Below are 62,892 nucleotides of genomic sequence, written 5' to 3' on the forward strand. Positions count from 1 at the left end.
CCATGCAGCAGAAGGAAAGGATGATTTTACAGGAAACCTAGATGAATAACACTAATGCTAACAATGTTCCTACCAAGAGTAAGAGCACGTGCCATTTATTTATTGAGCTGTTATTATGCACCAGGCACTTTGCATATATTATCTCACTTAACTCTTGTCACCACTAGGAACCATAAAACCGATTGTGTTATTTAACATCAACAACATAGGGCTGAGGAACACTGTTCTCTAAAAATCCATGTACCATGAGAAATTTTACTATGTGAAATCTTTTCCAGGAGCATGGAATGTCCCATTCTTGCCTGAAGGTTCTGAGCTATGCAGGTCACTATAACACATAGCAACTGTGATTTCCAACCTAGGTACAGAGCTTGGGATAAAGGGTTTGGGGATGCAACATTCCACATGTAGCTTCATTTTGTAGTAAGGAAGCCAGGTCCTGTGTTCACTTCCTAGCCCTGGTGGTAGTCAAAGTTTCTAATATGACCTAAAACAATGTTGCTAAGGGGTGGTGGCCAAGGCCACACAACCCCTGTTCCTTTTGAATCATTATTACTTTCTTACCAATGACACCCTTGTTCCTCCACTGAAGGAAGCTTTCTAAAAAAATAGAAAAAGAAGAAAAGCTAATTCAAAGACTCTTTTCTGGGCAGAGACATTTTAAAAGGCAATAATAAAAATGTTTAAATCTCTGCTGTCCAGTATGGTAGCCTCAAGCTCCATGCAGCTGTTGAACCCTTGAATAAACACAACACTGTACATCAACTATACTCCAATAAAAATTAATTAAGAAAAGATGTGCTGAAGTGTGGACTACACACCAGATTGCCAAGACTTAATATGGCAAAAATTTTAAATATCACTTTAATAATTTTTATATTAATTGCATATTGAAATGATAATATTTTGAAGATATTGAGTTAAATGAAATATATTTTTAAAATTAATTTCACCTGTTTCATTTTACCTTTTAAAAAATGTGACCACTGGAAAATTTAAAATAATATGTGTGGTTTGCTTTTGTGGCTTTCACTATATTTCTATTGAACAGTGTTGGTTTAGATAATCATTGTCATACTGGAGGCAAAAAAGAAGAGAAAAGAAGAGAGGAAGGGAAGGGAAAAGGGAGGAGGGGGTGGGGGAGAGGGAGAGGGAGAAAGGAAGGGAGAAGGAGGGGGAGGGGAGAAGGATTATCAGAAACCTCCTAGGACTGTAAAAGTCTGTAAGCTCCTCCTAAGACCATGGTAGGGTGGTGAGGTTCCAGAAAATGTACTACAGCCTGTTAATGTCTATCAGAAAATTGCTCAAGTGTTTTATCAAGAATGCAAAATTCTTCTGAGAAAGAATAGCTATTTATACCAGACCAGAGAGTTCCATTCCTGCTTAGATTTGGGACAGTTTCTTCCTCAACCCCCAGAGAATATGATTCCATGGGTCTAAGGAGGGCCCAGAAATTGCATTGTTAAGCAGACCCACCAATGGGGTGACTGGTGTTTCTCTGAGTTTGAGAGCTGTTGACTTAGAAGGTGGTTGTATAGACTTGGTGACCCCACTGGAAGGGCTAAAGGTGCCACGAGAGGGCCCTGAAATGGGCCTTTGAGAAAAGCCCTGTGCTTCGTAGAGTGTCACCTGAAGGGAAATGGGAGAGAGGCTTCAGGGTGAGGCCAGGTCTCAGTCTCTCTGGGGGTGGGGTAAGTCCCAACACTCACCCTTTTAAATCTAGCCCCCTGTGCTCATGGGTTGAGTTCGGTGGCGCAGGCCCGTGCTCTTCCGATCTTACTGTTCATCTAGCCTTTAAACAAACTTTGCAAAGCTATGTACTTTTCCCCACATTTTTTTTTTTTCTTTTTTTGCGGTACGCGGCACTCTCCCTGCTGTGGCCTCTCCCGTTGCGGAGCACAGGCTCCGGACGCGCAGGCTCAGCGGCCATGGCCCACGGGCCCAGCTGCTCCACGGCATGTGGGATCTTCCCGGACCGGGGCATGAACCCGTGTCCCCTGCATCAGCAGGCGGACTCTCAACCACTGCGCCACCAGGGAAGCCCTTCCCCACATTTTTAAGTAGACATCTAAAATCTTTCATCATCTAGTTAAATAGTTTCAAAGGATGTAATTTCAGGTGTAATTTCAGTATTGACATTTCACAAAGAAACCATTAGATCACTTTTTAATAAATCCATTGGGAGCTGCATATCATTGCAGTTTGATACCCATCATGGTCCATTTTAATACACAGGAACCAGCTCTTCTAATGAGACAAAAATTTATATCATTCCTTCTCTTCTTGAGCTCACCTCCATTCCACTGCCCCCATAGAATTTTACCCCAATGTAATGTGTTTTTATATCTGAAAGTATTTTTAAGCACCGCTTCATATTTCTATGCATCAAAATTAAGTGTATAAATAGAAATTAAAAAAATTTAATTACCTGTGATCAAAACAACATAAAATATTACAAACATATTACAAGTTTTGATAGTTATTCCATTTCAAAAGTAATTTTACTGGAAATACATCTCTTAATGGGGTGGATAGGGCTATTTTTTCCATATAACCTTGGATGAATAATATTAATTGCAAGAAAGAGACATCTATACATTTAAGTGCTGAAGAACATTCTCTATACAGACAAGTCGATGGGAATGGGTGGAGTTTTGTTGCCGTAATCCCACTCAGTTTGTGAAATTCCTTCTGAGTCATACATAAAAAACCTTTTTATGAATGATCAAAAATGATGCTTAATGAGGTGTTAGCTGGCAACCTGGTTATGTCCCCCTCCAATTATTCTGAAAGCAAAGGATTGGAAACCATTTGACTCACGAGGGATTTGTAATCCTGTTATTAGACACATCGTTTTTTCGATACCTACCCAATAGTATTTCTAATGATCCCTTTGTTTGATGCCTCGGAGGTGCTCCTCTCTCACTGGACAAAAGAAAGTTAACCTCCCACTCATCCGGAATCTTTGTCTAGTGGGAAAGGGGCTGGTGGAAAGGAGATGCCTGAAACAACGGGAAAGTTCACAATCAGATCAACCTGGGAAAGAGTTCACATCAAATTGGAGGATTGTCACAGACTTTATGTTTGGGTCCCCCAAAATTCATATGTTGCGATCCTAACCCTCAAAGAGGTGGTATTTGGAGGTGGGGCTTTGGGGAGATAATTAGGTAACGGGATCAGTAACATTGTAAAGGAGACCCCAGTGAGCTTCCTCATGCCTTCATCCACGTGAAGACACAGTGGGAAGACGGCCGTCTACGAACCAGGATGTGGGCCCCCATCAGACACCTAATCTGCTGGCACCTTGATCTTGGACTTCCCAGCCTCCAGAACTGTGAAAAATAAATATTTGTTGGTTACAAGCCACTCAGACTAGAGTACTCTGTTATAGCAGCCCACACTGACTATGACAAGGATCTTGAATGGCAGGTGGACCTCTTAAAATGGAATTTAGTGCCCAGATATCCCTTGGGAAGTCTCAGTGTGTCCCCCAGGGGTTCACATAGCCCAGGCATTCACACACAGCCAAGTTAGGTGCAATAGCTGCTGCAGCTGAGAACTCAACCTAAACATAACCTCGACTCACCGGCAAGGAGGTGGCAGCTGCTCCCTGGTATGTTTTGTGGCCCATCACACCCAGAGCTGCCTTTCAGTTCAGCTGGTTTCCCCTCCATGGGAAAATGGCTTCTTAGCCTCATCCTCTCCTTTATGTGTCATATTCCTTCCTTAAACTTCTCTGGGTAAGTCCTTAAATTTTTCTTCAGCACATATCCAATATTTATTGCTTTGTCATGGTAGCAAAAGTTTGAGACCTCTGAGATAAACAGCTTGAGTTAAAATATTTACTTGTTGGGCTTCCCTGGTGGCGCAGTGGTTGAGAATCCGCCTGCCGATGCAGGGGACACGGGTTTGTGCCCCGGTCCGGGAAGATCCCACATGCCGGGGAGCGGCTGGGCCCGTGAGCCATGGCCGCTGAGCCTGCGCGTCCGGAGCCTGTGCTCCGCAACCGGAGAGGCCACAACAGCGAGAGGCCCGCGTACCACACACACACAAAAAATTTACTTGTTGTGCAACCTTTGGAAGTTACTTTCAATAAGCCTCATTCTTCTCTTACGAAAACTTGTTTTGTTTTGAGGTTTAAGTGATTTAACGTACACGAGGTTCTGAGCACAAAAGGCTTTGAGACTCAGAAGAGAAACCACTGAGCAGGTCTCAGGCTCTGTTGTTCCACCACGTTAACTCTGCTCCTCCCTGGCCCCGTTTTCCTGGGGAAGGTTGGGTCAGAGAGGCAGAGAGGCAGTGTGTTGAGTTAGGGCTCTGGGAAGTCAGTGTCAGAGCCTCAGAAAGGAAGGGGGCATCCACAGTGTCTGAGACCCTCAGCCTGAACTCAGTTTCACCTTCATCCTCTGCTTGCAGAGGCACATCGCTGCACTCTATCCACCCCTCTAATCCATAATGAAGGTGACCTTGGCCGTAGAAAGAGTTTAGACCGACTTGGGTTTGAATCTCTGGCTGTCACTAATAGTTATTGAACTTGGGAAATAGACCTCTTGGGACATAGCTCCTCTCCCATAAAACAGGCTCAGCAATACGCATCTCAGGGTTAACGTGAAGGTCAAAGGAGATAAGTCAATGAAAACCCTGGCACAGTGCTGGGCACATAGTAGGCCCCCAATTATTCCTGAATGCTACCAGGTACAGTAGGTAATTATTACGGTATCTTCCTAGTTAGACATAGTGAGGAAAGCAGGCATGACTCAGGCAGACAAGGTGGTGTCACACACCCTCACCCGAGCAGAGCCTGGTGTAGGAAGACAGATAAGCCACTTTGGCTTGCTCTGGTGGAAGGGTGGTGGGTGGTTGTGAGTTAGATCCAGGGCACACTGGGCCATTTTGAAGTTGAGCTGCTTGTTTGTTCAGCATCGGAGGTGTCAGCCTGGTTTACAGCACCCCTCTTAAACTTCATCCTCATCTATGATGTGGGCTCTCTGATGGCCATGCTTGTACCATGGGACATCATTTCCTCTGATTGGACCGGGATACACATCTCGCCCAAACTGGGCTAATCAGATTTTCCTCTCCAGGGAACTTGGAATTGGGACAAAGAGCTTCCACTCTCATGCTGGGATCTGCTTGTGGATGGAGGAGATGTGAAACCTGGGTGATATGATGTGGCCATCTTCTGCCATGTGCATTGAGAGATAGGGAAAGCCAGGCTGCAGGGAGAGAGGAACTGAAGTAAAAACAAAACCAGAAAACAGACAGGACAAAAGAGACTATATTCCTGAGTTCCTGACAGTTCCCACTTCCGGTTTCCAGACTACTTCTCTGACCTGGGCACATTCTTGCCCTCGGATTTCATGAGACACTTTCTGAGTCCTCAGTGATGAACCTATCTTTTGCTGCTTGCGCTGGATAATGTTGCATGTTAAGCTATTTCATGCTCAAGTTACAGAAGTCAACTTGAGCTAGCTGAAACAAAAAGAGGAAATTAGTGCAAGGTGCTGGGATATCTCATGAAATTCAGGAGGTTTCAATCAGGTTCAGAAGGTACCAGCATCAGGGCAGCCCTGGGCATGTCAGCCACAGACTGGGAAGCCGACTTCTTTCCGGCACGCTGCCATTAAGATGCCTCAGTGTGGGCTGTTTCAGCTCAAAACTCCAAATTCCAGGGGTGGAGAGAACCTCATTGATCTGTGATGTGCATGTTAGGGATGCCTGTGGAGTAGCTCCAGGCAGCAGCAATATAACTGCTGAGAGAATTTACTATGAGGACAGGATGTGCTGCTCCCCAAGAACAAGGAGTGGGCACTGACCAGCCAGTGCAAGTGACATCCTGTGAAAGCTGGTTCCTACAATTTACGGCTCATGGGGAATCGTTCTTCTCACTGAGTGGGCTGCGAAGGTTTATAAAACAGTGTCTCTGACATCAAAGAATTTGTAAGCTGCCCACAAATAATAATACTCCAAGGCAGCCTGTGATAGCTGCTAGAGATGTACAAAGATGAAGTGCTACAGGAGTTTCGAGACAGGCGAGATGCCTTTGAGCTGTGGGGACTACAGCCCAGACTCCAGGCCATGTCAAGGTTGGCAAATGACTTACTGAATGAAACACTAAAAATACACTTAATGTGCCTTATGGTAACAGCCAGGAACATGTATTTACAAATAAATGTTAAATGCAATAAAACAAGAATGTGTTTTTGATGGACTAATCCAGAGTATGTGAGCCAGGTTGACATATGCAAATGTATAAGGTGAAAAGTAGACACACACCAGCTGGGCCAGGGTCTTGTCTGAATTTGAAGGCAAATTAGTCCTATCCCTATACTTTTGGCCCCAGCCCAGATTGTAAGTTTCTAGTCCGCTAGTCTCCCCAAACCCTCGTCCCCATAGTGTTCATGCTTGGGATCTTATAGGCTGATGGCCTTTTCTCCACTGGCCACTGGAAAGCTCCTTCCAAGACAAACACATTCTTGATCTGCTCACGAAATACTCCCTCCATGTCTTTGCCTCAACAAAAACCTGAGTGATTTTTTAAATTTTCCTAGTCATATATATGGGGATTCCTTTCAACTTGATCTTAGAAACTGCTCTGATCCATATCTGTCTCCCATGCTTCAGACCTATGGGTCCTGCTGCCTGATGGAATCTCCTCCCTGGACGTTGCAACTCAACTAACGTGAGTGCGCGTGCGGGCATTACCCCTTCTTCCTGTATCTTCTACAGCACCCACTCTACAGCCTGGAAGTGAAATTTGATTCTTATCGCCCTTACTCTCCATGGCAAATCAATCACCAAGTTGTTATAATTTGCCTCCTCAATATCACTCCCATTTGTCCCCTTCCTTTACCAGTGCCCCATCAATCCCATGATTGACTGAATGCACAGCTCTTGGTTTTGCCTCACCATCTGTGTTATCTGCTGCTATGTGACCAGCTACCCCCAAACTTAATAGTTGGAAACCACAAATATATATTATCTCCCATAGTTTCTGAGGATTAGGAATCTGGGAGAGGCTTAGCTGAGTGGTTCTGAGGGTCATTTCTGAGGCTGCAGTCAAGCTGTCAGCTAGGGCTGCAGTCATCTCAAGGCTGTCGGGCTGGAGGAGCTGCTTCCAGGCTCACTTACGTGGCTATTGGCTGGGGGCTTCAGTCAGACTCTCCATAGGTTGCCTGAGGGTCACAATGTGGCAGCTGCCTTCCCCACAAGGGTGTGTGTGTGTGTGTGTGTGTGTGTGTGTGTGTGTGAGAGAGAGAGAGAGAGAGAGAGAGAGAGAGGGAGGGAGGGAGGAGTTCTAGATGGAAGCCATAGTCTTTTTAAAAACATAATTAAGTTTTTATTTCTTTTTTTTTAATTGAAGTATAGTTGATTTACAATATTGTATTAGTTTCAGGTATACAGCAAAGTGATTCAGTAATGTATATATTTTTTCAGATTATTTTCTGTTACGTATAGTTTATTACAAGATATTGAATATTGTTCCCTGTGTTATACAGTAAATCCTTGGGGTGTTTTTAATTTCTAATTAATGATTTTTTCTTTCTTTTTTTTTCCAGCTTTTTGAGGTATAGTTGACATATAGCACCGAATAAGTTTAAGGTGTGCAGCATAATGATTTGACTTACATACATCATGAAATGATTATCATAGTAAGTTTAGTGAATATCCACCATCTCATATAGATACAAAATTAAAGAAATCTATAAAAAGCCATAGTCTTTATTTATTTATTTATTTTAAAGCCATCGTCTTTTAAAACTGAATTTCCAACATTTTCACTTCTGCTATATTCTATTGGTCACATACACCAAACCTGATACATGTGGGAGGCTATGTGTGGATACCAAGATGTGAGGATCCTTGGGGGTTATCTTGGGAGTTGGCTACCACAACATCCTTTTACCCTTTTTGTTGGGTAAAACAATCTCTTGCTTTTCCTTGGGGGAACCACCCCTCCCCCACTGGTAAGCTCTAGTTTGAGTGGAGCTGCCCCACCACCATTTCTGGTGAGGGTCCCCATTTGCAGTATGGATCCTGCTTAGCTAAAGTCCATATCAGCATATTTTGCTATGGATTGAATGTTTGTATCCCTCTAAGATTCATATGTTGAAACTCTATCCTCCAACGTGATGGTATTTGGAAGTGAAGACTTGGAGTTGTAATTAGGGTTAGATTAGGTCATGAGGGTGGGGCCCTCATGATGGGATTAGTGTCCTAATAAAAACAAGAGGAGACACAGGGTCTCTCTTTCTCTGTGCTCACACCAAGGAAGGCCCTATGAGGACATAGCAGGAAGAGGGCTCTCACTGAGAACCTGACCATGCTGGCACCCTGTTCTTTGACTTCCAGCCTCCAGAACTGTGAGAAATGAATATTTGTTGTTTAAGCCACCCAATCTGTGGTCTTCTCTTATAGCAGCCTGAACAGACTAAGACCCAGTCACTCTGGCCTTAGTGATAGGGTCAGGGATGAGCAGATGACCCAACTGAAAGGCAGTGAGACATTAGGAAATGTTTGCTAGAGCTTCTGGGAGGATCTGAGTTGCTTCACTGGGAGATCCTGGAAAAGATGCTCTCTCTTCCTCTGACTTTGGAGGTGTGAGGTTGTGAGGCTAGGGCTGCTGGCATCTTGCTAACACAAAACAAACCTGCCTGGGAATGAAATTCATATTCAGAGGAAGTCGAGCAAAGAGACGGATGCCAGAGCTCTGCTTGAGCTCTGGATAAAACCAAGCCTACAGCTGGGCCTATCTGTAAATTGCTCCGTTATACTCGCCAATAAATAAACTCATTTTTTTAGGTGGTTGTACCAGGGATTCCGTTCCTTGTCATATAAAAAGTCTTGATTTTGGCAACTGTCCCCCTTCCAGCCCTCCCCCTCTAAAACATAAATCTAATCATATTTTCTTCTTGCATAAAAACTTGCAACACCTACTCAGTGTCCTCTGGATAAAGTCCCAGCTCATTAATGATGAGATGAGATCCACCACTATCCTCTCTGTCTCCACCTCCAGCCCCTTTCCTTGCTTCCATTTTATACAATACTCAACTATTTATACCATGTGCCCTGCTGTTCTGAACAGGGTCTGGGAGCACATGAGCCTTAATCAGGATTTAGGGTGGTGGAAACCATCAGAGAAGATTAGAGTCAGCCTCATCAAGATCACCTGGAGGCCCCAAACCTCAACCCAGAAGCTGCACTAGTTCGTATGTGCTAATGCTGGAGGTGCTGGGCCTTTCCTGGTCACTGGCTTTCCACCAGGATCCAAGTTTCTGCTGCTCTGGTTCCTAATAATATCTCACTGTGGATGCAACAAGATCTCCACAGAGATCAACAGGATGGACTAATTGCTTCACCAGCAGGATATCTGACCCCAATTCTCCTTAGGCCAAGGCCATTTGAATTAATACTCAATATCCAAGCTCTTAAATCAGAAGACTGCTTATTTGAGATACAGTGATCAGGAAGAAGCTTCCCATTCCCTTCCACAACCCTTTATCTGAGAGTAAGCCATTTCTTCCGGACTAAACTTGGCCCACTTCTGGGCACTCTGATTTATCAAACAGATAAATGTCAGGTATTCTTCACCAGATTGGTCCTGTGTGCCTTGACTCTAATTATTGTACCAGGGAAGGAATCATTGCCAGGACTGGGGCTGATCGGGGGAGGGGGTCTCTTTCTGGAGGTATGTGTGAGACAGGCTGGGCCCTGGGACCTGGGACCTGGGACACTTGGCTGCAGTCCTTGCACCTGGACAGACGTCTCCTCAAGCAACAAAATACAGAGAAACTATAAGGGACTAAAAAGAACTGTATGCATGGGCAGCTGGGGCAAGTTACGGACAACAAGATACAAAAAGACCAAAAAGCCCAACTGCCACTTCTGAAGAGCCAGGAGCAAAAGCAGGGTACTGCGCATGCCCCCTGCACACAGCACCACCAGAGGGGTGGGCAGACCACCTAAGCCACGCCTCTGGCCCAACCCCTGGACCCGCCCCTACCCTCACCCCGTATAAGGAACCAGCTCGCCCCCCCATCAGGGAACGAGTGAGCAAGGGAAACTTTTACTTGTTCTCACTCCCTCCTGCTGCAGCTGGGGCCCCAATAAAGCCTTGACTGAATTGCTTATCTGGCCTCATATCAATTTCTATTGATTAAGGAGACCAAGAACCTTGGTTGGTAACATGTGTACACCACAATGGCTCTGTTAGGAATCGGTATATGGAGAATTGGTATTCTGAGGCTTCCTTTTTCTTCTTCTTCTACTTCTTTTCTTTTTCTGAGGGATTAAACAACAAATATTTATTTTTTTCACAGTTCTAGAGGCTGGTGCCAGCGTGGTCAGGTTCTGGTGAGAGCACTCCTCCTGGCTTGCTAATGGGGATTTCTTGCTGTGTCCTCACATGGTGGAGAGAGAGCTCTGGTGTCCATTCCTCTCTTATAAATGTACCAGGCCTATTGGATCACAGCTCTGCCCTTATGATGAGGCTTCCCTCTGGATATCAGAGATGGAAAGAGCCTGGTAGTTGGTCAGTCCCCAGTTGCTGACAGCTTGTGGGGTGGAGTAGATGTACAGGACAACCAGCACTGAGGGGTACCTCTGAATGGTTTCGCTTTGGAATGTTTGTCTTTTATATTTACCTGCAAAGGATTTGAGGTCATGAAAAAGAAACTTCCGTGTACTTTAAGTCCCAGTCTTGTTGGTTCCCTTTGTTATAGCAGTTTAACCTCCCCTGTGATTTTTGTCCCTTCTGACTCGAGAGATAGGGCTGCCTGGATCACTCATTAGAGTGGAAATGTGTGGAGTGTGCCAGGCACGGGATCAAATACTTTACATGCATTATCTCACCTAATTCTCATGATAACCCTATGAATTAGCTATGATTATTGACCTATTTCTCACATGCGGAAACTGAGGCTGAGAAAGGTCCAGCACCATACTGAAAGTCATGGATTCTCTCCTTCACAAATATGATTGGAGTGCCTGTGATATGCCAGGCCCTATTTTAGTCTCTGGAGCTTCCCATACTAAGTGTTGAGCCTGAAATTCCAACACACGTCTTATTCCAGCTCTGCACGTTTAGCTGATGGGCTCAGCTACTTCCCCTGTGGATGTCACCTGTAACGCAGCCTAGATGCTTCGGTTCTTGCTAGTAAGGGTTGATGCTGAATTCTTTTACACCTTCTAGCCCGCATCTTTGTAACACAGAGACAAAAACATAGCTAAAGTTACTTGCCCATGATGCAAAATTTGCTCTCCTGACTTAAAAAATGCTATAAGGTTTTGACTTCCCCTTTGAGTAAGTCATTTAACTTTGGAAAGAAAATCCTTTAGATCCACAGAGTTAGAAAAGGCACACGGGGTTGAATCAAGGTCCCACCATTTCCAGCTGTGTGACTTTGTGCTTTGGTTTTAACATATTAAAAAAAGAAAAGAGGATATGAACTGACATTGGAGAGTTGTATAAAGGTTGGATTGGCTAATAAATCCATAGCCCCAAGCACTATGCCTGGCATACAGTAAGGGAAAGATGGGTGGCAGCTTTCATTAAGGAGGATGAAGATTGTAAAGAGGCCACTGGATTCTGCAATTAGGTCAAGGTGAACGTTGAGGGCAGTTCAGTGGAGAGGCAGGGTGGAGGTCCAGCTGTAGGTAAATGAGAGCTCGAGAGAGTGGCACCTCGAGGTGTAAAAACTACCTGCTCTGTAGCTAAATGTGTTGGCTTAGGAAAGGTGAGATGGGGCAGCTTTGACAAGTGACATAGGTGGGGTTTTTTTTTTTTAAGTTTTAAAGAGGGAAACTAAGAAGGTTTGACAATTAAAGATTAAAGAGATAGTGGAGAGGTCGGGACTTAAGATTGAAAAAAAATAATTGATGGAGCAAGGTCTGGAATCTGGTGCATAAAGGACCAAAGTTTGAAATTTAGCTCCTTCTTTCTTTGAGACAGAGAAGGGGAAGATGGGTGAAGATATATGTAATTTGAAGATAGAGGGGAGAGAGAGGCTGTCTCTACTTTCCAGGTGAAGCAGGAAGTATTGTGGTAGTTAGCCTCTGAGATGACCCCCAACCATCCCCCGTCCTGGTCCTCACAGCCTGTATACTTCTCTTCCGCATTGTACCAAGTTTGGCTGTGTGACCAATAGCATATGGCAGAAGCTATGTGTTATAGGTTGAATTGTGTGCCCCCCCCCCAAAGGTATGTTAAAGTTCTAACCCCCAGTACCTCAGATGTGACTTTATCAGGAAGTAGGTCTTTACAAAGGTCATTAAGTTAAAATGAAGACATTAGGGTGGGCCCTAATCCAATGTGATCGGTGTCCTTATAAAAAGGGGAAATTTGGGGAATTCCCTGGCAGTCCAGTGATTGGAACTCCGAATTTCCTGCAGGGGACAGGGGTTCGATCCCTGGTAGGGGGAAACTAAGATCCCACATGCTGTACGGCACGGCCAAAACAAACAAACATACAAAAAACAATAAGAACAAAAAAAGGCAGAAATTTGGACACAAATTCAAAGAAAGACAGACAGGTCCAGAAGGTAGATGGTGTGAAGACACACAGGAAAAGATGGCCATGTGGCTGAAGTGATGCATCTCCAAGCCAGGAACACCAAGAATTGCTGGTAAACACCAGAAACTGGGAAGTAGCAAGGAAGGATCCTCCTCTAGAGCCGTCAGAGGGAGCATGGCCTTGCCGACGCCTTGATGTAGGACTTCCAGCCTCCAGAACAGTGACACAATACGTTTCTATTGTTTTAACCCACCCAGGTTTTGGTACGTTGTTATGGCACCTAGCAAACTAAAACACTATGGTATATCATTTCTAAGATCAGGTTATGAAAAGATTGTCGTTTCCATCTTGGATGTACTCTCTCTTTCTCAGGTCATTCCTTCTTAAGATAGCTAGCTGCAGGTTGTGAGGACATTCAGGCAGCTTATGGACAGGCCCACATGGAGAAGAACTGAGGTTTCCAGCCAACAGCCAGCAAGGAACTGAGGTCCATCCATAGTCAGGCAAGTGAGCTTGGAAGGAGATCCCTCTAGTTCAGGTAAGACTGCAGCCCCAATCAACATCAACAGCTTACTGTGGGTTCATTTGAGACTCTAAGCCAGAGCCACACAGTCAAACCAGCCCTGAATTCCTGACTCACAATGACTGTGAGATAGTAAATATTCGCTGTCTTAAGCTGCTAAATTTGGGGTAGTTTGCTACACAATAGTAGATACCCCTGCTAACAACGAAGGAAAAATGGTCACTTGAGAAAAGGAGAGAAAACATGGGATGGCTGCTGAGATAACAGAAAAGGCAGGAGTAAACCAAAAAATGCGGGTCTGGTTAGTGGTTGCAGCTATAGTTGGAAACCACCCGATTAAGGTGCCAGTTAAATACTCAGATTCCTAAGCCTCCGATTCCTGAATCAGGCTCTCTGGGAAAATGGCACGGGGAATCTGCATTTGAAATACAGCAGTGCCTAAATGATTCTTTTCAAGAACCACTGAGTTAGAGGATAATTGAGAGTAGAGGTAAAAGTGGGACAGAAACAGCAACTAAAGCTAGAATTTATATTGGGTGTTAATTCATAGCACACACCGATATCGAATAACCACACTGCTATGGACCTATAAAGAATTTCTAATTTTTGTCAATAAATTCTGAATTAGTGGGAATTACTATCTCTGCCTTAAAAAATATTCTCAGGAGGTTTTCAAAAATTCTTTTTTAATTTTTATTTTTTTGGCTGTGCTGGGTCTTCGTTGCTGTCCGTGGGCTTTCTCTAGTTGCAGTGAGCAGGGGCTACTCTTCGTTGCGGTGCACAGGCTTCTCATTGCAGTGGCTTCTCTTGCTGTGGAGCACGGGCTCTAGGCGCGAGGGCTTCAGCACTTGCAGCACCCGGGCTCAGTAGTTGCAGCACGCAGGCCCTAGAGTGCGTGGGCTTCAGTAGTTGTGGCGTGTGGGCTTAGTTCCTCAGCAGCATGTGGGATCTTCCGGGACCAGGGATCGAACCCACGTCCCCTGAATTGGCAGTCGGATTCTTAACCACCGCGCCACCAGGGAAGTCCTTCTCAGGAGCTCTTATGCTAACCTTTGCTCTCTAAAGATACTGCCCTATTTCTCCTTCAGTTCAATCCCTATGCAGAGATACTCTGCCTATTCTAATTTCTACCTCACTCTAAACTTCTCTGGCCTTGGTGGTGAGAACTCTGCAAATTCAGAAGTGTTTCCTGTTTCTGGGATTTCTGGGGCCACCCTACTGCACAGAAAGGTATCCCATGAAGGTCATGCTGCAGCTTTTGTGATCAGGGCTGTGGCAGGAAAATCTGTAAGTGGGATGTTCTGGGCAGAACAGAGCATTAGATTCTCTAAGCCCCAGTTTCCTCCTTTAAACAATGTTATAACACCTACATGGAAGGGCTGGCCTGAGGATTGACTGAGATAATGGGAGTAATGTCCTTATCACCATGCCTGGAACATAATAGTGGCTCAGGAAATGGCAGCTGTCAATATTAAAGGGGATGGTAAGGAGAATATGCTTAGGTGCCCTGAATTTAATCTTGGTGTTAAAATGGTTTGTGTCCCAGTCAGGGCTCCAGCCACAACCTGAGTGACATATGAGTATTTGGAGCAGGGAAGATGGTTTTTATAGAGAACAAAAAAGTGAGTTCCTGAACCTAGGTCAGTATTAGAGAATACTCCTGGCTGAGTATTAGAGTCACCTGCAGTCCTTACTAACAAACTGGGACTCCTCCCCAGGCCAATTAAAGCAGAATTTTCTGCCAGGAGGACTCAGGCAGCAGAAAGCTTCAAACACGTCCCAGGTGATTTTAATATAGAGCGGGTGCTAAGAAAGACTCATCTAGGGACTCAAATTAAAGTAATGGGTTCACAGGTATTTTAATTACTGTGCACTATATTAAACAACAACAACCAAAGCAGGATGTAGCAATAGAAAGAAGTCAGATGAGTATGTATGGGTGAATGTGAGTCAAAAATCGAACATTTGAAAAAACCATAAATTTCCAAAAGAAATTATCTAAGGATACTTATTCTTTAAAAAAAATTGTTAGTATTATTATCTAGAAGCAAGGAAGTCAACACTTTTAGTGTTGGGAGTTTTGGATAGGAATTTTTAAGCCTCTGGTGATATTTAGGACATTTTCGGAAAAACAGAATTGTTGGTCAGAATGAATATTTTTCCTTAGGCATATAGTTGTGTCACATATTAAGTGGAAAACAGATAAAAATTTGAATATACACTTTTGATCATAAATATATTAAAGAAACATGGGAAAATACCCATGATTAAGTTTTATGAATAAAACCCCTCATGATACCATTTCTATGTATGAGGATGATTCATATTTTGAAAATACAGTTGTGCTTATAGAAAAACACTAAAGGGAAATTATAAAAAAACCTAAATAGTTATCCCTTAGGGTTGGAAATAAGAATGACCTTTTAAATTCTCGTATCTATATTTTAAAAAATGATGAGGTATTACTTTTGAATTGGGAAAAAAATTAAACAGTCAGAAAAAAAATCACACACACTCGAAAGAAATACAGCAAAATATAAGCAGAGGTTGATTTGATGAGATGAGATTGTGAGCATTTCCTTCTTTCGATTATTCTTCCTGTTGAACATTTTTGTGACAATGAGTATCTATTTTTTTTATAATTGGAACAAAAGAAACTCTATTGAAAAATAAAGATCAAATCCTGTCTCCTTGTTTATGAGTTTACTTTCTGACAAAGGGAGTTGGGGGAAGCATTCACAGAGCTGTTTGAAGTTTAGGAATCACTTAGCTCAGGGGTATGCAAACGTTTTCCGAAAAGGGCCAGGTAGTAATTATTCTAGGTTTTTTGGTCTATATGGTCTCTGTCGAAAGTATTCAGCCCTGCTTTTGTGGCAGGACAACAGATATAGACACTAAGCAAATGAACAGGAGTGGCTGTGTTCCAAAAACACTTTATTGATGGAGACTGACCTTTGAATTTTATATAATTTTCATGTGTCATGAAATATTCTTCTTCTTTGGATTCCCCGCCCCCCATTATTAAAAATGTAAAATCATCCTCAGGCCATACAAAAACAGTTGAGAGGCTGGATTAGGCCCAAAGGCCATACTTTGCTGACTCCTGAGTTAGATAAAAATCAGGGATGTGATGAAGGAAACTTCCCACAGTTACGCTGAAAGTCTCCCAAAGAGATGGCTTTGATAAACTCTGTTTATTTTAATCTGTAATTTCTTTGCATCTTTTTTCCTTTACTAAAGATTTGCTACTCACTTGGATGTCTTAGGAAAAAGATGCCAAGTCATTTTGTTGAAACATTAATATAGGAACAGGAACACTTGAAAGAAATGCTAATGCAAACCCAGGTCTACAAATCTGTCTTTTCTGTGCTAGGCATTCCTGGAGACAAAAACATGAATAACACATATCTTTATTATAAGTCAGTGATGAAGGAATTATAGGAGTGTACACAGAATATCGTAGGATCACATAGAAGGGAGAGTAATTCTGCTCATGGAAGATGACCTTGTGTTTATTGGAGAAGTTGGTAAGAAAATCTGGTAGGGGGACAGGCAGTTTTCACTGAAAAAACGAACACTGCAGAAGACAAGTTGTTTAAAATACAGTAGATTAAGTCACTAGGAACTACTAATGAACAATTTGTGGAAGTCACAAACTTTTTAACAGTAAATAAATCAAGAGACTTTATTAAAAAATTAATCCTGAAGAAAATCACAACACCTCGGGCTGAAAGCAGCTACTTTTTTTTTGGTGTACAGCACCATCGTTCTTCTTTTTCACCGCAGAAAATATTTTCCAGATTACTTTCTCTTATTGCAGCGAAACTAATGTTTAGTGAGTGAAATCACAAGATGTTGCTTCCATATTCAACACAGAATGTAGAAAATAATTGGGAGGCTGATTTTCTTTTAATTATGCAGAAAGCAAACAAATGCAATTAAATAAGTACAGGTTTGGAACAATTTGTGCATGATAAAATGCCTATGTTTATCAGGCTAGCAGCTAAAATTAAGTGTTTTAATTTAACAAATACATATTTTCTTTTAAATCCATCCTTAATTGGCCACACCATAACTAACTTCACAATTTTGCTCTGTACTCGCAGAGGCGCTTTTTAAAAATAAACATATAGGGCTTCCCTGGTGGCGCAGTGGTTGAAAGCCCACCTGCCGATGCAGGGGACACGGGTTCGTGCCCCGGTCTGGGAAGATCCCACATGCCGCGGAGAGCTAGGCCCGTGAGCCATGGCCGCTGAGCCTGTGCGTCCGGAGCCTGTGCTCTGCAACGGGAGAGCCCACAACAGTGAGAGGCCCGCATACCGCAAAAAAAAAATAATAATAATAATAAAATAAAATAAACATACAAACGTATGAATGGATGAGTTCATGCCATACAAACTATCCAAGTTCTAATCCAGAGTTCCCAAGGGCCCTGGAGGTCAGAGTAAGGGCTGGTAGCTCTGCTCTTTCTTGAACTACTTTATTTCTGTGTAACTCTAGTTGCAAGCAGCAACCCTAGATTCTGGGCATCTCTCAAAAATGGGGTTAAATTAAAGAAAAGTAACTTTTTCACCATCATTCTCTTTATTGCCTAAGTTTCTAAGCCTGCCAAACTTACTGGGAAAATGCAAAGTTAAGAATGTGAAGGGCTACCGTTTCACACTTACTCTGAAAACACACTTTCTGTTTCTGAAGAATGGTAGACTTTTATGTGTTACATTACAGAAACCGGAACAGGAGTTAACCAAATACCGTTTGGATTTAAAAGTAGCTTGAAACACCTTCTTAGCCAGCACAGTCCTAGTGTGTGGAAAAGCAGAGGTCTGCATTCTGGCCTCAATTTCAGATGGCCTTCTAGCCACAGTCCCAATTTCAGTATTTCATGACCCCCAAACCTTCCATTTAAACAATACTGCAGCTCCTTAGACTTCTTACTATAACTAACCCGTAAGTCCGTGATATGGTTAAAATATTCACTTGAGCATCAGGGAGCGCCCTCCAAAGTGCAACCGTAAATTGCAAGCAGCAAGGGGTCAGAGATGGCCAGATATTTTTGCAAAGCCTGAGTTTCTTTCACCCAGTATGCTTCAGGGTATTAAAAAAAAACTTAAGATAAAGAAGAGGTGTGGGGACTTCCCCGGTGGTCTGTCCAGTGGTTAAGAATCAGGGTTTCCACTGCAGGGGGCACAGGTCTGATCCCTGGTCGGGGAACTAAGATCCTGCATGCCGCAGCACGGCGAAAACAAACAAACAAACAAACAAAAGGTGTCATTTGCCTTAGGGTATTTTTATGGGGGAGATAATTATGAACTGAACTTCACGGCCTAATAGGAACCAGCCAGTTTTCCAGCGGGGCCCCTCCGGCGCCGAGAACCTGACGGCCACGCCCATGCCAGGTCCCTCCCCTCGGCCCCGCCCACCTCGTGGGCGGGTTACTTAGGCCGTCACCATAACAAGGTCCGGCCCCCCGACACCTCTGTCCCCGACCAATGGGGCGGTGCCAGGGGCGGTCCCGGAAGTGACGCAAGGACGCGCCCTCCATTTTGTAGGACGCCAGAACAGCTAAGTGCGTCAGTTGTGGAGAGACGTAGACGAGTTGAGTCCTGGTCTGCGGGGAGGCTGCCGGCTCCGTTGCAGACTACGGACCTCTCTGGGTCTCAGCTGCCAAAGATCCTGTCCGGTAGGTGAGTGGCTCACTTTGAGGGAAAGGCTTCTCGGATCGAGGCTTCTTCATGGCCGCTCAGATCGCGAGTGGTCAGGGCTGCTCTCTGTGCGGAGGACGGCGTCCAATGAGCGCAGTTTATTCGAGGTGGGCGCTGGGGCACGTCTCCCTTTGGGTATTGTTTGAGGGGACCTGACGGGGGAAGGGCGGTCCTGGTCACGGTCGTTTTTACAGCGGGGTCGTGTGCCCCTCCCTGCCTCCTTCACTCTCCGAACCCGGAGAGTAGTGGGCCGAGACCTTTGCTCGGGGTGTGGTCGGGGCTGTCCCAGGGCGGGTACAGTGACCCGGAGCGGTGGGGTCGGGCGGGGGGGAGGGGACAGGGAGTTTGGCACGGGCGGCTGTCCCCACCGCCGGCTCCGAGGCCGCCATTTTGTGACTGCTCCGCGGCCGCCCGCCGCCGTCTGCGCAGGCGAGGCGGTGGCGTCGCGAGATTCCGGCTTCCACCCGCTGTGACTCTCCTGGGAGGCGGCGACGCGCGCGCAGCCCGTCGCCATTGGGCTGGCCTTGCGGAGGGGGGGTCGGCTCCGCCCGCACTTCTCGGCCTTTCCTGACTGCGGCAGACGGGAGGGGGCCAGAAGAGCCGGGGAGAGAGTGCGGCTGCGCAGTTCCAGAGGCGGCAGTGGGCGTTGCGGTTGCTGCGGTCTGGGCCCAGGGAAGGATCGTGTTGGGAGCCGAGTTTTAATTTTGTCTGCAAGGGACCTGGCCTAGTTAAGAGGCACTCTTGGCAGTCTTGTTTATAACATCACCGGGTAAACATTTTATTTTATGCCGTTTATGTTTTTGATCCCTTGACCAGACATTCTTCTGACATTTCACCGGTGTTATCTCAATTGAATTATTTCCTGACAGGAAGTACTAGCGGGACATGAGTGGCTGTCGCGTATTCATCGGGAGGCTAAATCCAGCGGCCCGGGAGAAAGACGTGGAAAGATTCTTCAAGGGGTATGGACGAATACGAGATATTGATTTGAAAAGAGGCTTTGGTTTTGTGGTGAGTATTTAGAACTGGTGATTTATCTGTTGTTAAGTGCGTAAAGATTGTGGTAAGCAGTGCTTTTGATTTTATTGAGTCCAGGTAGAGTATCTTTAGGAAATGCCTTGCATCATTGAGGCAGTGAATTTTCTTAAGGGATAAAAGAGCCTCACTACTGGCTGAGAGAAGTCACTGCTGGTCGCTTTTTGATGTGGCTGAGCTATATGCTGTTGTCATTAAGATACTCTTCCTAGGCTTTCACAGGTATTTACTGGTTTCAGTGGGTTGTAGAATACACTTTTAAAGGTGTATGAAGCATTCGGGTTTTTTCATGTTTGTATTTTAGGAATTTGAGGATCCCAGGGATGCAGATGATGCCGTATATGAACTTGATGGAAAAGAACTCTGCAGTGAAAGGTGAGGATCTTGTTTTTAGTTTTATCACTAGTTATCACTGCAGAAATAGAGCAGACTAGGTCAGCTGGGTGTTTATTTCTAAATAGTTTCTGACATAGCTTAAGTGGATAATGAAGATGTTTCCTCCCTTTCTGTAGGGTTACAATTGAACATGCTAGGGCTCGATCTCGAGGCGGAAGAGGTAGAGGACGCTACTCAGACCGTTTTAGTAGTCGCAGACCTCGAAATGATAGACGGTATGTGATGGATGGTGGATGGCTGCTTTGAACAAGCGTTACTGCAGGAGGAGTCTTTAATGTTTAAAAACCATTAGCAATAAGCGATTTTGCTGTTTGTGTATAATCAGTTCTGTTACGTCCACTGATCCTGCGTGTGTCATAAAATAATGCAGAAACTGTTGGCGGAAGTCATTTGAATGACTTGTCATATCTGATTGCTTGAACTTGCCCACAACTGAACACAATAAGTGCACGTTGCTTCATTTCTTCCATTGTGAGCGCTCATTTTCTTCCTCAGAAATGCTCCACCTGTAAGAACAGAAAATCGGCTTATAGTTGAGAATTTATCTTCAAGAGTCAGCTGGCAGGTTTGTTGAAATACAGTTTTGAGATATTGTAATGTGGCTTTTTAAATACTAGTGGGTAGCTAATGTTTTTATTAATGTTTTATTAAAAGTAATTTTAATTTTAAATTAATGGACTTAATCGTAATTTTAAAATTTTAATTAAATGTAATTGGGGGATATTTCAAATTTTAATATTAGTGATCAAATGTAAATGTTTTGAGGATATATTTTCTTGTTTTTTAAAATCAATTTTAACCAAATATTAAACCCTTTATTTGCCAGCCTATCTGTGTCGTTGGCCTTATGACGAGGAGTGCCTGTGGGTTATCCTAATCGTTGTCTTGGTCACTCTTGGTTGGGCCTGGTTGACTTTGCCAGTCAGCTCCTACAGTGATCAATTGGCCACCTCTAGATCTGTGTTTGCCGGTCTAGACGTAATCGGTGCACTTCCTTGAAGTGCCAGGTTGCAGCGATCCCAGAGCGTTGATAACGTGATCTGATCCCTAAGTTGAGAGCTGTCTTCCTGTAACGCTTCCGAATAAGAGGTCCTGGTCGAAAAGAGTTGAAAGATACGAAATTAGGTGGTCGTTGGAATCCTGATCGCAGTAAAGTGGTCCTTGGTAACTACACAAGAGTAGAACATGTCTGCATCCGCCAGTAGTCTGCTAATAGGGAGGGCTGTGCGATTAAAGGCTTCCATCGATTGGGTAGTATCCTTCAAGTGGGTGGCGAAGAGCCAGTCGGGCATATGTCATGAAGGTTTCTCCGACCGATTAATGGTTTGCTGCTTGACTAGCCTAGGGAAATAATAATAAAGGTAAAGTAAACTTTTTTAATGACATATGGGGCACAAGATAACTGGTGTCTTGTAAATGTTTTGTTTTTAAATATAAAATTTCTACTTTAGTCTTTACTTTAAAAATATGTATTGTTTCTTTTTGTTTTGTTTTTGTTTTGTTTTGTTTTTTTCCTTTTGTATTGAGCTCAGTATAGACTAATACTACTTTAATGTTAAAATCTGAATTTCCTGGCATTTTGCTTAAAAGCAATATGCTATTTGCTTATTTCGTGCCCTGACATATATTATTTTTAAATTCTGATAGAATACAAGTGTGGTAAATACCATGTTTGTACTTTATCTAACATCTTCTCTTTCAGTAGTCTTGTTTTTATACAATGTGGTTGTTTGTGTGTCATGTTTCCTTTTCTCTGCTTAACACAATCGTCTTGTGTTAAGGATCTCAAAGATTTCATGAGACAAGCTGGGGAAGTAACCTTTGCGGATGCACATCGACCTAAATTAAATGAAGGGTGAGTATGTACTGGAGTATGAGCCTTTTAAAATATTCTGAAAGTTTTACTCTTGAATGTTTGAGCTCTCAAAATTTGGGCATGCTGGAATGTAGCAGTTCTCAGTCAGGGTTGAGTTTGCTCCTCAGGGTGCATGTGGCAGTTCTGGAGACCTTTTGGTTGTCATGATTGAGGGTGCTGCTGGCATCTTGTGAGAAGAGGTCTGGGATGTTAGTAATCATCCTGTAACGCACAGGAAAGCTGCTCACCCCCAAAGAATCATCTAGCTTAAAATGTCAACGGTTTGGAGGTTGCAAAGTCTTGCTCTCGTGCTGTTTTATCCCTAAAGAGATGACTCAATATAGCGATAGCAAAATGAACATTAAAAAGGTACTTAAACTAGACTGATAACATAGTTTGTGAGACTACAAGAAGTATATAACTTTACAAATGGCATTTTTTTCTTTGTAGGGTAGTTGAGTTTGCCTCTTATGGTGACTTAAAGAATGCTATTGAAAAACTTTCTGGAAAAGAAATAAATGGGAGAAAAATCAAATTAATCGAAGGCAGCAAAAGGCACAGGTATCTCTTTAAATTGTTTTTTAATATAAATTTATTTATTTTATTTTGGCTGTGTTGGGTCTTCGTTGCAGCGCTTGGGCTTTCATAGTTGCGGCGAGCAGGGGCTACTTTTCATTGCGGTGCGCGGGCCTCGCGTTGCGGTGGCTTCTCTTATTGCGGTGCACGGGCTCTAGGTGCTTGGGCGTCAGTAGTTGCAGCACCTGGGCTCACTAGTTGTGGCTCGCGGGCCCTGGAGTGCAGGCTCAGTAGTTGTGGCACACGGGCTTAGTTGCTCCGCGGCGTGTGGGTTCTTCCTGGACCAGGGATCAAACCCGTTTCCCCTGCATTGACAGGAGGATTCTTAATCACTGTGCCACGAGGGGCGTCCTGTTAAATTTTTAGGTCAGAGTTTTATTTAATGGATTGTAGGGCCTGCTACTTAGTGTTTTTTGTTTTCTGTTTTCTTTCTTTCCTAGTAGGTCGCGAAGCAGGTCTCGTTCCCGGACCAGGAGTTCCTCCAGGTCCCGTAGCCGATCTCGTTCCCGGAGTCGCAAGTCTTACAGCCGGTCCAGGAGCCGGAGCCGGAGCCGGAGCAAGTCCCGTTCTGTTAGTAGGTCTCCTGTGCCTGAGAAGAGCCAGAAACGTGGTTCTTCAAGTAGATCTAAGTCTCCAGCATCTGTGGATCGCCAGAGGTCCAGGTCCAGGTCCCGGTCCCGGTCAAGGTCCAGATCAGTTGACAGTGGCAATTAAACTGTAAATAACTTGCCCTGGGGGCCTTTTTTTAAAAAAAAAAAATTCCCAAACCATACTTGCTAAAAATTCTGGTAAGTATGTGCTTTTCTGTGGGGGTGGGATTTGGAGGGGGGTTGGGTTGGGTTGGGTTGGGCTGGGTATCTTTGTAGATGTGGACCACCAGGGGTTGTTGAAAACTAATTGTATTAAATGTTTTTGATAAGCCTTCTGCTCACATTTTTGTGAATGTCTGAAGTATATAGTTTGTGTATATTGACAGAGCTCTTTTATAACTAAAGCAAATTAATTTTTTTGTACTAGAAAAAATTTGAACGTTTTAGTTCCTGGTTATTCAAATATGTTAATACAGAATTAGTTTAATGCCTCACTTAAACTAATTAATAGCTTTGGACACTTAAAAGAGCTCTAAATTTGCTTGTACGTAAAGGCTTAATTTGAGTTTTCCTTGTTAGGGTCAAGGGTGTCCGTCCCCCCACCCTTTAACAGCTGCCTGGCAAAGACGTTAAAGCAGCTGTTTGTTATTGATAATAAAAGATTATAAAACTGCTTTTGTCTGTTTGTTTGAAGGAAGTATGGCTACATCCTCCTCCTTCCCCATGCACATTTGACACATTTAAAATCCCTGGTAGAGAAGGCTGTAGTAGTGAGGTATGGTGAGCCTTTTTTTGTTTTTTTTTAAATTAGTACTGTTGACATTTCTTCGCTAGTCAGAAGATGGGCAAAGAAGTGTGAACTGTTCAAAACAGTGATAACCAACAGTTGTTACGACGGTTTCCCTTGTGTGTGATCCTCCTGTTCTTTAACCACCCAATTTTATTTGGTGTCACGTTATTTAGGCCTTCCATAGCCAAGAGAAGGACAATTTGGGAAGGAAGATTGTAAAATTTAATGTTTCATGCCTAACTTAAAGGTTGTAGTATAATTTTGATGGTCGGAGATCATCACATAAAACTTTTAAAATCACTGCACATGAATGCTTTAAGGGGCTTTCACATGATTTTTCTTGTCCTGAGACATGGATGTAACAGTCTGTAGGGAAAACAGTTGGGTAGTGAAAACTGCCTAAGGTTCTACATCCATCTCTGTTAAGTGTTAGAGCCCTATACCTATAGGAAATTAGTTTTATTGTTTCTTCTAGGAATTTCATAGACTCATTTGAGTGCTAGTCTAGATAAATACTTGTAAGCATAACAGTGAATAACAGTAGCCACTATTAAGTCCCTTGTCTGTATAGTCACTGAATCCTTAATTATTTTATGTAGTATATATATAATTCCTGGTATTAGAACCCAGGAAGTCTAGTTCCAGAACCCCCAAACCACTCCACACTCATCTGACCTAACCTTTCAGGGATTTTGAGGAATGCAGAATTAGAAACCCTGGGAAGATTGGGCTTCCCCAAAGGCGGGGATTGGGTAGTGGGAATCTCCATATGTGGAGGCTAGGGTTAAAAGTTCTTGGCATGAAAGCTGCCCCGTGTTCAAGACTGCAGGACTCAGGCCATACAATTGTGAAGCTGATGTTTTTAACGCAAACTCTTCTGGGGAGAGTTTGTGTGGTATACTTGTTTATTCACTTAGATGTGGGGTACTCTGCTTACTAAATGGGAACCTAGGTTTTTTTTCTTTACAGTGTGTCTGAAATGGAAAGGCACAATTATTTTCCCCCTTGGGCTTTTAGATATGGTAGCTCAGGGTGACATGGTGTAGTTCGACGTTTTACCAGTGACTTTTCACCTCTCTGTCATTAAATAGGTAACATCAGTGGCTTACCACTTTAATAAATAAGATAAAGCCCTTTCTTTGAACAAATGGCAGAGATGACTAAGTTATTTTGAACTGATAAGTTGGCCTGAATTCCCAGATACAGGACATGAGAAGTAATGAGTGTGGGTATATAATCCTAAGCAAAGTTTTAGGACCAGGTTTTGCAGGGCGTAATGTAACTCGTTTTGTGTTGGGCTGTGCTGCGTGGAGTGTGGAATCTTAGTTCCTGGATCAGGGATCGAACCCGTGCCCCCTCCTTGTAGCTCGTTTTTTATATACAGTTGGCCCTTGAACAGCACAGGTTTGATCTTCATGGGTCCACTTATATATAGACTTTTTTCAACAAATACGAGTTGCTGTGTTACATGATCCATGTTTGGTTAAATCAGTTGACGTGGAATCTTAGATACAGAGGGCTGACTAAAGTATACTCGAATTTTCAGCAACATGGAGGTTGGCTGTTCAGGGGTCAACTTAGTCCTCTAAGGAAAGTTTGAGTGTAATATATCTCAAGTTCCAGCCATTCCTTCCTCAAAAAGCTGAACTTAACATTTGTTTTGCCTCACCCAGTCTACTAGTAGATGATGTCAGCTAGATATGAGAGAAAACAGTTTGAACAGATACGTAAATGTGGGTAAAATATGTAAGGCTGATAAGTGGTAGATCTTCTCACAATTTTTTTTTAAAACAAATTTGCATTTTTAAGACGTTAGTGACCCAAATTATTGGTGTTCTGGTGCTGGGAGTACTGGTAGTTCTGGACATTTGCCAGACCTAAAATTTACTTGTCTTGGTTTCAATCGAACCTAATCACATTAAGTGGTATGAAAATTACAAGAAACTCTAGGCATGGTCAGCTGTTTGCAAGTGTTCTTATTAGTTTGTTAATCTTTCACCTTTTTTTTTCCCTAGATTTATTTTATTTATTTATTTATGGCTGTATTGGGTCTTCGTTGCTGTGTGCGGGCTTTCTTTAGTTGCGGCGAGCAGGGGCTACTCTTCATTGCGGTGCACATGCTTCTCATTGCGGTGGCTTCTCGTTGCAGAGCATGGGCTCTAGGCACACGGGCTTCGGCAGTTGTGGCTTGTGGGCTGTAGAGCGCAGGCTCAGTAGTTGTGGCGCACGGGTTTAGTTGCTCCACGGCTTGTCGGTCTTCCTGGACCAGGGCTTGAACCCGTGTACCCTGCATTGGCAGGTGGATTCTTAACCACTGCACCACCAGGGAAGCCCTTTCACCTGTTTTTTTGTGCCTATGAGCCAGATGGAAAATGTCTGAATTTCATTGGGGAAAATTTGAAACTTAAGGATTTTAGTTACTTTACTTTGACTTAGCAACCGCTAATTTCGGCAATAGCGTACAGTACTCTGAATTTGGAGGGAGCATAATGTGAAAACTACTGATACCTAATGAAGGGATGGGACAGATGATTAGTGAAACTATTCTGTTGGTATTTGTACTTTTTTGGCTTTTCTTTTTTAAAGTTTTCCTTCTCTTCTGGAATTGTGTTCTTCAAAACGTTCTTTCATTTGATTATAGCTGAGGTTTGGAGTTTGTCTTATCCAAGTGTTTTTGCGTTTTATTATGTCTGCTTTTGCGTACTTCGTGTCATGTTCTCAGGAGCTTTAATTCCAGTGATGTCAAAAGGGAAGGAATGGGATCTGAATATTTAAGGTTAGAAAGGACTTCTGAAGTCTGTTAATCCTACAGTACTCTGAGCTTGTATTTCCCTTTTGGGTCACAAAACTTGGAACAGAATTTGGGTATTTGATTTTAGGGTAAGAACCCATTTATTGACTAGTTCAGAAATTGCTTTTTTATGCCTATCAGGCACTGTTTTAGAGATGCAAGGGCAAAAGGCAGTTTTGGTTCCTGCCTTTGTAGGGCTGTCATTGAATAAGTCTTTTATTTTTTAAACAAGTATCAAGTTGTAAGCTGGGAATAGGTGAGGCTTTTTGGGGTAGACTCCCACTTTGTCCTCCACGCAAGGCTTGATGATTCTGATAGTTTATGGTGGAAATGCTAGAGAAAGAGACCCCACTGGTGGTGGTTCATCTTTCTGCTCTCTGTATAGTTTGCCACGTTGGCTTTCTGAATTGCCTTCTGACCAGAATCCAGGTCACTGGGGAAGGCTAGGCTGTGCAAGGGGGGCACGCCTCCCCTCTGTGGGTGCCATTTCCCAGAGCTGTTGGAATGGTTTCTTCAGTTGTGTCAGCTTTGTGGATCATTTTTGTTTTATCTGTAAAGTTGAAGAGGGTCATAGGTTAGGAAGAACAAAAGAATAGTTAAAAAACTTGTTCTATCTGGGAGATAAAAGAATACCAACTTACTCCTAGGGTGTCCTGTGTTTTTGTTTTTTCCCCCATCTCTTTACCACCTCTTCTCCCGTGACAAACTGAGGAAAGATTTGCTTTCCCCTCAACATCCCTGATGGTAATACTAGTAACAAAAGGTCTAATAAAGAGCACTGACTCTTCATCACTCCATCTCTGACTTCTTAGTATACACAGTACAGATGGGGAGTTGAGTTTATGTACGCAAAGGTTGACTATTGCCTTCTGGGAGCCAGTGGGGGCAGGGAGGAAAATGCATTAAGTGGGAAGTCTACCAAGGGGTATTTCCATACCCCTATCATTGTGGTGTTGGGTCTACCCCTTTTTCTGCCTGCATGGCGGTGGCGAGGAGCTATGATTATGGTCCCCCTTTCCTGTTCTCCTATCTCTCTAGAAGGGTACAAGGGTCAAAAGCACAGAAACTTGTGACAGATTCTTTAACTTGAGCGTTGCTGCTTGGGCCCAGACAGTACAAGAGCTCCAAAGAGGTGAGTTATTTGCACTTAGTTTTGCCACAGGGGTCTTGCTAGGTGCATTGGTTTTGAGAGCCATAGACTCAGAATATGGCCTCTTGAGCACATTTCAGGCCTTTCTGGGACTAAAACTGCAAATCTGGGAATCTGCTGCTTTTGTTAAAGAAGGTGGAGTGTTCAATGGGTAACAAATATCTTGAGTTGCTCTCAAGAGAAGTATCAGATTAGATTCTTTTCCATAACTCCACTGTAGTATTGAACCAAAGCTTAGTAAAAATGGTTCTGAAGTATGGTTACTTATTTATTGGTTTCTTTTTGGCTACTTGATAACCAATACTACATCTTTTAAGTTAATTGTAAGTCTTCATTTGCTACTATAAGATGATAAATTCTACCAGGGTAAGTTGTATCTTTCTCATAAGGTGTAAATCAGTCTCCAGGGTGTAGAGGTCTCGAAGGCATCCTCAAGTTTGTGGGAAATGAGTCAGTTGAAGGATTTGAGTGGTTGAGATGAATATACTAATGTTTAGAGTTATAAAATACTGAAATATGTTACCAACTGAGATTTGAGTTTTCTGATTTGAAAAAAAAAACGGGGGGGTTTAAAGCCCACTAAGGGACTCGGTGGGCTTTAAATTATATTAAATCTAGACTTTTGATAGTTGTTATTAATTTAATAAGCTTATACCTAAGTTTTGTTTACTGTGTAGCCAGAGTTGGAATCCTCACTTTTCGATTCTGGATTATTGGGCCGCATTGCTTTCATGTTTTCTCATATAGGAGTGCCAGTGGTGCTGGGGCTCTGACCTGGCTCCATGGCTTGAGAACCTACTCTTAACATGGAAACTTAGTGACTTCTTGTGAATAGGACTTTTCACGCAACATCTCACAACTATGTAATGTCCAAGACAGTTCTGTCCTATTTCTATACCCTGAGTCCTACATGGTCTCCTGAGTCCTGCATGGTCTCCCCAGTTAAAGTAGCCAAAATTGCCTCTGTTCTATGAGGCAAACTCCACATCTGATTCTCCCAGCAAAAATGAAGTGCCGTTATTATAGTTAGTCATGGCTCTTTGAAATCCCTTCCTGCTTATTGGTGCTGCCTGGTTCCTAATGACTTTATGGGTTACAGCCCTATCCAAAAGGTCCTTGCTAGAGATGGTTGCTGGCAGAATCATGTCCAAAATGGGAGCAGAGCTCAAAGGGGAACAATTCAGTACTTACGCTTGGAAGGCTTGATTTTCTCATAGCACCGAAAGATGGCAATGAGGAGAAGCCCTTCTCCAAGCTGGAAAATCATATAGAGGAGAGGAAAGAAGAAAAGTGGTCCAGTGACTTCAGGGGGGAAGGTCACGTTGAGGATGGTGGAGCAGAGTTGAATATTTTGGCATCCAGTCTCCATGCTGACAGTGCGTCTGCACCTGTGTAGGTTAAAAAAACAACCCCATATGCCCTCAGAGAAGGCACGTGAGGGTGCAACTTCACTTGCTCATCTCCTTTCTCCCAAATACTCTAAGAGAAACTGACAGTCCAACACAGATGAAAATGAGCCACGTGTGGAGTGCACGGTTTTGAGAAAAGTCAAGTTGGCCCATCTCTTAAATCACCAATCCAGCCTTGTGGGAGATGGTGACTGTTAGGTTCCTGTTGGGGAGTTTTTATGAGGGAATTTTTGAGTAGCTTGGAAATCTACAATTTGTCACTTGCGGGATTATCAAAGTGAATTTTGGAGAAATGTCTGGCTGGAGGGATAAAAGGAAGATGGGAGCCAGAATCATTCATTGGCAGATGTTGGGCTTACATATAGGACAGTTAGAATTTAAATGTAAAGTAGAAGATTGTCTAAATGGGAACCTTGCCCTGTGGTCCAGTTTCTGGCTTGGACATCTTTAACTCCAAAACACAATGATTAAATAAAAGCTTGGTTCCATTATCTGTCTTTGGAACACATCATCGGTTTTGCTTTCCATTTTATGGATTAAAGAATGGAATGTTTGTTAACATTTAATACAACATTTTATTCACTGAAGTGCAATTAGTATATTAAAATAGTTCTTTGCTAAAAAAAATCGCCAGCGCTGTCTCAGCACATTTACTATGAAGGAGACTACTGTGGGCACTTGATGCTGTGGCCATTTATCATGACCTGTATCATTCTGTCTTCGTGAAAATTCATGAGTGGTCATTGGCAGCCTTTTGACTGCTATATCACCATGTGTTGCATCCTACAGTAATTTGTTCTTTATTAAATTAGCCTGGTTTTTGAAATGGATAATTATTTTAAAATTGTATTTTAAAAACAGCTCTTCGGGACGTTGTGGTACGAGGCTGGAGTGCAACTGTTTAGACCCCTGCGTAAACATCTGTCTGCCATGTGGCTGAAAATAGGGAATCTTGAAATGGGGTACCACTCTGTATAGACAGGGTGCCTGATGTGTCCACACCCGGCGCTCAAGCTGACTGTTCCCCTAAAGTAGCAGGTGTGTTTGTGAATTGGATTAGGCTCTAGCAGAGGTCCGCAACTACTTCAGCTCTGAGTGGCACTTAGTAGAGTTGCCACCCAAGGTGTTGTGTCAAGACTAAAACCTAGACAGGGAGGAGAAGTGGGAAAGGGATTGTCAGCGCTTGTCATGACATGGAGCTACTCCACTGCCATTTTCCACCAGGGAGTTGGGCGGGAGGTGGAATCTAGGCTCTGGAGGGAGCACTTTGCCATGAACTGCTGCCCTTTGGATGATTCGATGCCTTTGGTCTTTGTGTTTTGTTTCTGGATCTGTGTTATTCATTCAGTACCTTCCCTCCCCAGTATTTCTCAGTCCAGAGTTCATTGTTCAGTTGAGACATTTGAATATATTGCTTGAAAAATGCCTTCCCGAGATCATGGATCTTACCTTTTTCTGAGAGACAAGAATGAGCATGAGACCCGTGGGACAGTGGGACCTAAATACCTACCGTCCGTTGAGGCGGAACAGAGCAGAGAGAACGTAGCCTAGCAGGAAGCCGATGAAAGGCATCAGGGAGGAGGTGGCCAGCAAGTGTGGTGTCATGACAAACAAAATGCTCTTGCCCACGTTGAGGACAGAGAGCACTACGACAGCCACACTGCACAAAAGCAGGAGGATCATCCCTCCCTGTGAATAAGGACAAGGAGGAAATGCAATTAGAAGGATACTGGGCATGTGGAAGAGCAGAGAGGGCTGGGGAAACACTGGTGGGTATTGGAGGTGGAAAACACTTTAATAAATGTATTCGAAGTGGGAGGGAATGTGAAAGACCTTTATCTTTCATCCTTTTGGATTTCTCATCCATAGCTAGGAAGCTTCCTGGAGGTCATAGATCTGATTAACACGTTAGGAAGACTGAGCCAAGCACAGCTTCTGATCGAGATCTCTGGATGGCAGGTTTTCAGCGAAGTGCTATGGCTCTGAAGGATGAGACTATTCAGTCCTCTGGCAAAGTGAATATTGTAAATGAAAGTTCTCTTTCAAAGTCTCTGAAGCCCGTCCACATATCCCTACAATACTGCCATTGCTGTGGTCATTTTGGAGCTCAGTAGAAGTTATTCTTAGAACCTGTCATACTGGTCTTGAATACCTCCATTATGGGTAGGGACTTCATCCATCCATTTTACGATGAATTTAACTTCTGGAAATTGCCAAAGTCATTTGAACCAAAGATGGTTAAAGCAGGTAATGAAGTAAGGTAATGTGGTTTTAGATCCTAAATGATGTATAACTGTAAAGGGATGAGCCTACTTTCTTGAGTGACCTGCAGATTGGATGATAAGGAAGTTCCCAAAAGGAGTTTCAAAATGGCTCAGGCAATAATGGCATCATTAGAAGCAGTTCGGGTCCCTGTTGGTGGGAATGTGAATTGATACAGCTGCTGTGGAGAACGGTATGGAGGTTCCTTAAAAAATGAAAAATAGAACTACCATACAACCCAGCAATCTCACTACTGGGCATATACCCTGAGAAAACCATAACTCAAAAGGACACATGTACCCCAATGTTCATTGCAGCACTATTTACAATAGCCAGGACATGGAAACAACCTAAATGTCCAACGACAGATGAATGGATAAAGAACATGCGGCACATATATACAATGGAATATTACTCAGCCATAAAAAGGAGCGAAATTGGGTCATCTGTAGCGACGTAGATGGACCTAGAGTCTGTCATACAGAGTAAAGTAAGCCGGAAAGAGGAAAATACCGTATAGTAACGCACATATGTGGAATCTAGAAAAATGGTACAGATGAACCTATTTGCAGGGCAGGAATAGAGACGTAGACTAGAGAACGGACATGTGGACTTGGGGGGAAGGGGAGGGTGGGACGAATTGGGAGATTACGATTGACATATATACACTACCATGCGTAAGATAGCTAGCTAGCAGGAACATGCTATAAAGCACAGGAAGCTCAGCTCGGTGCTCTGTGATGACCTAGATGGGTGGGATGGCAGGGGTGGGAGGGAGGTCCAAGAGGGAGGGCATATAGGTATACATATAGCTGATTCACTTCGTCGTACAGCAGAAACTAACACAACATTGCAAAGCAATTATACTCCAATTTAAAAAAAAAAAAGTGCAGGTCCACCCTGCTTCAGGTAAGTGCTGTGAAAGCAACCGTCATCAGGAACAATGGTATGTTTTTATATGTTATAAAATACATTATTTTATAGTTAACATCTTACCATTTAAAATTTTCAATAGGCAGATTTATGAAATTAGAATGTTAAGATTTTTCAGCATGTAACAAGGATGCAAGCTTTCAAAGTGTGCTTACCTGTCTGTGCATTTTAGAGGATGACACACTAAACTGATGAAATATACACATACACCTAAGCCTCTGTCCCTCTCATCTTCTGAGTAAAAGGATATATAGCAAACTTTTCTTGAACTTACCGTGTTGTTTTGTAATGGTTATATGTTTTGGTTCCGTTTCCAGCTCATTCGCACATGTGGGGTTTTATATTTCCTACTACCATTTTTTAAAATTGTGGTAAAATACATATAACACAAAAGTTGCCATTTTAACCATTTTTGAGTGTATAATTCAGTGGCATTAATTACATTACAGTGTTGTCCTAGCGACATTTTAACATTTATTTATATTGCTCTAATTTCAGCTGTACAGTTCTGCATTTCTGTGTTTTTAAGCCATGTTGCAACTGATAATGATCATATGAAACATCACCTGTACTGATGGTGGTCCTGTCCCAGGAAAGGAAGGAATCTCACCAGTAACAACATGCTTCAGGTTTTATTGAAAGACTGATGAACTGCTTGGTTTGCCCTTGCATTTTGAGTTAATTTCTGCCTTTTGGGTTTGTCGTCTACCTAATGTCCAGTTTTTGCCCCTATCAAAAGAGTGTAATGGATAACATAGGGTGTACTGGGCTACAGGGATTGTGAATGAATCCAGAAGCCCTCTTTCTCTGTGTGAGTATCACTCTCATCCCCTCACTTTCGTTCTCCCAGTCTTGGGGCCTGTGGAGTGGTGAGCACAGACAATGGTGTGACCCAGGTGTGAAAGCCATCCTCAAGACGTGTAAACTGGTGAGTCATGCAACCTCTCTTGAGTGAGGTTGACAGCACAGGACCTGGCATATTAGAACCACTGACTAAATTGTAGCTATTACTACTCAGGGAAAAGAGAGGAATTTGACATCCCAAAGTTTTTTGTCACTCTCAGTCCTGCTATTTGTGGCGATCTCATGTCCATGACCTGTTGAGAAAAGAGGCCATAGGTGGGTGCTTCTTCATAGGTCACCATGTTTTCTACCACCTGCACTGTCCTGTCATCACTGATTGAAGCTGTGATGAGTGTCCATTCATGGGTAGCCGACTCAGCTTGCCAGTGATCTAGGAGATAACCTGGCCCAACTCTTCTTGCATCGGTGACCTAGGCAGGTTGAAGAATGACCTAACTAGTGAGATCCTTCCTCTTGTTTAGGGAGTTTGAAGAGTTACAGAGAGGGAAGCAAGAGCAGAGGCAAGTGTTAAAATTTTGACACAAAGGCCTGGGAGCAGCAGAAGCCACGAGTTGGCAGAAGCTGTGAGATTTAGGAGAGTCAGGTCAGTTCATCCGTAGCAGCAGGTATGGGAAAAGCATAGGTAGAGTGGTTGAGTCAGTGTCAGGGCGGGATCCTTATTGAAGAGTGATGGTTGGCTTACGGTAAGAGTGGCTCTTAGACCATATGTCATGCTCAGGTTCACCAACTTTCTAACCATGTAGGCTTGAATAAACCCTTGCATGGGTAAGTTAAAGTATTACTTGAATTGCCTTTCCAAATGGGGCATCCCTGAAATTGTATTATTATTGTGTCTAAGTGTTTAAGTGTGACCTCCTTCTAGGGAATGCAATTGGTTGAGCAGAGTTTGAGCAGATAACCCTAACCTTCTGCCAGAGCCAGTTACCAGAAGTTGGATAATTTTGATTTGAAGGTCTCTAGGAGTGTTAGGTGTGCAAAGAGGCCGGGACAATTGTTTGCTCATTTTCCAGCTTGTAACTCACTACATTATGAAACGGGGAGATTAAGGATGAGCACAGTCCTCAAAGAAATGTAACACGAGGAAACTTCAGCGTTTGCATCTTGACCACTTGTTTTTCTCTGCATCCTCACAGGAGTGATTCCTGTTTGGGAGTAATCGATAAACGGAGCTGTTGCCCTTCTGCTTGTCTAACCTTGGAGGTTTGGCCAGCAGCAAAGTGTCCCAAGATACACCTGCATTTTATGTGATTCTTTGTTACTGGCCTCTTTCCAGCGCAAGTATATCTCAGCCCTTTGAATGTTCTCCGGGGTCTTTTTTTTTTTTTTTTTTTTTTTTTTGCGGTACGCAGGCCTCTCACCGCTGTGGCCTCTCCTGTTGCGGAGCACAGGCTCCGGACGCGCAGGCTCAGCGGCCATGGCTCATGGGCCCAGCCGCTCCGCGGCATGTGGGATCCTCCCGGACCGGGGTACGAACCCGTGTCCCCTGCATCGGCAGGCGGACTCTCAAGCACTGCGCCACCAGGGAAGCCCCTCTGGGGTCATTTTGACTCCATTTTTTGCTGTGGAATTGAGTCATGGATGTGTAACACAAGAGGAACAGGAGTAGAATGAGAATAAGGCAGGAGACTGAACTTCGTCTTGAAGGGCTTTCTCACTTTAAGATTGAGATTCTTTTTGCATCCTCAGAAGAACACTTTTTTTAATTGAAGTGTAGTTGATTTACAATGTTGTGTTAATTTCTGCCATACAGCAAAGTGACTCGGTTATACATGTATATATTTCATATTCTTTTCCATTATGGTATATCACGGGATATTGAATATAGTTCCCTGTGCTATACAGTAGGACCTTGTTGTCCATCCATTCTATATATAATAGCTTGCATCTGCTAACCCCTAACTTCCACTCCATCCCTTCCCTACCCCCTGCCCCCAGCAACCACAAGTCTTTTCTTTACATCTGTGAGTCTGTTTCATAGATAAGTTCATTTATGTCATATTTTAGATATCACATATAAGTGATATCATATGGTATTTGTCTTTCTCTTTCTGACTTACTTCAGTAGGATAATCTCTAGGTCCATCCATGTTGTGCAGATGTCATTTCATTCTTTTTTTATGGCTGAGGAGTATTCCATCGTATATATGTACCACATATTTGTATTTGTCTTTCTCAGAAGAACACTTTATTCTGAGGTAAGGAGACATGTTCTTATATCAGTTGCACTTGGGGTTCTAGTCTTTGGTTTCACCTATAAAGTAGAGGGGGGCAGAGCTGCTTTAAGTGATATCAGGAGTAACTTCACATTTTTATGTTCTGTGATTTTTTTTTCTTTATTCCTGTATCCCACAAACTATCTTGAGTAAGTGAAATGATAGACACATGTTTCTGGTTTTTTGTTTGTTTTTTTTGGCTAATGTGTGGGAGAGACAGGACTTGCCCTTTCTTCCTTTGTTTATTCTCAGGTATTAGCTGTGCGTGTTGAGAATTCAGTGTTGAGGCACAGCCTTAGGATGTTGCTTCTTGCAGGTGGGTGGGGAATAAGAATGGAGTGGGTATTTATAATACAGTATGATACATGTTGTTGCAGTGGTGTTGCGTGATACGGGAGCAAGTAGGACAAGCATCCTGCCCAGGCTTGTGGGTTAAGGAAAACTTCCTAGAGGAGGTGCTAATTGTGTTGAGACTTGAAGGGTGAGTAGGAGTGAGTCCAGTGGGGCATGTGCAGAGAAGAGAGCTGACACTAGAGAGGTTGGCTGAGACCAAATCAAGAAAGGGCTGAGGGGCCACATGACTCCTGGGGGAGTTTAAAGAACCAGTGAAGGCCTTTAAGCAGTGGAGTGACGTGATAGTTTCTTTCCAGACTCAGGTTAAAACTGGGTCAGGGAGCCAGGTTAGAAGGCTGAGTTGTCTAGTGAGAGAGGAGAGTGCCTGAATGAAGACAGTAGACACAGGGATGGAGAGACATGGGTTCAAGCAAAAGAAGGCAGAATTGACGATCCCTGATTCGTGTGAGTGGGGAGGGAGAGGATGTGGAGAATGACTGTCTGGTTTCCGGCTCAGGCAGTGGGGCACGTTGAATGCCATTCATTGAGATGATCACACAGTGGGAGGAGGGGAAGAGCAGGCTTAAGGAGGTGGTTTAAATTTAAGACATACTGAATTTTAAATGCTTGAGGCATATTCAGGTAGAAAGATTCGGCAGTTAATAAATGGATTCAGGAGTCAGGAGAGAGCTGAGAGCTGTTCTGACAGTCATCAGCTTGTAGATGGCTGTTGAGATGGACCAGATCTCGTGGTGGGGAGGTCCTGGGCTTAGGGAAGAAAAGCAAGAAAAGCAGAAAGCTTGGGCTGAATGCAGAGAAGTAACTTTTACCAGAGGAACTCACAAGGGAGTCTGAAAAGCAGTGCCAAAGACGTGGTAGGAAAGCAGGTGCCCTGCCACTGAAGCTGAGGAAGATTTTTGAGAAGGAGGCAGTGGTCAGCCATACCAACAGCTGCTAAAAGAAGAGTTGAGACATGTCCATTGGATTTGGTGAAGAAAGTGGAGCAGGCGGTCATCAAGATGCTGAGTGAATCGGAGGCCAAGGAGTAGAGACTGTTGAGGCCTGGCCACTGGAGAACTGTCCTGCGGGCCAGTGTGGTGAGAGTGGAAGGTGGGTGGGGACAACGGGTGACTCCCAGGAGCACGGCTCGGAAGGGGAGGAAAGAGAGGTGTTGGCTGGAGCGGGAAGTAGAGTCCCGTGACTCTACTTAGTTAAAAAAAAAAAAAAAAAAAAAAAGGAGAGATGTGAACCAGTATCAACGTTGGCTGTGAAGAACTAATAAGGAGACGTTCTAGAAATGAGACCGAGGGGGAGGAGGCTATGGGGGTAGAGGACATGATCAATAAAAGGACATTTCTGAGGAGTAAGGAGAGAACGGAAGATGCCATCCAGAGCAGAGTGGGGTGATGAGCCATTTGGCAGGAGGAGGAATGACTTCACATCTTCAACAGGTGGGGAGGGGGACTGTGGCCATGGTATTAGGACTACACCGGGACAAGGGCAAAAACTACCCTTGACAATGGTAGTGTGAAAATCAAAAGACCCTGGAAACCTGACCAAACCTCTTTGTTCCAGGCCCGAAGCTGCTGGAAGCCTTGGGCCTCCAAGTAGTATGCCCTGTAGCCCGGCCCAAAGGCATAGATCCAGGGGTGGGGACCACAGCAGGCCTTCAGGAGGCGAGTTTTTCCTGAGGACAGGGATGGAGCCTGGGATCCTGGGCTGAGCAGGGAGCCAGAGGAGAGACTGATGGGAACTGAGCTCCAAGGTCACAAGAGTTGGTAGAGGAACCACTCACTCTACAAGTCTGATTTTTCCAAAGGCAGGGCAGTGGCGTGATGCCCTCACAGCACACTCCTACACCTGCTGGGGCCATCTCACTCCACTTTTCTCCTATCCCACTCCTAAAGTGATACAAGTGTGCCTACCACCTCTCCCCCTGGCCTCCTCCCCTCTGGCTTCTCATCCAGTCAGCCATGTTTGCCCATGGTCTCCCTTGGAACTCCTCTATTCAGGCATCTCCCTAGGCTTACCCAAATCCAACCCTTTCTTCATGGTCTGGCTGAAACCGTGCCCCCTCCTTCCATCCTCTAGGGAAGCCTTTCTTGACCACCTGGCCCTCACTAACCTCACCTCCTTACATTCTGCCAATACCTGATTGTACATTGTGTTGATCTTGTTTCTCATCTATTATTGACTTTCTGCAAACAAACTTCGAGGACAGTGGCTCCTCAGAGAGTGTAGCATAAAACTTAGCAGCTACTAGGTACATGATAAAAGTTTAATTTTATTATTAAAATAATGATTATACCTTATAGTTGTGTGTGGTGTTTTACTGTTTTTCTCCTAACTTCAAAAATATTCTCATGTATATTACAATCCCATGAAGTAGGTTGTACCAATAGCAGCAGACTTCTTTTGTTTTTTTTAAACAAGGAAGGAAACTGACACAGAAAAAGCCCAAATGACTTGCCTCAAGCCATTCACTGCGATGATGGTGGTGTTCTCGCTCCCTGCCCAGGCCCCCAGGTTCTTACCTTGGTGACATAACGTACGTATTGTGGCCGTTTGGATTTGAGGATGATGCCTATGGTGCAAGGAATGAGAATCAGGATCAGTGATATCATGATGTTGCCATAGGGCACCTTGTCCTTCAGGGTCCCATCATAGATGCCCCTGGAGTAAATGTACAGGAGGAGGGGCATCATGCCCAGGGCAAAGAAGGTAGAGCAGGTGGTCATCACGATGCTGGGTGGGAGACATAGGAAGAGTGCAGAGAGAGAGAGAGCCCGTTAATACAGGCACAACCTCATTTTAATTGCGTTTTGCAGCTGTGTTTTTTTTTTTTTTTTTACACCAAGTAAGGGTTTGTGGCAACCCTGCATCAAGCAAGTCTATCGGTGCTATTTTTCCAACAGCATTTGCTCACTTCATGTCTCTGTCACATTTTAGTAAGTCTCGCAATATTTCAAACTTTTTCGTTATATTATGGTGATTTTTGATGTTACTATTGTAATTGTTTTGGGGCACTGCGAATCACGCCCATGTAGGACGGTAAACTTAAAGGATATAAATGTTGTATGTGTTCTGACTGCTCCACCAACTGGCTGTTCCCCCTTCTCTCTCTCTCCTGGGGCCTCCCTATTCCCTGAGACACAACAACATTGAAATTAGACCAGTTACTAACCCTACAATGGTCTCTAAGTGTTCAAGTGAAAGGGAGAGTCACATGTCTCTCATGTTTTTAAATCAAAAGCTAGAAATGATTACACTTGGTGAGGAAGGCCTGTGGAAAGCCCAGATAGACTGAAAGCTAGGCCTCTTTCCCCAAACATTTAGCCAAGTTGTAAATGCACAGGAAAAGTTCTTGAAGGAAATTAAAAGTGCTACCCCAGTGAACACTCGAATGATAAGAAAGCAAAAAAGCCTTAGTGCTGGTATGGAGAAAGTTTGAGTGGTCTGGAGAGAAGATCAAACCAGCCACAACATACACTTAAGCCAAACACTAATCCAGAGCAAGGCTCGAACTCTCTTCAATTCTAGGAAGGCTGAGAGAGGTGAGGAACCTGCAGAATAAAAGTTTGAAGCTAGCAGAGGTTGGTTCATGAGGTTTAAGGAAAGACATCATCTCCACAACATGAAAGTGCAAGGTGAAGCAGCAAGTGCTGATGTAGAAGCTGCAAGTTATCCAGAAGATCTAGGTAAGATCATCAATGAAGGGGGCTCCACTAAACAACAGATTTTCAGTGTAGATGAGACAGTGTTCTACTGGAAGAAGATGCCATCTAGGACTTTCATAGCAAGAGAGGAGAAGTCAATGCCTGGCTTCAAAGCTTCAAAGGACAGGCTGATTGTCTTGTTAGGGGCTAATGCAACTGGTGACTTTAAGTTGAAGCCAGTGCTTATTCCAAAAATCCTAGAGCCCTTAAGAATTATGCTAAATCTACTCTGTGCTCTATAAATGGAGCAACAAATCCTGGATGACAGCACATCGTTTACAACTTGGTTTACTGAATACTTCAAGTTCACTGTTGAGACCTACCACTCAGAAAAAAGATTCCTTTCAAAATGTTACTGCTTATTGACAATGCACCTGGTCACTCAAGATGTACAAAGAGATTCATGTTGTTTCATGCCTGCTAATACAAAATCCATTCTGCAGCCCATGGATCAAGGAGTAATTTTGGCCTTCAAGTCTTTCCATTTAAGAAATACATTTTGTAAGGCTATAGCTGCCATAGATAGTGATTCCTCTGATGGATCTGTGCAAAGTTTGTTGAAAACCTTCTGGAAAGGATTCACTATTCTAGATGCCATTAAGAACATTTGTGATTCATGGAAAGAGGTCAGAATATCAACATTAACAGGAGTTTAAAAGAAGTTGATTTCAATTCTCAGGGATGACTTTGAGCAGTTCAGTGGAGGAAGTAACTGCAGATGTGGCGAAAATAGCGAGAGAGCTAGAAGTGGCGCTTGAAGATGGGACTGAATTGCTGCCATCTCCTGATAAAACTTGAATGGATGAGGAGTGCTTCTTACGGATGAGCAAAGAAAGTGGTTTCTTGAGAAGGAATCTACTCCTGGTGAAGATGCCGTGAAGATTGTGGAAATGACAAAAAAGCATTTAGAATATTACATAAACTTAGTTGATAAAGTGGTGGCAGGGTTTGAAAGAATTGACTTCAATTTTGAAAGAAGTCCTATTCTGGGTAAAATGCTATCAAATGGCAAAATCATTCATGAAAGGAAGGTTCAGTCTTGTTGTCTTATTTTCAGAAATGGCCACGGCCACCCCAGCCTTCAGCATCCACGACCCTGATCAGTCAGCAGCCATCAGCATGGAGGCAAAACCCTCTACCAGCAAAAACTACAACTTGCTGAAGGCTCAGATGACGGTTAGCATCTTCTAGCAATAAAGTATTTTTAAATTAAGGTATGTAAGTTTTTTTAGACACACTGCTATTGCACACTCAGTAGACCACAATATAGTTTAAACATAACTTTTATATGCCCTGGGAAACCAAAAAATCCATGTGACTCACTTTATTGTGATATTCTGCTTTATTGCAGTGGTCTGGAATTGAACCTGCAGTATCTCCAAGGTATGCCTGTACAGACTACTTTGTGGAGTGCCTGCTTTGTGCCAGGCATTGTGCTAAGAACCTTACATACATTGCTTTATTTCCTTTTCCCAGTAGCTTAGGAGGTAAGCATACTATCTCCTTTTTGCTAATGAGGAAGCTGGGGACTTGAAGAGTTGTGGCTTGCCCAGAATCACACAGATAGGATGGCTGAGGCAGGATTTGAACCCAGGTCTGTCCAACTGCTTCAGTCCCTGTGTGCTTCACTGTGGAAGGAGCCATTCTGATCTCCTCTGTAGTAGAACTCTTTTTGCTCTCTATACTTGACATAGCACAGCCCATTTTGAAGAAAGCTGTGTGAGCCCATCACTCTGGCTATAGCCCATTGGAACGTAGAATAACACCTGACCTACTAAGTTGCTAAGTGCCTGCCTTAGAGCCTAGGGGATGGCTGGACATAGTGATTCTGTCTAACTAAGATAACAAGGATTAAGTACATCAAGAGCACTTTCTCACTTGGGGAGTTTGAATGTGTGCACAGTGATGGAGCACTTGGTTTTGGAGAGGCATGGGAGGCATGTTCAGGCAAAACCCAAAAAACATGCAAAGAAAAAGCAGTAAACAGAGGCCATGATTAGGAGGACTGTAAACAACAGCAGCAAAGCAGTAAAAACAGAATAATGGAAGGACCACAATGGTGGAGCTGTAGAGAAGGCAGCAATAGTTACCCATTGTTGAGTAAGTGACAAGATAATCTGGTCGTCAAACCTGTTTTTTATCTTGAATAATATTCTAGTCTCCAACACCAATATTCTCATGTTCTTTACTTTCTGGTTTATCCTTAACATTATTTAAGAGAAATTGAGTGTGAGTCTCAGATCCTGAAAAATAGTATACCCTCCCAGCTCTAATCTGTATCCTAACTGTCCTAAATGTCCTATTACCATCTCCATTTGGAATCTCATACATGTTAATCCCAGGACCCTGTGTAGGAAGAGGCCCTCCAGAAAGACCAACCGAGAGAAGAAGCTGCTAGGGAACCTTCTTGGGTTTGTAGACATTCACCTTACAATATATGCTCTGGCTTCCATTCTAGTGGGAAGGTTGGGGACGAGGGCTTGACAAGACCGCAGGAAAACCACACTAAGTGTGTGTCCCTCCTCCCTATAGCCCTATTCACTATCTACACCTCTTCATTGTTTCCATAGAGGTCAAATATGGCTTATATGAATATCAACTACATCCTAGTCCAAAGGGTCCAGAGTATAGCCATCAAGAACACAGAGTTATCATATGTCCCAGTGATTCTACTCCTAGGTATATACCCATGAGAATTGACAGCATATGTTTACACAAATACTTGTATACAAGCCTTCATAGCAGCATTATTTATAATAGCTAAAAAAGGGAAAACAAAATATCAACGGATAAGCAAAATATGGTGTATTCATGTAATTCAATATTCTTCAGCCATAAAAAGCAATGAAGTACTGCTATATACTATCACAAAGATGAACCTGGAAAACATTATGGTAAGTGAAAGAATCAGAAACATAAAAGGCTAGATATTATATGATTCCATTTACCTGAAATCTATAGAGACAGAAAGTAGATTAGTGGTTGCCAGGGGCTGGAGTGAGAGAGGAATGGGAGTGACTGACTGCTAATGGGTATAGGGTTTCATTTGGGGATGATTAAAATGTTCTGGAATTAGATACTGGTGGTAGTTGTACAACCTTGTGAATATTCTATAAACTACTGACTTATATACTTTAAAAAGGTGAGTTTTATGGTATATAAATTATATCTCAAAAAATAATTTTAAAAATCTAGGGAGCAGCTAAATTAATTCTTAGAGGAAAATTTATAGCCTGAAATGTTTATATAGGAAAAGAAAGATTAAAAATTAATGAGCTAAGCATTTCACTCAAGAATTGAAAAGAAAAACAAAGTAAACCTAATGAAAGCAGGACAAAGAAAATATTAAAGACGAGAGAGTAAACTTTAAAAATTATATAAATTAACCGAGAATCAATTAAACCAAGAGCAAATTCTTTGCAAAGTCTAATAAAAATAGACACCGCTGGCGAGACTAACCAAGAAAAAGGAAAGAGGGCACAAATTGATGTTATTATGAATGCAAAAGGAAACATAATTTCAGATACAATAAAGATTTTAGAGAGTCATAGAAGAAATCAAGGACAGTCTTATACTTTCATTTTTCTATTCAGATTGAATGGACAATTTCCTGGGAAATATAATCTGCAAAAACTAACTCAAAATGAAGCTGAAAACCTGAATCAACTTAGAATCACTAAAGACATTTAATCAGTAGTTTGAAACCTGTCATCCAACCCCCACACGATGTACATATGGTTTTACAGTAGAGTTCTACTAAACATTCAAAGTACAGATAGCCTCAGTATTATATAGAGAGCAAAAAAAGTGGAAACATGTCCCAAATTATTATATATGAATAATAAAATTTTACAATCAAAGGTAGAAAATCACATTATGAGAAAGGAAAATTAGGGTCCAGTCTCATTTATGAACACAGAAGCAAAAGTCATAAATAAAATGTTACCAAATGAATCTAGCCATGCCTTTAAAAAATAATGCAATGAACAAAATGGGTTTATCCCAGCAATATAAAAATGGTTTAACATTAGACAATCTACTGATATATATCACTGTATTATCAGATTAAAGAAAAAATGGTATCATAGATGCAGAAAAGTGCCATTCAACAAAATTCAATGTTCATGCATGATAAAAATTAGCACACTAGCAACAGAATGGAAATTCCTTAGCCTGAAAAGGGTTATCTGTCAAAAATCTACAGGAAATAGTAAACCTAATGGTGAAAAATTAGAGGAATAAAGCAAGGATACCTGTTCCCATCACATCACCTATTGTAAATTATACTATATAGGTCTTTGCTAGCACAGCAAAACAAGAAGTAGAAAAAACATATGGATGGGAAAGGAAGAAACTAAACTTGCATTATATGCCAATGATAGGACTGTCCACAGAGGAAATCCAAGTGAATTTCCATTACAACTAGTAAATAAGAGAATCCATGAAATTTTGATTACATTAGCAATAAAAAAATCAAGTTCTGATATACTACAAAAATAATTAGCAAATGAATTTTTTTAAAAGATACCATTTATAATATTCATAAAAATGATAAAATATTTAGAAATAAATCTAAAAGAGATATGCAAGATCTTTATGAAAGAAGTTATAAAACTTCATAGGTATAAAATAATGATTAATAAAAGAAAATCTGTACCATTTTCATTTTCATGGATGGGAAGATTCAGTATTATAAAGATAGCCTCTAAATTTATCCATAAATTTAAAGCAAATTTAACCGAAATTCCAGAAATAGTTTTTGTAGATGTGAGACTTAATCCCAAAATTCGAGTGAAAGAGTAAAGGGCCAAGAATAGCTAATGTAATTTTCAAGAACAACAAGGTAGGGCAACTTTCAGATATCAAGATTTATTAAAAGGCTGTAATTAAGAAAGTGTGATATTGGCTCAAGGATAGAGACATAGAACAATAGAACAGAAGGGAGATCCCAGACACAAACTTATGCTTATTTGTGAATTTGGTCAACGAGAGAGATGGCATTAAAAGTTGATGGAGAAAAATTCACTCAGTGGTCCTGGGAATTTTCTCTATTCATATGGAAAAGATAAAATTAGATCACAGCATACATAATAATAAATTCTAGGTTGATCAAAGATCTCCATGTGAAAAGCAAAACTGTAAAACTTTTCAAACATCGGTGAATATCTTTATGACCTTCAAGGCAGTAAAGGATTTCTTAAAGAAACCCCCGAAACAAACTGCCAAGGAAAGATATTCGTATAGTTGGCTAAGTTAAAGCATTCTGTTTTATAAGACATCATTATCAAAATGTAAGGATAACCCCAAAACTGTGAGTAGACTGTCGCAACATGTAAAAACAACAAATAACTGTAAATTAATGAGAAGAAAACACTACAGTCCCATAGAAAAATAGGCAAAGGGCATTATTTTCAGAAGAGGACACCCAAGTGGCCAACAGTATTTGAAAAGTTGCTAGACCTCCCGTGAAATTAAATTTAAAGCCACCGTGACTCATTTCACTCTCACCAGATGACAAAATTTAGAAGTCTGACAATTCCAAATACAGATGAAGACACGGAACAACAGGGATCTTCATACACTGCCCTGGGAAGTGTGAAGTGGAATAACTACTTTGGAGACTTGTTAGTTGCAGATGTGTGAACCTCAAGACCCAGCACTCCTGCGTTCATTATGTATTCTCTCACATGTGAGCACAGGGGGAGCATGCATAGGACTTGCTCATGCAACAAAACATGAAATCCATGTAAATGTCTGACAACAGGAGAATGGATAAATGCAAGCAAACTATACTGCAGTTCAAATGCATGAAGTAGCTCTTTTATTTATATACCTATTATCTCAAAAAAGCAAGCTGTCAAATGATATGGGCAGTATGATACCATTGATATGAAATTTAAAACCGTGTAAATGCAACAGTGTATCTTGTTGATGGATATATACCTATGTAGTAATAGTGTAAAAGGGTCTGTGGAAGTGCTGAAAGGCAAATCCTGGGAGGTGCTCCCTTCAGGGTGGGTAGAGGGGAATGAGATTGGGAAGGGCACACAGGGGGCTACAGTGCTAGCTATTGATTTCTTCTTAGGAGAAAAGCCACACAAAACCTGTGTGCTTGTTCTGATGTCCTTGAACAGAGGAGTCATGCTTACTTTGGCTTGGCATGTCGGGAGCTTTGGAATTTGCTCTGAGACTTGGTGAGCCTCGTGCACTGAGGTGTGTGGGAGCCATGCTCCCAGACCCCCGAACCTCCTCCGCATGTGTGAGTGCTGGGCACTGGTCCTAACTTTTTGGTATCTGTGACTGTCATGATCCTGTTACCCTGAAGGATAGGGATGGGAGGCAACTTCCTGACTCTAGCTCTGAGATTGGAATCTGTTCCATAGTAACATTGTGGACCCGGATGCTTCTCGGGGTCCAGGGACCAGGGAGAAAGGAGCACATTTGGTTTTTTCTTTACCCTTCCTGCTTAAGTTCTCAAGCACTGCATACAGCCTGCTTTGGGGCATCGGTACACCCTGCTTGAGGAACAGTTTTTGAACTCCTGTCAATAGAGGCACTGGAGGCGGAAGCTGAGAGAGTTGTGAGGGGACCCATTAGAGACTCTGTGGTGAAGTGGGAAACTTCTGGGAACCCGGGTAGCTTCTGTCTCTTCCTGCTTAGTCTCCCTCTGTCATGGTGGGGAGAGCTGTGGGAATCCTTGGGTTATCCCCTCAGCCATTGGCTCTTGTCTCAGCTGCGAGCTGGCTGGAGGGGAGAGGGGGAGCAGGTGAGCTGGAGGCAGAGGCGGCTATCAAAGGGGCCCAGTTCCCTCTGGCACTCTCTCCTCTGTCCCCGGTGAGAGCACTTTCTCTTTCTCTTGCGGGTCGCCTGCTTTCTTTGGAGATGTCTAGCAGCATCCTTGAGGAAGGAGCTGCTGGGCCTGGCTGCCTTGAGAGGTCCACCCTGCGGCCCAGCCTCCTTGAATGTGCCCAACGCCCTGGGACGGCCGCTCCCCCAGCCTCACTCCAGCTGTGACGCAGAATGACTGGGAAGAGAGAGCCCAGGAATGGCTCCAGACACAACTGGCCCACAGATTCTCGGGTAGCCTCTGGAAAGTCTCTGGACTTCCGCTTCCTCACGTGTAAAGTGGAATAGGTGTCCTAACATTCCTTTCTGCTCTAGATGGGAAATCGCGTGGGGTTGTACACAGATCTCAAACCCATAGCTTCTGTGTAACATCTGGGCCTCTGTCATGTCCTGTTTGGCTTGCACAGTGTTTTAAGAACTTGGAGCGAGTTACCAATAATTAAAAATTTGGAGATTTCACATAAAAAGGGGGACTCCATCTTCTCCTGAAAAGCAGGGAGCTGTGCAGGCACTGAGTCCCCGTTCCCACAACACCCATGGCAGAGATGCATGGCATCTGCCCCGTGTAGGGCGGCCCGTGTCTCCGAGGCTGGCGGTCACCCTCCAGCCACTCAGTTCATTTATGTACACACCCGACCCTGAAGATAGCACAGGCTTTGGAGCCTTCAGACCTTGGACAAATGTATTAACCTCTCGAAGTCTCAGTTTCCTCATCTCTAGAATGGGGCTCTTTACAGCACCTCCTCATGGGAAGCTGTAAGAGGATCCCATGTAAAGTGCTTGGCCCAGTGCCTGGCTGTCTTTTATTATCAGCACCATTATCATTATTATAATACATGTAACAAGTTGTCCCAGATGAAGAACTCAATTTGGGATTTGAGGCCTGGCGGCATGTGATGGTGGAGGATGAGATTCACGCTCCTCCAGTGGGGTCAGAAGCCTGGTTTAACATGAGGGGGAGGTTTGTCTGTGGGTAGGGGCGTTATGGTAGAAGGTGGCCGTCCCGGCAGAGCATTGTCTCTTGAGGGTCTAGGTGGAAGTGACAGTTCCCAGGTGCCCAGACCAGGAGGCCTGGCCTAGCAGGAGAGCATGAGTCCCTGGAGGCTCTGCCGGTGGAGGCCTAGAGCCTCAGAAACGCAGGTGTTTCAGAAGAGACCTCGTTGGCACCCACTGGCTCAAAAGCCTGGGACATCTGGTCACTCACACTTAGAGGCTCCCCCATGATATTTTACGCTGTCCTATCCAGCGCTGCCGCTTCTACAGAGCCACGAAGCCCTGAGTACCCCTTTCCTGACCTGCAACCCTTCTACAACAGAACTAAGGTGTAGTCCAGGTTTCTCTGTCCAAGACACAGAGGCTGCAGCCGGCCTTGTCCACAGGCTAAATCAAGACCAGGAGCTTGTTTTGCAGCAGTAAGGACTTGGATTAGATAGAGGGAAGAATTTCCTCACAGTGAGGTGGTCGAACATGGATATGTTCCCATGGGAGACTATACAAGCCAAGCTCTCTCTCCATCGACCACCTCAGTAAGGGTCAAATCATATGGGTAGAGAGTCCAGAGCTTCTCAGATGGCAGGTCCAGGGAACCCCCAATGATCACTATCATTTTTTCATCTAATAATCAACCCCAGCATCGCTTGGCATCTCCAGGAGGCTTCCGTATCTGGCTAGTTTCCTTAGTAAAGTTCAGCCAGGGACAGGATACTGACAGGCACAAGCAGATGGACTGTCTGAATTTACTGCCTTGCCTGGCATGGAAGAGTGGATCGAACCAGAAGAGACCGGCTTGAGACGGAGGCTTAGATAACAGCAAGAGCTTTTATGCTGGTGAGTTTTCTTTAGCCAGCAGGGGCTGCTGTTGCAGCGGGAGCAGGCCTGACGTGGCCTCAGCCTGGGAGGCATTCCAGACCCGAGTCCCACCTGTTTGGAAGGACGGGTGTCCAACCAGCCCCTGCAGGAGGGAGCCCTCACTGATTTCTGCTGTGATGCGCTGGGTGGGGCTGCTGCTGTTCCCCTCCTACCACTTTGGCCGAGGCGAGGCCCATCATGACTTGGGACCCCGACCTGGTCCTGGGAAACTCTAGGATCTACCTGGCTGTGTCTTTGCATCGAAGTGTTCCTGCGTCTGATGGGCGGATGGGGGAAGTTCAGAGAAGACAGCCCAGACAGCTGGGGGGAATCTTTGGAAGTTCCTTCTTGCTCTGCAGGAATTGGAGGTGCTCTTTGGTTCCGAGCCACCTTGATCTCCCTGGAGATCTTTGAAACTAATCTGCACTCCCTTTCATATCTCTGGCCTCAAAGCAGACAACTTGCCCCACCTGGCAGACAGGTAAAAGTTCTCCAGAGGTCCCTTTGCTTTAAGTCAGTACAGTACTCCTTCAAGACAATCCTTGTGCCCCATTCGAGACAACTCTGGGAGTAAGGGGGCTCTCCAGGGTGCCCCTGGACCAGCTGGGCCCCTTTGGCTTGGTGCTGAAACCAAGATGTACCCCAGGTCCTGTCCCCAGCCCAGCGTGAGCTCTTGACAATCAATGCCTGCCACCCCCTGCCCTAGCACCCACCCAGCCCCCACTCACTCACGCTTCTGGCTTTAGCCCCCCTCTTCGCCTTGATTGTGATCTCCCATGCAGCTGCTGTCCCCAGATTGCTCCTTCTTCACCCCCCCGTCCTACCTGAGGTTCATGTCCCCTTTCATGGCCAGAGTGAAGACGTTGGAGAGGTTCCCCCCCGGCGAGCAGCCACAGATCAGGATGGCCAGTGCCTCGACGTTGTTCAGCTGGAAGACCTTGCCCAGTGCAAAGGCAGTGAGGGGCATGATGCCGTACTGCGCCACCAGGGCGATGGCCAGCCCCTTAGGCTTCCAGAAGTGCACCTTGATCTTGCTGAACTCCATGGTGCAGCCCAGCGAGAGCATGATGGTTAACAGTATGATCACCAGGATAACGCTCAGCGCCCAGTCGGTGGGCCGCTTGCCGAAGTTGTGAGGCAGGGAGAAGTTGAACTGGGCAGACTCATTGAGGGCCTCCATCCTCCTGGACGGCAGCGGTGGAAAAAAGGCTGAAGACCCAGCACGCCCCTTGCTCGCCTGCTGACTCCCTGCCCTGCCCAGTCCTTGCTGAGTGCCTTCCTCAATCACCTCCCAGGGCAGGGAGCTTCAGGACAAAACGTAGATCTGAGCAAATAGAAGGATTATGCAACTGGCTGTGCTTTCTCTGGCTTTGGCCCCAAAGGAGAGAAAGCCCAGAGCCTTATCTGCAGGGCTGTTCCGGCCTCTCCTGAGCTCCTCAGCCTCTGCTGTCTTCCTGGGTGTCACTCACACCCCTCCCTCACCTCTTGGCTGCTTCTGGGACAAGAGGGCTTATATCCGCCCCCACCCCGCTTAGCACGCCCACAGGCATTCTGTTTCTTGGAACCAATCCAGGTCCAGCTCCTCTCATTCTCTGCTCAGCCCCTGAGGCCTCAGTTTCTCATTCAGGGGAAGGTGTCTCCCCATGCCCAGGCGGTCACGCACGTCTTCCCCCAAACCCCAGGGAGTGACAAGAGTTGAGTTTTACCTTTCCTTCCTGGAAAGGGAGGTGTGGGACAGGGTAGGGGCAGGTGAGTTGCTGGCTTCCAGGAGAAGTTGTGTCCATGACCCTTGTCCTGGAAGAGGAGAGGTGCCTGTGTCCTTCTCACTTGTGCTGGGAAAACTTGGTCCTATCCCCAAACCTGATGGCACGGATCCCGGGGGAGGAACATGCTCCCACACACACCTAACTCCCGGGAAGAACCTGCTGCGCTGGTTGAGGGGCTCTCGGGAAGACTGGGGGCACGTTCCCCAAAGGGCAGCTCTGAAGGAGCCCTGGCTGGGGAGATTTATTTCTGCCCAGGCTCTTTGGCCAGCAGCCCGAGGAGCCCCATTGCTTGGGAAACTTGCCGAGAAGGAAGCAGGAATGCACAGCCTTTTCTTTCCGATGTCCTGACTGCTCTACCTTGGCTCTGCGCCTGTCTGGGAGCCAGGCTCTGGCTGAGCGGGTGACAGTGGACAGAGGCAGGCACGCCTGGTGTGTGTGGCGTCCCGGGCCTCCCTCCTCCCACCCCAGCCTAGGGATAAGCACCTTCAGAGGAAGGACAGGGAACAGCCTTCAGAAGAATTGCGTCTAGGCGGGGCTGGAACCCAAGAGGCCTGAGTGGGGTCTCATAGTTTCGTATTTGCTGAAACATGAGATGAGGCTTTTTGTGTGGGACTACAGAGGACAGGATGGGGACCAGGGTGCAAACCACTCTGTGGGGGTGGGGAGTGGCTTGGTATGAGGAAGCACCCAAAAATAAGAGCTCTCCAACAATGGCCCCAGGGCCTTTAGAATCCTGCATAGATAAGGGCTGGGATAGGATCCACGCATTGGGCAGCATGGCTCAAGAAGGCTGCTCTCTGGGGTCCTGCAGGTCACAGGGCTACATCCTGTGGCCCTCAATGACAAGAACTTGAAGCTCCTTTCCCTCTGAGAGTTCTGATATTAATGATTTCCTGGTGCTTGAATTGATCTGGTCTCAAGGGGAGGGCGGGCCGAGTGGGGTTTACTAGATGCCGATGGGGGTGTGTGGAGCTTGGACTGAGTATGCCTGGAGGGTCAGGGGCAGGCCCAAAAATGCTGGTCAGAAGAGGCCCCCTAACAGAGTTGCTAAGGGAGAATTATTATGTTTTTAAAAATTTGTTTATTTATTTTTGGCTGCGTTGGGTCTTCGTTGCTGCGCGCAGGCTTTCTCTAGTTGCAGTGAGAGGGGGCTACTCTTCGTTGCGGTGCGCGGACTTCTCATTGCAGTGGCTTCTCTTGTTGCGGAGCATGGGCTCTAGGCGCACGGGCTTCAGTAGTTGTGGCACACGGGCTCAGTAGTTGTGGCTCGCGGGCTCTAGAGCGCAGACTCAGTAGTTGTGGCGCACGGGCTTAGTGGCTAAGCGGCAGGTGGGATCTTCCTGGACCAGGGACTGAACCCATGTCCCCTGCATTGGCAGGCAGATTCTTAACCAATGTGCCACCAGGGAAGTCCCAGGGAGAGTTACCGATCATCAACTGAGTGCCAAGCACTTGTGGGAGTATAAAAAATTATGTAATCCATGTTCCTGCCCTCGGGAACCTTGTGGTCCATATGGTGGTTCACAATGCAAAGCAAAAAATATTTGAGGGTGGAGTCCAGGCAGGACTGCCACGTACAGTTGTGCCAGCTGTGCACTGAACAACGCTAGGGACACCACCCATTCAGACATCCTGTGCAACCAGTTTTTATACATCTGTCTTATGCCCAAGGGGGTGAGGAGTAATCAATCAGTATCTGTTAAAAGATCAGGGGTTTGTGACGTGACTATTGATCGTATCATGCCCATAGAAAGAGCAGAGTGCCCATTAACACACCTGTAACCTGGATACTAAGCCATTTAATCTCCACCAACTCTCCCCCCTTGCCCCTTCTCAGAAACCCAAAGCTCTACCTCCTACTGTGGATGTTTCCTTCAGGAAATCTTCTTGCCCTGGCCTCGCTTCCCTCCCCTCTCTTCCCTTATCCATTCTGTTTGTTCTCAGCAATATGCTTTTACAGATAATAGGAAAATCTCTTCCTGGAAGCTGCTAAACTTCATCCTTTTCTCCATGTCTCCTCTGCCCCTACTCTAATGCCATAAAATTTGGAAGGCAGGAAGATCTTTTGTGTTATATTAACAATAGCTGACCGTTATCGAGCACATGCTATGTGACAATTACATTTCTTATTTAGTCTTCACAATAGCCTCATGAGATAGGTACTATTGCTATCCTTATTTTACAGATTAGGAAAGTAAGGCTCAGAGAGGTTAAGCGATCTGCCCAATTTGCACAGCTGTTGATTGGTGGAATTGGTATTCATACGCAGGTCTGAGCGTCTGGGTATTGACACCCAGCCTGGTTCTATGCCCCTAACTGTGGTGCTGTGCTGCTTTGTTGTGTTCCTTGTTCTGCCTCATCCTACCTCTCTACTTACCCTGCTTTTTGAGACCAGGAAGCTTCAACTGGAAAAGTCCTGGTAATTACATATTTCTATCCAAATTGGACTGGACTGTTTTTTTCACAGACTGAATACACCAAGCAACACAACAGCCCAACAATAAGGGACTGAGGGAATTTACTTAAGGGACATTGTAGCTTCAGCTCTAGCAAAATGAGCTGTTTTGCCACATTCTGAAGTGGCATAAAAATCCTTCAATCAGCCATTGCCCTTGACCCCCAAATTCTACTTGTAGAAAATTATGCTACAGAAATATGTGTTTGAGTGTGAGAAGGTTAGATGTAGAAGGATTTTCACTGCAGCACTGCTTGTAGCAGGGAAATGCTGGGAGCAACCTTCATGTCTATTAATAGGTGATTGGTTATGGTGCATTTAAAAGAATGTAGCCATTTTAAAAATATGGTGGTGACATGCTATGGAAGTGGCTGTAGAAATCAGCATTCTCCTCTCTTTTCTTGGAAATCATTCAAAAACAATAAGAAAAGTGGAGGGGAAAACCCACAGACAATATTTTTTGGTGAAACTCAGGGACAAATATAATTTGCAGACTGTAAAATATGTAAAAAGGCCTGCCAAATTTCCTGATATGAGGCAGAAATCCCAAAAAAGGAAGTGAAGGAAGAGGGATGAAATGTGACATGCAGAAGGGCTCAGAGGGCACAGAGGTGAGACAGCTCCAGAAATATCTACACCTCCTAAAGTTGGAGGATGCAGCCTCAAGCAGTTATGGGAACTGGGTGAGCAAAGCTGAAAGCAGAAACCAAATGTCTAGGTTCACACCAGTGGAGGTAGGTGTTTCGGTTATCCATTGCTGTGTAATGAACTTAGTGACTTTTTTTTTTTTAACATCTTTATTGGGGTATAATTGCTTTACAGTGGTGTGTTAGTTTCTGCTTTATAACAAAGTGAATCAGTTATACATATGACTTATTTTTTTTTTTTCTTTTTTTCGGCCGCACGGCATGTGGGATCTTAGTTCCCCAACCAGGGATCGAACCCGTGCCCCCTGCATTGGAAGCACATAGTCTTAACCACTGGACTGCCAGAGAAGCCCCCAAACTTAGTGACTTAGTTAGAACAACACGTTATTATTATCTTTCGCAGTTCTGGGATGTGACAGGCTCAGCTGGTGGCTTTTGCTGGGGTCTCCTCACATGGTTTCTGACAGATGGTGCCTAAAGATGAGTCATCTGAAGTCTCCTTCACTCACGTGTCTGGTGCCTCGGTTTGTCAGGCCTCTCCCTCCACGCGGCCTCACTATGCAGCCAGCTTGGGTTTCCTCAGAGCATAGTGGTCTCAGGATAGTCAGACTTCTTCTGTGATAGCCGACTTCCCCCAGAGCAATACCTCCGAGTGGCCTGGGCCAAAGCTGAAAGGCATATTATGAGCTAGTTTGGAAGCTACACAATGTCACTTTCACCACATTCTATTTGTCAAGCAAATTACTAAGACGTCCCAGATTCGAAGGATGGGAGGAATAGATTCCACCCCTGAATGGATCAGCAAAGTATTGTGGCCATCTTTAATCCTACATGTGGGGCTGCACAAAGAATCACATGGATGGGCAGTAGTCATAAAAAGCAGGCCTGTGTCTGTGGCTGATGGAGGTGGGGAAAACCAGCTAGCCTGGAAGGCTACCCTGGCCCCTTCTGCAGGAGCCTCAGGCAAATATCTGGCCCATTCAATGAGTAATATACAGCATCAAACTAAAGTCAAAGAGGAAAAGACTAGCAAGAGTTTCCAACAACTAAAGAATACTCACCAGGAAATGTTGCCACAGAGCAGATGAAAACTGTCCAAACATATGCCACTGAATTTTTTTTTGATTTATTTTAATTAATTAATTTATTTTGGCTGCACCGGGTCTTAGTTTGGGTACGAGAGATCTTCTTTGCGGCATGCGGAATCTCTTAGCAGCAGCATGCGGACTTCTTAGTTGTGGCATGCAAACTCTTAGTTGTGGCATGCATGCGGGATCTAGTTCCCCGACCAGGGATCAAATCCGGGCCCCCTGCATTGGGAGAGCAGAGTCTTACCCACTGGACCACCAGGAAAGTCCCTATGCCATTGAATTTTAAAAAGTGAATGCAGTAATTGCTTCTATGAAGGAGGACTACAAAACAGAAGTACAAGAACACAATTAAGTTTTAAAAACTCATCATTTTGGAACCTCTAATGTAATGGTTAATTCAGGTAAGGATCATCAATAGATCCTAAAACCTTTAGGTAAAATGTAATTGGGGAACAGAATATTCATGCAGTGATAAAGTATCACCTTATAGTTTAATTAGTAATTATAGAGGGAAGATACCTACCTTACTTTGGTGAAACCTGGCAGCTAGCCACCTTAACCAAGTGATCAAACTTGGAATTACTAATAGTGAGAAACCCAGACATTATGTGCTTCCTGATGGAATGCAATATCAAATGCACAATATAATTACAGCCAAAACTGTTTAATCTGAATCTAATGTCTTTAGACCTAGCTAGCAGTTTATTGGAAATCCAAGTGTTAGAAACACAAATGAACTATAAAGAACTAATCAGACAAATCTAGAATGTGGGGCATTTTACAAAATAACTGGCATGTATTCGCTCTCTCTCTCTCTTTTTTTTAAAGGATGGAAGAGGTGGCTTCCGTGGTGGCGCAGCGGTTGAGAATCTGCCTGCTAATGCAGGGGACACGGGTTCGAGGCCTGGTCTGGGAGGATCCCACATGCCGCGGAGCAACTAGGCCCGTGAGCCACAGCTACTGAGCCTGCACATCTGGAGCCTGTGCTTCGCAACAAGAGAGGCCGCAATAGCGAGAGACCCGCGCACCGCGATGAAGTTGTGGCCCCGGCTTGCCACAACTAGAGAAAGCCCTCGCACAGAAACGAAGACCCAACACAGCGAAAATAAATAGGCCAAAATAAAAAAGGATGGAAGAGGTGAGCCTGGGGTGGGAAGTAGGCAGTGCTTTTTTTTTTTTTTTTTGGCCTTGCTGAGAGGCCTGTGGGACCTTAGTTCCCTGACCAGGGATTGAACCTGTGCCCCCTGCATTGGAAGCATGGAGTCTTTTTTTTTTTTTTTCTGTGGTACGTGGGCCTCTCACTGTTGTGGCCTCTCTGGTTGCGGAGCACAGGCTCCGGACGCGCAGGCTCAGAGGCCATGGCTCACGGGCCTAGCCGCTCCATGGCATGTGGGATCTTCCTGGACCGGGGCACGAACCCATGTCCCCTGCTTCGGCAGGCGGGCTCTCAACCACTGCGCCACCAGGGAAGCCTGAAGCATGGAGTCTTAACCACTGGACCGTCAGGGAAGTCCAAGGCAATGCTTCTTATGTGACAGTTCTGCACTGCTTCCACACATAAGTTCAGCTTCCAAACTTCTATTGTTTTTATTGAAAGGCATGTACTCTTTTTTTTTTTTTAGTATTAGTTTTTTTTTTATACTGCAGGTTCTTATTAGTCATCAATTTTATACACATCAGTGTATACATGTCAATCCCAATCGCCCAATTCAGAAAGGCATGTACTCCTAAATGAGTAATTGTTGTAACAGAAGTTGGGGGTCTGTTCTACATTAAAAGAGGATAAAGAGGCATAGCAACCAATGCAGTATATGACTGAATACTGGATTTAAAGAATATCTAAAAACATTTTGCGGGTAGTAGAGAAATTTGAATATGGACTATATAATAGATTATATTATGGAATAATTATTAAATTAGTATTGTGGTTATATAGGAGAATGTTCTTGTTTTAGGGGATGTAGGATGATGTTTTTATGGACGAAGTGTCATGATGTATGCAATTCATTTTACAATGGTTTCTAAAAAGTGTTTGTGTATTGTGTGTATGGAGAGAGCAAAAGCAGATATGGCAAAAATGATAACAACTGGTGAGTCTATGTGAAGGATATATGGACGCTTATTGTATTATTCTTCCAATGTGTTTGTCAGCTTGCAATTTTTCAAAATAAAAAGTTGAAGAGAAAAAGAACACAGGAAAAGAGATGGTGAGATAACAGGAGGAGATGAAGCATGGGCTGGCAGAGCTCAGGAAAAACTAAGTATCAGAGAGATAAAGATGAAATGGAAGAAATACAAATAATAGGCAATTAAGAAAACCATAATAAGGGACACAGAGGAGAGAAATGAGAACGGCAAACAAAATAGAATGGAAATGAAGATTTAAAAAAAGAGTATAGAGAAAATGATAGATATAGAATACAGGAAAAGAAGATTTAATATTATTTATATAATTGGAGTTTCTCTAGAAGAAAACCAAAACAATGGAACATATCAAATAGGAACATGATTTTTGAAAATATAGCAGACTTTAATTTATATCCTGTATCAGGACAAATTAACCCAGAAGAGTTAACTTAGAGATAATGTCCTAGTAAAGTTGTTAGGCTTCAAAGATGACCAATCAAGCAAAATGATCAAGTCTCTTATAGGGGAGAAAAATTGAGCTTGCCTCAGAGTTCTCTACAGCAACATTCACTGCCAGAAGATGGTGGTGCAATACTTAAAAGATCTTCAAGGAAAAAGTGTTACCCGAGGACTTCATATCCAGCCAAATTACCCTTCAACTGTAAAGACTACAGATAGTCTTGAACGTGAAAGAATTCAGCGAATATCAATTTTATGAACGTTTCTTAAGGAAATAACCAGAGGATGAATGTCAGCCAACTAAGAGATAATTGAGGAAATTATGGAAAAAACAAGTTTTGAATACGTTTACTGTGGACTAATGCTACAATAATTCTACACATTAGGGTGATTGAAAAGGATGTAAAAATGATGTGTCCTGAGAATACATAAACACTGTAATTAGCGAATACTTGCAGAGGAAGTGAGAGAGTAGGTGAAAAGTAGAATAAGTTTACTGATTGCTACACCTTTAATAACTGGGAGTCAAAAAACATTCCTTAAAGCTGACAAACCAAGTAATAAAATAGCACTTTTAAATACAAAGATAAACTCTGAGAAAGATATTATTGACTAAAACCCACCAGGAGAGGAGAGGAAGGAAAGAAGAGGAAATGTGCTTACTTTGTTTTTAAATTGTTCATAGTAAGGAACTAATAGACATTTGTTAAATAATAGAAAACTAGAGGTATTAAAGTTTTCATTGTAAATGTAACTTCCGAAAACTTCCAAAATTTGAGAATTACTCACAGCAACAAGGACAAAGACTACATAGTAAAAGATTTTTAAAAACTGTCAAAATACAAAGTATAGTATAATATTCACATGATAGAACTAAGGCTAACATATGTGACTTATCAATAAATGTTTAAATAGGCTTAACTCACCTATTGAAAGAAAAAATAATTCAGACTGTATTCCTAGGCAAAACCGACCTTATGCTGTTATCAAGCAAATGACCCATCTAGGACAAAGTGTTTTCCAAAAGCCTGAAAATAAAAGTATGTATAACGCTGCATAAGGCAAATGCAAAGAAAAGAAAACCCAAGTCCTAACCTCAATATCGCATCAGGTGAAGATGAAGAGAGGCACTTTATAACATTCAAAGATGCAATTCACAATGAGGTTATAACAGTTATGAATGCCCGTGTACCAAATAACAAAGCACAATATTCATAAAGCTAAAGTTACAGGAGATACGGAAGAAACAGACAAGCAAATCAAGAGTGGGAGACTTTAATTCACCTCTCTCAATCAGTGATCTAGATTACCTAGAAAAAATAAATTGGGATGTAGAAGGCCAAAATATCATACCTGAAGAAACACATACAGGTTCACAATTTCTTATCCAAAGCCCTCTGTAATTTTTCAAAGTTTGGAAAGGTGATATAGTACATATATCATACATTATATAACATCCCAACTGGGGTTTGGAGCAGTACCATAATCAAACACATTGATATTTCTGCAGTAAATCATATGATGAGTTAAATAAAGACTATAAATCGCCTCATACCAGTTCATTATAGGGTTTGCTGTCAAAAGAATGAGAAAAAAACGTTCAGATTTCAGAGCATTTTGATTTAGGATGTGCAGAGTTGGGAAAGTGAATCTGTATTTGATTCTGTAACCGAGCGAGGGCTTGTGTGCTTGAGGCTCAGAAAGCCAAACCCTGACAGCAGGTGTTTGCAGCAAAGTAAGGAATTTTTTTTTTTTTTTTTTTTTTGCAGGGCACTAAGCAAGGAGTGGGAGACAAGTAACAGACCCGCTCCATCTTGGTCTTTGAGTTAGGGATGTTTTAAAGGGGAAGAACAAAGAAACTGGAATTAATCATCGTCTTGTGACATTTCTGTGATATTTCTTAATCGTGGTTTCGGCAGTCAGGATGTCTTTGGTTTACAATTCTCTGGGCAGCTGGTCCATGGCTTGAGGTGTCTGTGAGCTCATCTTGCCCTGGAGAAACAACCTGAGTTTGTACATTAATGCTGGTATCTATAATAGCAATTTTAGTACATTAACGATGTTATCAACTACAGCAATCTCAGTCATCTGACTCTGGTTGATTAGTGTTTAGTTAGCACCGGATTGAGGTCAGAGGGGACAAGAAAGGGATTGAGGCCAGAGGAGACAAGCAAGGAAATAAAGTTTTGGATAGAGAGAGTAATCGTAAACTCAATAAGGTAATCCGGTTCTGCGGGGCTCAGTTTCAATTCCATATAGGGGAAACTTTTAACCTGTAGCTGTCTAAAAAAGGAATGAAGTATCTTGAAGTGCCTGTCACGGGGCTGGGGGCAGGTGGGTAGGTGAGGTTCAGGCAGAGATGACCATTTTTCATGAGACTCAAGTATCAATCCAAACAGAGACTCTAGGGTTAGACTGGTTGGGGGAGGGGAATATGTTAGAGAAGGGGGATGAACAGAAGGGGTTCATACCATTGTAAGCATCGCCTCTTAGTTATAAGTCTGTTGTGGTTAAAGCAAAATGGTACCTGCTCAGTGTTGTAACATGTGGTTGGGAAATGTGTATACACTACGCAAGCACTGTCTTTCAAACACTCTCAGAGGACTGATCTCATTACAGAGTAAATATGAAATGTGCTGAAAGGTACATGTGGGGTGCTGAAAGAACAGCTATCTGGTCCTCGTGTTTCCTGGAGTAGAGATACCACTGGAGAGAGTGATACCACTCCTGGAGTATTTCTGGACACTTTCTAGTCAACAAAACACATCTGTAACTGTCTGAACTGGGGGCTTCATAGCTGGGGCCACAGCAAATTTTCAGGTAGTCAAGTGACACTGATAATCAAGGATGTGGCCCACCTCTGTGAGCTCAGAGGTCACGTGGATGCCCTTGAGAGGAGGCAGTGGTGGGTGGAGGGCATTAGGCCTTTGATGGACCGTGATTGGCTGACTTGATGATTATGAGCGAGAACTGGGGGATGAGGAAGACAGCTCCCAGTGTCTTACAACTTTTACCGAAGAAGTTCTTCCATGATCCTCCCAGAATTGCTCAGGCTGTGATTACCGTCACGCTCCGTATGGATCCTACACCACTCAGCCCGGAAAATGGTGAGGTTGGTTGAGTGGAGTTTAGCTTCACCTCCTGAAGCACTCTTACCTACATGTAAATGTAAGCAAATATTCCGTGGCCGGGAGAGAGCAAAGTGCATGGGAGACTAAAGTCCCTGGGGGCAGAGAAACATGGGCCCAGAGGGTCAGCAGTTCTTTATAACACTGATTTCTGTTCAGCTTACACAAAATTACACAAGGCGCACAGGTGGATTTTAGAGTAGGCAGAAAGTGACGATAAGCACGGAGAAGAAAATAAAAATCTCACCACCTGCAACGAGCATGGTTAATATTTCAGTCTGGTGGCTTCCAGCTGGGTTCCTGGAGGACCCAGGATTCTGTGGAGGTGCTTTTAAGACTCCATAAATGCTAGTTAGAATTTAATCAAAGACTGAGAAAAATAACCACATAAAAGTTGCAGTAAGCAAACATACAGCAATAACCTCGTGGGGACCACCAACATAGCAATATGTGCATCTCTCTGCTGGCTCTGGGCATTCACTCACACTTTGTCATAGACATGCCCCTGTCGGCAGGCTGGAGCCTGGTGGGAAGGTGCACCCGTGGGAAATCCCACAGGAGCACAGGCAGCTCACGGTGCAGGTCCGGATTAAAGGTCTCCAGGCTCAGGCCCTTCCCTTTCGCACGTGGATGTTCACCTTTCAGGGAAGTCACGGCTTTGCAGCAAAAGGTGAATTTGTAACACATCCTGATGCTGTTGCTGTTGTTGTTGTAAAATGATACGATGGATCATTTTAGCATCGGTCTTTTATGTTTATTATTGAGGCATGGTAAATATCTTTGAACAGAAGTAACTTTTTATAAGTGGCAGGATGATAGTGCTGAATATTAACCTTCCCCATCCCTAAACCCACACAGTCCTGCATCCTGAGGTACTGCCCCTGCCTGGCCTTTAGAGGAGGATTTCAGAAATGCAGAGAGAAAGAAGCAAGGGAATACTCAGCTTTTTATTTGAAACTTAGAGAGGAGTCTTGATTGCTTTCAAGACCAAGGTCTGAACAACAGTCTCAGAGGATCTGGGAGTGGGAGAATCAGAGAGGAAGCCAGAGAGAAATGAAGCCCCTTGGAAAGGGGTTGCATCCTGTCCCCCCAACCCACTCAGGGTCACGACCCCAGGTTGGGGATGGTCATCTGAATAAATCTGCGGGCTCTGGGGGCAGAGAGGACCTGTGATCTTTCCTGGGCGGGGCCTGGGGGAATCCACTGTGATCTAGGCAGCCCCCTGCCTGCTGTGGGCACAGAACCCAGGTTTAGAAAAGTAATTCTGAAGGAAGGCTGCCAAGGGACCCTGTATCCTCATCGGGGTGGCAGGCCAACCCCAAACCCTGCTGGTTCTTGTCTATTTCTAGTGTGATCTGACCCTCCAACCTCCTGTGAATTCTGTGAAAACACCTCTTTTCTTCTACCCCGCCCCCATTTTTGTTTAAGACCATCAGAGTTTTTTGTTGTTGTTGTTGTTTTTTCTGTGGTTTTCAGTCAGGCACTCTGGACCACACAAGATGCAAAACATTGTTATATTGGATTCCCCTTGTTGGGGGTAGGGGATGGTGGGGGGAGAGATACAGCACACAGGGCCTTAGAGGTTATTGTCAGGGTTCTCTTTCTTGATCTGGGGGATGCATACTGAAGTAGATATTTTATTGTTCATTATATACATGCAGTCTGTTCGGTGCAATGCTGGGTCACACTACCAGCCCTGACAGCCATTTGAAATCAGCTGAAATGCCGAACTCAAACAATCATGGCATAGTATTATCATAGATTTATTATCTACATTTGAAATCCTTCAATTTGCCTCTCAGAATGTTGCCCAATTAGGAATATTGTAAAAGAAAACAGAAGAGGGAAGAAATATAGGAAAGTTGGAAACATTTTGTTTACAAAGTCAGAAAGAAGATGCTTAAGCATTTTTGGACGTTGTTTTATACCTGTGTGCTTGTAAATGATCTCTTTCCTTGGTTACGTGTGAATCATTAGAGCTTTATACGAGTACTTGGAGGAGATTTCTCACTTGAGCGTAAGGAATGATACAATTTCTGTTTTTATTAAATAGAGAATCCCTACTCCAACTAAACATATGTTAAAACAGGTTGAGGGGTCGCCAAGTTATCATCAACTGCCAGGAACCCAGATGTCCCCATCTGATTATGGGAAGGAGTGCAGGCGTGTTGGTCCACCCTTACATTCCCCGTAACCCCTAGAGCGCTGTTAAATACATGTATGCTGCAACTGCAATCGTATTGCAATGTATAAATGTATCAGCTCAAAATGTTTTACACCTTAAACTTACAGAATGTTCCATGTCAATCGTATCTCAATTTTTTAAAAGATGCTTTGTGCGTGCTAGATCTCGTTGTCATTTTTACCAGAAAAATCAAACGAAGACAAAGTTTTAGCTGCCCTTACCAATGCTGCCACCAGATGGCAGCAAGTCACCTCTGATGGGATTGCCCTACACCTAGGACTGCGGGGGCTTGGGGACCAGGGAGTAAACAGGGGTGTGTGTAGAGGCCATGAAAGTGGTACGGATGGCATTTTGTTTGTTTGTTTGTTTTATTTTGTTTTGGGCCATGCCACGTGGCTTGCGGAATCTTTTTAAAATTTTTTATTTTTTTAATTTTGACTTTTTATTGACGTAGAGTTGATTTACAATGTTGTGTCAGTTCCTGCTGTACAGCTAAGTGATTCAGTTATACATATATGTATATGTGTGTGTGTATATATGTTCTTTTTAATATTCTTTTTATTATGGTTTATCACAGGATATTGAATATAGCTCCCTGTGCTATATAGGAGGACTTTGTTGTTTATCCATTCTAGTTTGCATCTGCTAACCAACCCCAAACTTCCAATCTATCCCTCCCCCACCCCCTCT

The 62,892-nt window shown here is 43.7% G+C and overlaps 2 protein-coding genes across 6 annotated transcripts; one reads left to right on the forward strand and one right to left on the reverse strand.

Moving 5' to 3' along the window:
- Window positions 1–18,558: 18,558 nt before the first annotated feature.
- Window positions 18,559–23,862, forward strand: SRSF5 (serine and arginine rich splicing factor 5). Of its 5 annotated transcripts, none has more exons than XM_033434674.2 (8): window positions 18,559–18,715; window positions 19,607–19,748; window positions 20,077–20,147; window positions 20,285–20,383; window positions 20,664–20,733; window positions 21,950–22,023; window positions 22,474–22,584; window positions 23,043–23,862. In XM_033434674.2, the coding sequence occupies exons 2-8, from the start codon at window positions 19,623–19,625 to the stop codon at window positions 23,311–23,313; spliced, it is 822 nt and encodes a 273-aa protein (XP_033290565.1). In that variant the 5' UTR covers window positions 18,559–18,715; window positions 19,607–19,622; the 3' UTR covers window positions 23,314–23,862. The 5 variants fall into 5 exon arrangements, with proteins under 5 accessions (XP_033290565.1, XP_033290391.1, XP_004262218.1 ...); XM_033434500.2 differs by having other exon boundaries at window positions 18,560–18,715; window positions 23,040–23,862; XM_004262170.4 differs by having other exon boundaries at window positions 18,564–18,719; window positions 23,040–23,862.
- Window positions 23,863–27,184: 3,322 nt separating this feature from the next.
- Window positions 27,185–50,443, reverse strand: SLC10A1 (solute carrier family 10 member 1). Its single transcript, XM_004262171.3, has 6 exons — window positions 50,051–50,443; window positions 49,169–49,528; window positions 38,469–38,679; window positions 30,840–31,018; window positions 29,112–29,308; window positions 27,185–27,320 (listed from the first exon to the last, which is right to left on the reverse strand). Exons 2-6 carry the CDS (start codon window positions 49,522–49,524, stop codon window positions 27,214–27,216), a joined length of 1,050 nt encoding a protein of 349 aa, XP_004262219.1. The 5' UTR covers window positions 49,525–49,528; window positions 50,051–50,443; the 3' UTR covers window positions 27,185–27,213.
- Between the last annotated feature and the right edge of the window lie 12,449 nt (window positions 50,444–62,892).

Source organism: Orcinus orca, chromosome 2, assembly GCF_937001465.1.
Source record: "Orcinus orca chromosome 2, mOrcOrc1.1, whole genome shotgun sequence".
Taxonomy (NCBI): domain Eukaryota; kingdom Metazoa; phylum Chordata; class Mammalia; order Artiodactyla; family Delphinidae; genus Orcinus; species Orcinus orca.

What these genes read in the sequence shown, in the direction of transcription:
- SRSF5 (XM_033434500.2), top strand. Translation starts at nt 19,623, where the DNA reads ATGAGTGGCTGTCGCGTATTCATCGGGAGGCTAAATCCAGCGGCCCGG. An exon ending in AAAGAACTCTGCAGTGAAAG is followed by an intron (nt 20,148 to 20,284) that starts GTGAGGATCTTG and finishes CCCTTTCTGTAG; the next exon opens with GGTTACAATTGAACATGCTA. An exon ending in AGACCTCGAAATGATAGACG is followed by an intron (nt 20,384 to 20,663) that starts GTATGTGATGGA and finishes TTTCTTCCTCAG; the next exon opens with AAATGCTCCACCTGTAAGAA.
- SLC10A1 (XM_004262171.3), bottom strand. Translation starts at nt 49,524, where the DNA reads ATGGAGGCCCTCAATGAGTCTGCCCAGTTCAACTTCTCCCTGCCTCAC. An exon ending in ACGTACGTTATGTCACCAAG is followed by an intron (nt 31,019 to 38,468) that starts GTAAGAACCTGG and finishes CCTTATTCACAG; the next exon opens with GGAGGGATGATCCTCCTGCT. An exon ending in CTGTTCCGCCTCAACGGACG is followed by an intron (nt 29,309 to 30,839) that starts GTAGGTATTTAG and finishes TAACCTACACAG; the next exon opens with GTGCAGACGCACTGTCAGCA.